Genomic DNA, 71,442 nt, shown 5'->3' with positions numbered 1-71,442 from the left:
CCTCGAAGGCCTCCAAACTCACTGCCAGGATTTTAAAACTCAGGGGCGAGTCTTCCAAGAACCAGCATCGACTTGACTGTGAGAAAAACCCGTGAAACGCTTAGCGATGAGCCCTGGAAATGGCCTTTCGTAAGGATGGGTGGTTGGAATACCTTGCCTCTTTTAGATGCCTTTTTAAAAATTTACCCATTGTAAGCATACAACACAGTGATTTTTTAAAGTTCGTGGAGTTGTGCAACCATCACCACAATCCAGTTTTAAAATAGTTCCATCACCCCTGAAAATCTCCTGGAGCCAATTTGCAGTCATCCGCGGTGTAGCCCCAGGCAAGCAGTAATCTTTGTAGCTTTTTAGATGTGCCCTTTCTGGATGTTTTATGAAAATGGGATACTACAGTATGTGACCTTTTGCCCTGCCCTTTTTCAGTTAACATAATGCTTTTGAGGTTCACCTATGTTGTAGCATGTATCAGGAGTCCTGTCTGCCTCTTTTAAAAGAGGATGATTTTGGTTCAGAACTCTTCTGGGGAGTTCAAATGAATTGTGAAGACTTTCTTGACTGTTCAGGAACCGTGGGAGTGACTTTTCCCCTCATTTTTGTGTTTGGCTCAGTTTTGTCAATTTGTTTTCCCTGGATTCTGCGTGTTTGATTAGGATTTTCAGATTTATTAGCCTAATATGTTAGGGAGTGTATTAAGAGGGTTGTGTGTTGAACGCCTGACTTGGCTTTGGATCAGGCCCCAATTATGTGAGTTTGGACAACCATTCAGCTTCTCTGTCTCAGTTTGCAGGAGATAATACTTCTTCCTAGGTTAAATGAGTTACTGTTTGAAAAGCACATATTCCTTCTTTTATAAAGTTATTATCTTACAGGGATTCTTTTAAGGATCAAAGGACATAGATCAAATTGAGAGGGAAGCTTTTGCAACCTACCAGGCTAGAATTTTAAAACATTTTGAGAAGCCTATTTTTTATATCCCAGATCAATTTGTAGCACTTAAGAATTATTTGCTTCTCAGGAGTTGGAAGGAAGTTTATTTTGACAGTCAGTTTTTGTATATGTTTTTCCAGGAAATTATGCATTTCCTTAATTTTTGAAGGTTTGCGAAGTTTAAATGGTGTGGTTTAAGAGTGTAGTCTCTGGAGGCAGAAACTAGAGTTAGATTCCTGAGCTCCTAGCAGCTGACCTTAGGCAATTCACTTAACCTCCTGAGTGCCAAACAATTTTATCCACAAAATGGGACAACAATGGCAGCCTATCCTCCCTGGTTGTCAGGAGGGTTAAACAGAAATGTCTTACTTTGCACAGCACCTGGCATGCAGGGAAAGTTCCCTGTCAGCTGTTATTTTCATTACTCAGGGTTCATTCCAATTAAGACAGCTTAGGGATTGCAAACCTCTGTGAACTAGTTAATTACGACAAACTGGGAAACCTTCCACTGTTTTCTAGGCCTTGGAACACTTTTATGGAACAGAGAAATTACTTGTTCCTTGAAAGTTTTAAGGAGGTTTCCATTCCTACTCAAGTCACCTTTTAAAGCTTTTCTTTTCTTTTTTTCTTTTTCCTTTTGGGGCACCTTTTATACAACCCCTCCATTTTACTGAGAATTATAATACCATAAAACAGAAGTCAGCAAAGTTTTCCTATAAAGGGGCAGATAGTAAATATTTAGGATTTGCGAGCCCTACAGTCTCTACTGAAATTACTCAACTTTTTTTTTTTTGGTTTTCAGGTTGGTTGATTTTTTTTTAATTTACTTATTTTTATGGGTTTTTTTAAAGATACATAGATCACACAAAATGTTACATTAAAAATATAATGAAAGTACTTAACTTTACCATTGTTATGTGAAAGCAGCCATAGACAATATATAAACAAATGGATGCAGCTGTGTCCGGTAAAACTTTATGGACATTAAAATTTGAATTTCATATAATTTTCATGTCCTCTCCCCCCCTCCCCCACCATTTAATGAATTTTTAATTCAAACATTTTGTATGTTACGTGGGCTGTACAAAAACAGGCAGCAGGCTGAATTTGGTTCGTGGGCTGTAGTTTGCTGAAGCCTACCATAGAAAGCACAGTGATTAATGGTATGATACAGTCAGAAAGACGTGGGTTTAAATCTTGGCTCTGCTCTGTATTACCTGGGTGTATGGGAGCAAGTTACTGCATCTCTCTGAGCCTCAAGTTCTTCATTTCACAAACAGGCAGTAGACATACCTAACTCCTCAGGTTGTCAAGTTGAGTTAATTACATGTGCGGGGTCTCCGCGGTGCTGGGAGTTTAATGAACTCATGTTAGTTATCTCACATTCTTTTGAGAGGTAGTCAAAATAGAGAGAGTGGAACCAGATGGTCTGGGTTTAAATCCTGCCTACTTATTAGCCTTGGGACTTTGAGCAAATCACCCAACCTCTCTATTTCTCCCACTCCTCATTTGGAAAATAAGAAATATAGTACCTCCCTCAGTCAGTTGTCATGAAGATTAAATAAGCTAACAGTTGTGAAGTTCTTTGAAAAAGTACCAGAACGGATAAATTCCCAGTTAATATTAGCTGGTTTTATTTCAGAATAAGGCATATTTGGGGTTTGAAAACTCCTGTGCTATGTAGTTAAAATGACAGGCTTTTAAATATCTTTTCTCTGAAGATGTGCAATTTATAAAGCATAGGAATTTTTTGTTCCTTGGAAGTGTAAAGAAAGTTTCCTATAAATGACAGGGGCCTAGAGCACTTTTTGAGGAAAGCACTCTCTTGTCATTTGCCAAGTTTTTATTATCTGTCTTCCTTTCAAGAATATTCCATTTAATTATGGATTTTCAATATAATAGCTTAGAAAGGTACCAAGTTGTGGTTAAGAGCTCAAGCTCAAAGGTCTGACAGGTTTGGGTTTGATTCCTGGCTCTTCTACTTACTAGTATATAACCTAGAACAAGATTTTAAAGTCTCAAGACTCCCCTCTCCATAAAGCCTGGATAATAATAGCATCTACCTCATAGAGGATTAAATATAATAATGCATGTAAAGTGCTTGGTGTCAGGCCTTGCCATTGTAAAATTTTAATGATGATAGTGGTCATTTTTATTATCCTCCAGGGAACCCTTAAAGCAAGACCCATTTGCAATTGAAAGCCGTTTACTAGGTTCTTAAATGGGTAACTTTCCTTCTTACTCTAGGTTTGGGATGCTCTATAGTTCCAATAGAATTATTCTTTCTTAGCAGGTTGCCCTTCTGAACCTTACTTTTCAGTTCATGTTTTCTCAAAAAAAGGGGGCCATTCCTTGAAGATTTTTCAGTTTATTCATATAGGGTTGTGTTATGAGGTAGGAAGCAGTACTGTCAAAAAGACCAGGGTTTAAATCCTGGCTCTTTTAACCCCATTAGATTAGGACCACGGGTGTGTGCTTTTTTGAAATATAATTCCTATACAACAGAATTATCTATTTAAAGTGAACAGTTCAATGGCTTTTAGAATATTTACAGAGCTGTGCATCTGTCACCACAGTCAATTTTTGAACATTTTCATCACCCTGAAAAGATATTCTGACTCTCCATTTACCTAACCTCCCCTACTCCTTGCCCTAGACAACCACCAATCTACTTTCTCTCGCAATAGATTTGCCTGTTATGGACATTTCAGATAAAATGAATCATGCAATATGTGAGCTTTTGTGACTGTCTTCTGTCACTTTTAATAATGTTTCCAAGGTTCATCTATGCATTGTTGTTCTGTTCCTTTTTAGTGCCAAATGATGTTCTGTTGCATAGCTGCACCACATTTTATTCATCAGTTGGTGGGCATTTATGCTCTTCCATTTTGTCCTATTATAAATGTTACAATGAGCATTTGCTTACAAGTTTTTGTGTGGATGTATGTTTTCATTTCTCTGGGTTATATACCTAGGAGTGGAATTGTTGAGTCATATGGTAATTCTCCTTAATGTTTTGAGGACTTGCCAGACAGTTTTCCAAAGTGGCATCTAGATAATTTGAAAACACTTAATCCAGTGCCTGGCACAGAGTGTGTGCCACAATGCAAGTTAGCTATTCTTGTAACACATTTTCATTGTAAGAAATATGTTCTTGAAAGCCACTTTTCTGATTTAATTCCATGAATTGGCAAGGCTTTTGTCTTTAATACCCTGGAGCAGTTTGTGCATACGAAGAATAATTTGTTTTCAGCCATTTGAAGGACACTTCCCATCAAACTGAGATTTTAAGTAATTTCTGTTTCCCTAGAGAATGGATTTTTTTAAAGAAATGATTTCTCAACTTATTAGCATAGAATTATGTAGTCTAGTGGTTGAAGAGTCAGACCTATGGTGCCACTAGGTGGGCCTCAGTTTCCTTGTATGTAAACTGGAGTGCTGAGGCTGCCCATCTCATGCGCTACAAGTGCTTGGACGCTTGATGTTACATCTAGGACACAGGATATGCCCACTGAATATTAGCTTTTATTTTACCGAGTGTAGCCAGCTGAAAATACCTGTACTAGGTAATTAAAATAAACTTTGTCTCTAGGAAAACTCTTCCTAACTCTTCTTCTTTTTTCCCCCCTCTTCCTTTGGTAGTCAAATTTGGTAATTTTTATTTTTCTTGAAAATGTTCCTTTACAGTAAAATGCTCATAATAATTAGTCTAAAAATCATATTTAATGTGAATGTTTGCTGTAATTCTTCTAGGTTAATACAAGTGGTTCAAAATTCAAAAAGGAGAAAAAGGTATACAGTGAAAATTTCCTTCCCATTTCCCATCACCCAGCCACCATTTCGACTCCCTGTAAAAAACCAGCATCACTAGTTTTCTGAATATCTTTCCAAAGTCATTGTATGCATACGCAAGCAAATATGAATATACACGTTCTCTCTATTTAACAAAGCATGTTGTGTACACCATTCAGTAACTTGTGTTATTTAAGAATGTGTCTTGATCATTTCGTAAGAGTTTTCTCATTTGCTTTTATGGATGTGGAATTCTTAAATTTTATTTTATATATGTACCAAATTTATTTAACATATCCATTCTTTATGAACATGTTGGACATTGTTAGAATTTTTAAAAATCCCTGTCTCTTGTCTGCAGTTGGTTTTCTGCTAATTGTATTTTACCTTCATCTCAATGACTGACTTCTTCCCATTCTCCTTAGATTTCTCTTGTGGGCCTTGGCACAACCAACCGGATAAGAACACATTTTCTTCCCTGGCCTGATAAGCTGCATTCTGCCAAATTTTCCTCTCCATATATTATTCATTCTTCTCATCTCCTGCGACACTGACATGTGAGTTTATGTGGAGCTCATGTCATTCTTCAGGGGTTGGGAACTTGTGTAAGCTCTGAGTGCTGGTCTCACTTGGGAGAATTTCCTACAGGGTGCTACAGGTTGTGGTTGGCAGGGATCTCCAGTCCTTACATGGCCTCCGGGCCCTGCAATGGCTGAGCCCTCTACTTCTCCAGCCTTATCTTGGGCCATTCTGTATTCTGGCTGCAGGAGTCTTTATATTCCTCTCTGCCTCATAACTTCTATTTACCCTATTAACTGCTAAGGAGTGGCCTTCCTCACCATTGGACCAGGTTGCACAACCAATTATACCTGCGCAGTGTATCTTTTGTCATGTGTACTGCTTTTCAGTTCATGGCATTTGCATGGTTATCGGATTGTTTGGCTTTGTCAGTGAACTCTAAAACCTGTGAAGACGGGGACTCGGTCTCCTTTGTTTATCATTGCACCCTAGTGTCTTTAAGTAGTTGATACTCAGTACCTATTTGTTGATTGATTGAATAAAAGTGAACATCTACCATTCTGCCTGTTCAGGATTAGAGTTTTCTAGCTACTTGAGAAAAAAGTAGATGGATAACCTGGCATTTTCTAAATAAGTGACACATTTTCACTAGGTATGCTATACTTGTTCTGAATGTTTTTGCTTCCTCTAAGGGAAGGTGCCCAGTGCCCTCTTGGAGAGGGACAAATGTGCTGAACTTTGGGTAGGTGACAGTTCCTGGCATGGTTCAGGAACTCACAGTGCTGAAACGTAGCGCCACCCACCATATCTTCCATATGGGCACTTTCTTTTTATATCATCTGATTCATAACAGGATTGTCCTTTGCCTATCTTTAATCTTATATGTAATTAATTACCTTTGGGAACCATCCTTTAATATTTAAATTTAGGAGCAGGTTTTGTGAAAGAGTTGGTTGCCTTAAATTTGAATGTTTGGATTTACATTTTCCTTAAATTCCTTGAGAAAATTAAAACGTTAAGTTTTTCTTTAAGGAACGTTGGTTAGACAGCATTACTGAGGGACTATATACAAATTTATATACTCAGATATTTACCTATCCAGCACTGACTGTATACACAAGAGGCCTAAATACTGAAGAACTGGTTTTTCTATTTTGCAAAGTAATGTTTATTTTAATCTGATCATTTATGAAACAAGCCAGCTATGTGCTGATGACTTCCAGAGTTAGAGCTCTAGTGGACTGCCTACCCAACATGTATACTTTTTTGAGTCATAAGTATCTTAAATGAAACCTATTCAGAGAGCTCTTCCCCCACCCAAACTGGTATCACTAAGGAACACTTCTATTCACCCACTTGTCCAAACCAGAAACCCAGGGATCGTTTCTGATCCTTTGTCACACATGTACAGACCATGTACAAGTTTTGTCTGTTTTGTCTTCACAATGCATGTTGCTTCTGTTGACATCTCCCTGTCTCCTGCCACCATGCTAGTTCAGACTCCTGTTAGCCTCTGCCCAGACAGTGGCAGTAGCCTGGCCAGCCAGTCTTCCTGATTCCTCTCTCCCCCACCTCTAGTCCCCGCGTAGTGCTCCACAGAGCAACAGGGATCATCTTAGACTGGATTAGAGCAGACCTCATTTAAAAGTCTTTAGTAGCTCCCCATCACATTTAGGATTAAATTCAAGCTCTTTATCTTGGGGTACCATTTCTGAAATGCTAGCTCTTGCATACCCATGCAACCTTGTAGTGTACCTTTCAAGCCCATTCTTGTTCTCCTCCAGGAATTCTGGTGTCTTTTCCATTTTTTCCTTTATGATCTTTGTATGTTGCTCCTTTCTCTGTTTGGAACATTCTTCCCTTTGATATTTCCAAGGCTGGCTCTTTCTCAAATTTCAGTATTAGCTCTTCTTCCCCAGAGAACCTTCCTGACTACTCTGTTTAAAGTGTATTCACTACATATATACACCCCTCGTTTCAGCACCTTGGTTTTTCTCTTCAGAGCACTCACCACAGTTTTTAAAGGTATGTCCTGTTTGTCAGCTTACTTAACTGTATGTCTGTTCTCATCTAAACTGAAGATCTGAGGACATAATTATTAAATGAATTAGGGCAGAAGTCATTTCAATTTCATTGACCACAAATATGTACTTGATTTAGTATTGGGCTTTATATGTGGCAAGTACTCAAATATTTGTTGAAACAATGACTGAATAAGCATTTATTAAGAAACTACCATGTATTGAGCTCTGTGCTAGACCTTTGGGATCAGAATAGTAAAGAATATAGATGCCTGTCCATACCCGTCCAAAGGGCCCAGTCTATATAGTGTAAACCAGTGGTTTTCATTGTTTCATCTCAATTGACTTTATATACTTGAAAATGACTGAGGACCCCAAAGAACTTTTTGTTTATGTGATTAATATATATTGGTATATATCATATGAAAAATTGAAACCTAAAAATTTAAACATATATTTAAAAATTTGTTTAAAACAACAGTAGTAACCCCATTAAATGTTAATACAGGGAACAGTTTTAATGAAAAATGACTTTTCTAAAGAAATATACTGAGACAAGTGGCATTGTTTCACATCTTTATAAAGCACTTCAATATCTAGTTAAATAAATAGCTGGATTCTCATATCTGCTTGGACATTCAGTCTATTATGATATGATACATTCATCTCGCTTCGGGAGGACTCCATTGTGCCCTTGAGAAAGAACTGAGAACTACTGTTTTCGCGTGCTTAGAAGGTAATGCTTTTGGTTGAGCTGATGCTATGAGTTTGAATTCCAACTTCAAACCAATTTCCTTTACTTGCAATGATAGAAATACTTAATTCATCTCTACTGATCAGAAACTGAACAGAAAAATGCAAAGATAATGTAGGAAATGAAAACCTAAAACTGCTGGACTTCGGACCTCAAAAGAAGCACAGGCAGTTAAGAATTTGACTGCTGTAAAATAACAAAGTCCAGAATCATCCCATGCTTATCGAGGTCCCAGGCTCACAGTCAAACAGTGACTGTGGGATTCTCTAGACATGAAAGAAGGCTGAAAGGAAGAGTAACCCAGGTTTACAACTTATGTAAAGAGTGATGACATGAGGGAAAAACAGAGCCAGGCAGACAGGATCTAGGTTAAGCTTCAGTCGTGATCAGTGGCTAACACACCATGGCACAGAATCCCCAATTGATTCTTGACTACATTTCTCTGAGGCAACCAAAAAAACTGCTGGATGATGAAAGAAGGGAAGTTCAAAGAGGAGGGAAATATATCTTGTAGGGGGGAAGAACTTAGAAACTAACTTGCAAGTGCTGAATTAAACTTAGGTAAGCAAGAGAACAAAATCAACAATAAGGACATGAAAGCAAACATTTCAGTGTGACTTTCAACTAAAATTCTCAGAGATAAAGAATAGTATCCATTAAAATGCGTATCCAAAGGACAAAATGGATGAAGTAAGTAATGCCTTTACAGTAGTAACACTGAATGCTAATGGACTGAACTCCCCAGTCCAAAGACACAGACTAATAGAATGGATAAAAAAATATGAGCCATCAGTATGTTGTCTGCAAGAGACCCACTTGAGACCGAAGGACACAACCAGGCTTAAAGGTTGGAAAAAGGTATTCCATGCAAATAGTAACCAAAAAAGAGCTAGAGGAGACCAGATAAATGTAAAATAACTGCATTAAAGTACATGAACAATAATTACTCAGTGCTACTGGCAAATTGTTCCTGCAATCAGTATTCTGCATTTTTTTCATACAGAATGAACACTTTTAATTGAGGAGGGCTGGAGAAGAGATATATTTTTGGATACTTCATTTTTTTTTAACCCTTTCTTATTCATACTCTTCAAAATATTCTACCTGGATCAATAATGATTTAGGATGACTACTATTGAACAAGATTCTGAGTTTCTCCTGCCTCATAAAATTACGAGTTGGAAAATTGTTATCTGCTGTTATTCATTCCAATAAGGTGAAGAATTCCCAAATAGGAATTTGATTATCTAGAAAGAATTATGGCCTAAATAAAAATTAAATGACTTAAACCAATAATTTATTTCATTCTTAGAGATTATTATGTCCAATAGCTAGAGCTATAATATGAAGATTTAGAATTATGTTATAATGAATTTCTATTATATTTGCATTATTATTTATATTATAAATGCTTATTGTTATGCTATCTATTTTCTATAATTGTACTAAATTTAACCTGGCTTTGTACTCTCTTAAAATTTGTAATTTCTTTCAATCTATTTTCTATTTATTTTACAATTTTACAATAAAGGTCTTTTTAACACCTAAAAAAGTGTTATCCATGTGGAGAAGGTGAATATGAAAAAAAAACAAGCATCTTAGAAATGAAAACATTTAGCCATTGTAATGAAAACATCACAAGAGGAATTACTCAGAGAGCAGCCCAGAAAAGAATAATATAAAAGAGAAACTAAGACAAAGGAAAGATAAAGAATGGCCAGTATACAGTAATAATAAGTTTTAGAAGAACAAAACCGAGATGGAATTACAGAAGAGCTATACTCCAAGACAAGAATTTTCCATTGGTCGCTGAAGTCCTGAGCAGGATAAAAAAATAAATAAACCCACACCTCATACCTACCCTAAAAGCTACAGAGGAAAGCCAGTGTTGTTAGAAAGGAACACAATTTACGACTGACGGGAGACTTTCGTAAGCAATAATAAACATCAGAAGACAATGAACTAATACCTTCAGGGTGCAGAAGAAAGATAATTGTCACTGTAGAATTCCATGTCTAGCTGCACTGTCAATTAAAAATGCCTACAGACCCATGTCCAGAAATAACCACCTTATATACTTACTAAAAGACCTACTTAAGGCTTTACTACAGTGAGAAAAAAAAATGAACTTGGAAGGAGTCAAATTTGAGAAATAATGAGCATATACTCAAAATATCAGTAAATCTAATTATTGACTGAAAAATATAACTTTTTTGGTTTCTTTTTAAAAAGATGTAACTAAAATTCTAAACAAAAGCAAGGAACATAGGACTGTGTAATTCAGTAATTACCAATGGAGAAGATATTAAAAGAATACTATAAGCAGTTATATAAAAACAAATAAACTTTACATGAAGAGGACAGTTTTCTAGAAAAATATAAATTCTCAAAATGGATGGAAGACCTAGAAAACCAAATCTAGAGTATATAATATCCAGGCAAAAAGATCAGATTTGTTCATTTTATGGTGAGTGATACTAAACCTTGAAGAAAAAGATAAATCTATTTTTATAAACAGGTTGTAAAGAATATAAACGGTGGGATAGCAATCTAGATAATTTTATAAGGCTAGTATAACTTTATTACCCAAATCAAACAAGAATAGTCTACAAAGTATAAATTTAGAAGCCAAAAACACATGTAAAAATATGATCCAGTAGTATCCAGCTGCATGTGTATGTAAAAGCGAGCACTCATAATTATGATCAAGTAGGTTTTAAGTATGCGATCATGTTTCAACATTAGAAAACTTGTCTTAATTCACCACATTAACGAATTTTATGAAAAATATTAAAGTATAACCACCCCAGTAGATGCAGGAAAGTCATTATATAAAATTAGACTTACTCATGATACAAGTTTTAGAAAACTAGAATTTAAGAGAATTTCTTTAAGCTCTACGAAAAAGTATACAGTGAAACATAATTATCTCCTTTCAGGTCTGGAACAAGATTTGTTTCATATCACCCCAGAGGTCCTAGCCAATGGAAGTTGGTAATGAAATGAGATAGTTAATGTCAGTTAAATTATTTGCTCTTTAATGAAGATGTTCACATGATTAAAAAAAACAAACAGGAAAATGTACAGGCAAAATTTCAGAACTAATAAGAGTTCAGTAAGTTCACTGGATAAAAAGTCAACATATAAAAAGCAATAGCAGGTATTCTTCCACAAAACTCATAATCTTAGTCAAATCAAGAGAAACTATCAGACAAATCCAAATAAAGGGACATTCTACAAAATAACTGACCAGTATTCCTCAAAACTGTCAGAGAACTGAAAAACAAAGATGTACAAGGATATACCAGTCCCAGCCTAGACACCTAACAGCTACATGTAATGTGGGACCCTGAACCAAAGGAAGGCATTAATGGAAAAACAGGTAAAATCCACAGTTTAATGAGCAGCATTATACCAATGTTATTGTCTTAACTTTCACAACTGTACCAAGGTTATTTAAGATGTTACCATCACCAGAAACTGGCTGGGGGCTATACAGAAATTTTTGTACTGTCTTCACAAGTTTTCTGTAAATCTGAAATTATTCTAGAAAAGAGAGAAACCATACCACTGTTGTAAACTAAATAACCAATTCGAAGAGTAATAGGGAAAAAGACCTCTTAACATCATATTTGATCTTAACATCATATGCCACCTTTGTGGGAAAGATTACAATTGATTACTGATGTCTGAAGAAGACATGAATATAGTGGTATATACCATGGTCGTCTGTGGGAAGGCTTGATATAATGTTTTCCATTTTCTCCAAATTGCTCTATGGATTTAATAAAATGTTAGTTGAAAAAAAAAATGTTGGTTGAAATCTCAATGGAATATTTCACCAAACTTGACAACCTGACACTAAAAGCCGTTTGAAGACAGAGGGCTAAGAATAGCCAAAGATGCTTTTTAAAAACAAGGTAGGGCACTTAACCCTTTCAGATATCAAGATATTGTGAAGCTATAATAATTACTACAGTATGTTATCACTCCAAGATAGACAAAGAGACCAATGGGACAGAAGAGAGAATTTAGGAACAGGCCCACACATGTGGAAACACAATGTACGTCAGGGGGAAAGTCAGATCCCTTCTCAGAACACATACAAAAATAAACATTTTAAAAATCCTACTTACGGCTATTATAATATGTCTATGACCTTAATGTAGGGAAGAGAAAGTTTCCTAAATCATAAAAAATAAGAAATCTGAAGGAAAAGGGTATTACATTTTATCGCAGCAACATTTAAAACTCCTTGTGAGAAAGATAATTCGGATTTTCTTTTACCTTTGTTCACGGCAAGGGTTTTGGCCTCGTTTTGAGCGTGCCTGGGGCGGGGGCTGGTGGGTAGGAGGTACCTCAGGCTGGAGCATGAGGTTTTGTTGGCAGCAGAGCACCGTGGGTGCTGTGTGAAGAATCTATTGTTGGGAGACTCTGAAGTGCAGGCAGGTGGTCAAATGAATAGGCCAGCTTCCAGGAGCCAACAAGGGCTCAGACTCTCGTGCAGAGGGGAAAAGGGGGGCGGATTTGGACTGTGTTTTGAATGTTGGTGGTGAGCAACAGGAATGGAGGACAACCTAGATTTTTGGCTGGAGTAGCTGGGTGCCGTTTACAGAAAGGAAAGAGGAAATCAGTTTTTCTATGTTAAACACATTGAGTTGCCTGTTAACATCTGAGTGGAGCAGTCAGCTGGGTGTCTGGGACTGGGCTGCTGGGGAGAGGCGTGTGGCGGAGGATAGGAATTGAAACCACGGACTAGTGAGGCGGCTCTCTAGGGAGTGCCAGCCGAAGGAGAAGACTCCACCATTTAGAGGGTGAACAGAGGAGGAGCCGTAGGGGATGGAGATGAGGCCGTTGACGGGGCAAGCCAGGACATCACATTTTGGTGTGATGTCACCAAAAAGAAGAAGAGAGGGCTTTTAATGAGGAGGTTGGGGAATATTGCAGAGAGATCAAGTGAGATGGAGAACAGAGTAGCATGGAAGTCACTGCCCTGATTCAAATACACCTTCAAAACAGGTTCCCTAGCAGCCTAAGGAATTGCTGAGCAGTTTCAGGCGTAAAGGGTGGGAGCCGATTGGCCACAGGAGGAGGAGAGAATGCTCAGTGAGGCAGGCAGGGGTGAGACCGGAGGCCCTCTCTCAAGAGGCTTGTCCCTGCGAGGGGCGGTGACTGGAGGAGCTCGGAGAGCATGTGGCATCTGAGGGGAAAGATGCAGTGTACAGGGAGCGACTTCTTGTGGATGGTGGCCTTAGAGGAGGAGAGGACATGGGGTCCTGAGATGAGTGTTTGATAATTCTGAAGTCGTCTTCAGAACCTTAGCCAGCCGTTAGGATCACCCGGGGAGCTCCGAAACAAACATCTCCGTGGGATCCTGGGCAAACGTATTGTTTGAGAGCTCCCAGGTGATCCACCAGGTCTGAAAACCTGAACCTAAGCACAGGACCACTTTCACTTTCAGTGGTGCGCTGGAATTGCTATAAAGGCAGCTTCGAGCTTGTTTGAAAGTGCGTTTGCATAGCAAGCAGTTTTCATTCAGATTTTATGTTTCCGTGGCACAACTGGGTGAACGAGGCTGTTGATGATTGGGAGATCTAAAGCCTCCCCTAACCTAAACCAGCAGCTTCTTAATGTAGCAAGTAGCCATTGGTAACGCCTTCTTTATAAATATGAAATTTAATTTTGCATATCTTATTCTGTGTGTTCTTGGCTAACCTGTTTTGTGTAATTAACTGTATCTTGCCAATTTTTTCCTTTAAAATTAAAATCATACATTTTTATTGGCAGATTTACCAGAATACAATTGAATCCTTTCCTGTGGAGTACTTTCTTTCTTTTTTTGGCACATAAAAACGATGCCTCGTGAATAGCCTTCTATATAATCTTAGGTACATCCTTCAGTTCCTAGAGTGAAATAGTTGGATCAAAGGGTGCATTAATGCGTTTTATAATTCACTGATTTTATTATTAGAAAAGAAATACATACCTCTGGCAAAGAAATGCAAACAGCACGGACGGGAGACGGGAACAGTCCTTCGTCTCCCACGACCCTTCCGAGGCCGCCAGGGACCAGGGCCTCGCTGCCCGCCCACCCCAGCGCTGCCCTCGCCGTGCGTCCTGGCGGCCGGGCGCCCGCGGGCTCCCCGCAGAGCCGCGGTCCCGCTGCCCCGGCCCTCCGCGGCCGACCCCGCGCGCCGCGGTGGCCCGCACGGTACCGGTCTGCAGGGCCGCGGCCGCGGCGCGGGTTTCCCCGCGGGCCGCCACGCGCGGGCCGCCTCGCCTGGGCCGCCTCGCCCGGGCCGCCACGCCGCGCCGCCTCGCCGCGCCGCCTCGCCCGCGCCGCCACGCCGCGCCGCCACGCCGCGCCGCCTCGCCCGGGCCGCCTCGCCCGCGCCGCCGCTGGCGGGCCTTTGTCTCCTGGCTCCTCTCCCGGGGGCGAGCCCGCGTCGGGCGGCCTGTCGCGCCAGCGCGTGGGCTCTGCGGATCGATACCGGGATCGATTGCCCGCAGGTGTCGGCGCGTCGTTGAGGAAGGGTCTTTTTTTTTTTCCGGTGGGTTGCCGCCGGGGCCGGTCGGTGGGCTCTGCCCGGCGCCACCCCCCTTTCTTGGTTGGGGGGCGACACCCGCCCCCTCCCCAGGCGCGCTCGGCCGGGGCCCGCTGCGCTGACGTCAGCCCCGCTGGGCGTCGCCACGGCGACGGGCCTGGGGGGCGGGGCCCGCAGGGGCGGCAGGGCCGCTGATTGGCCGCGCCGGGCCCCGCCCCCGAGGGCGCCTTGACCAGGGCCGCGCGCCCAGCCGCCGCGCATTCGCGGCGAGCCGCAGGACGAGGCGGTCGGCGGAGGGCAGGGCGCCCGGGCGCGGGCCGGGGCACGCAGCGGGCGGCGGCGGGCGGCGAGGTGAGTGCGGCCCGGTCTGCGGAGCTGCGCCCTCCAGCTGGACGAGGCCGGGGCCCGCGCGGGCGCTCCGTCTGACGACCGGGACTGCACAGCAGCTCTGCGGCTGAGGTCTCCACCGCTAAGGTTGCCGATTGCGGGGAGCCCGCGTGCGGGGCGGTGGGGCAGCGTCCCCCAGAGCCGCGGGCAGCGCCGTGGCCGTTGGAGCACCCGTGTGCCTCTAGCTGGGTTGGGGGCTGCAGAGAGCCCCCCCACTCCACTTGGCTGCGGGCCAGCCCGCCCCGACACCTTTCTGGGGGCGGGCCCTGTTTTGCCGCAGTGGCGCCAGATTGGCGGAGAGCAGGCGGGGCCGCAGCCAGCCCCGCCTACCAGGCGCCGACCCAATCCGCGCAGCCGCTGCCCTGTGGAGGGTTGCGGGGTGGGGCGGGGTCGCCCAGAAGCCCCGCCCGCCCAGTGCTGTCCTTGGGAGGGGTGGCTGGGGTCTGCGGCGCAGGCACCGTCCTGACGGGTTCAGGGGCCGCCGAGGTTTCCCTAAACAGTACCACCTGGGACTTTTGGGGTCGGTCACAGCCAGAGACTGCAGCGCTGCTTGATCTTCTTAGGTCAGCATGGTCTGAGTCTCGGCCTCTGGCCTAAGTTGGGCCTTGGAGCCCCTTGTCCAGAGTGGCAGTGCTGGAGCTGGTCACTGCCCGCCCTTTGTCCCTTGCGGGACCTGGGGTTGGCAGAGGAGCGCCCCTTCCCTTTCTCTTCCCTGCCCAGCACCGTTTTCCACCCTGTGGTATGTCTGGCCCCTGATTTGGGGCGGGGGCTGGAGACCAGCAAAGGCTTACTGCGCAGGCGCCATGGAGAGTGGGGACCCTGGGCCCCTCTCAGTTGGGCACTACCTCTGTTGGCCGCGAGGCGGCAGCCAAGGTTTGCTGTGCTGGCGCCATCTCGAGTGAGGGCGGCCCACAGATGATTGACGGGTGGCAGGCCCCGCCCACTACCTCCTCCTCGCCACGTGGTGGCCGCCAAGGTTTCCTGCGCAGGCGCATGAGTAACCACAGGGCTGTATCGTCCGCTGGCTGACGCAGGCAGAGGTGTGCAGCGCTGGTGATGTCTCAGATGACCGCGGGGCTGTGGGGCGGGCCGAGGTGCTGCGGCCTGGAGGCCGCTCGCCGGAGCCAGCATCGCCACGGGCGCTTTTGACCGGGGACAGCGGCGGGGCGGCGCCAGGCCGTGGAGCCGCACAGGGGCCGCTTCGGCTCTGGCGATGGGGCCACGACGCCTCTCCCCCTGGGCCATTTTGCGGAGCTGCAGCACGCAGGCTGCCTTGTGTTTTGGGGGCGGTCGGGTGCTGTTGCGGCGACCTCGAGGGTGAGGTCTGGCCGCCGGAGCCTTGCGCCCTGGGAGTGACAGGACGCCCCTCAGCGCGCCGGGGGCGGGGCCGCGGCTCTGCGGCGGGGCGCCATCTTGGCCGCGGGCGCCATCTTGGCCGCGGGGACGTGGCGGCCGGCGCCATGTTTCCTTGGGGCGCGAGGTGTCCCTTGTTGCAGAGCCAGGTTGGGGAATGTGGGTGCAGGATCAACTACGTCCTGAGGACTCATCAGCGATAATGTGGGGCTCGGAATTAAGGGATTTTCAGTAGATTTCGGGAAGGGCGGGATTTTAGAGGAGAGAACAGAGAAAGCCAACGGGATATAATAGAACTTAGGTTTGGGGTAGTTCAGAAGTTCGGAGGGGAGGCAGGAGTTTTAGGCAAAGACCAAAGGCTGTCTCCAAGCTGTGGGTGGTTATGAGGGCGTTTTGTGGAGCGTTATGGCGAAGAGGAGGCGTCCTAGCAGTAGGGGTGTGGAGGGGGCGTGCCCAGATGGCAGGCAGCCCGGGCTTGAGGGGCCGCTGTGCGGAGGGGGCGGGGAGGCTGGCCCAGCTCGCGCAGAGCTGCTCTGGGCGCTGTCCCTGCGTCGTCCTAGGGGACTGTAATTCCCAATGTTGAGCTGCCTTTCACCGTGTTTATCCTCTTTCACTGTGGACATGACAATGAACTGCTTGAAGCTCCATCCAAGGAGCTTTTAAATTGCTATCTCTTTTGCTTTTTGATATTGGGAAAGTGATATCCAGATTTCCTCCTTCCCTGTTAGGTGATAGCAGAAACCCAATTAAAAATATGTTTACCAGTAATTAGTAGAGCTAGCGTTAAACATTGTTAAATGTGTAATAGATATTAATGAACAAGCTCTTATTCCCACCAAAATATGCTCACCGTGAAGAAAGGATAATATATGGTTAAAAAGTAAAATTATAATTATTTGTATTCTTAATAACAGCAAGTGGAATACGCTTTAGAAATATGTAGGAATTAAAATACAATTTTGATAGCCAACAACTAGGTAGTTGCTTGGTATTTGTTCATTGTGTGACTAATTTTTCTTACTTAATGTGTAAGTTTAATTCTATCCTGATTAATATTTTGTTTTTATGATCTGATCAAAAGAAAAAATAGACATGTTAGAACTACTAATAACTATGACTGACATTTATCATACAATTAATGTGTGCTAGGCATAGTTTTTTCAAGTTCAAAGAACTTAAAAAAAAATTGTTGGATCACACCGTTGTGAAGTAGCCAGTCCAACTAAAACTGGTTTCATCTTAAAAACCGTTGTGCTGTGACTCCCATTCTATCCATTCACTGACTCATAAACCAGAGTAATTATCATGATGTTAACTTTCCCCAGAGGCTTCTAACTGATTGAACATAAGCTCCGAGGTGAATTGGGACTTGAAATATATAGTGTTAATCCATTGGGAGTGTGTTTATAATCCTTAAAATTAAACACAGTTAAGTAATGATATTGTTCCCTAATGGTAATGGTGGTAATAACATTAAGAATCTAATATAGTGCTTGCTTCAGCAGTACATATACTAAAATTGGAATGCTACAGAAAAGATTAGCATGGCCCTTGCACAAAGATGACATGCAAATTCATGAAGCATTCCATAGTTTTGTTTTAATTGGTTTTAAGCATGTGGAAATGGCTAAAATTGATGGTAACATCATAGTGAATAGAATCTAGTTTATAAATGGGATTGTGAATGAAAAAAGGTAGTCTAGGGTTGTAAAAGTCAATTGAAAGAAAGCTAGAAAATAATCTAGGGACTGAATAACACTGAACCCAGAGGTAAATGATATTTTTGGTTAATAGCATAAATACAAGAATGTCTTTCTATGAACTAGAACAAATGTATGTCACTATTGCAGAGTGGTGGGAATGTGGAGAAGTGTGGAAAAATACAACTCCCAAAAACGATGGACTATAGTCAACAACAATAATGTAATTTTCTTACATCAGTGTCAAAGATGTACAGTGTTAAAAATGGGGGGTAGTGGAAAAAATTTGCCAAATGTAAGCTGTGGACCATAGTTATTGGTAATTGATATTATTTAGTAATCTGTAACAAATTTTCCACAGTGGTGTGGTGTGTTGGTGAAAGGTTGCTGTGTGGAAATTCTACACATGAGCATAGTTGTTTTGTAAGTTAACAACTTCCATAATAAAAAATATATTTTAAAAAGTCAATATAGGTTAGTCCCTTTATGTTACTTGAATTCACAGCAAAGTTAAACTTTGGCCTTATGTCATTGTAAGTTTCCCATGAGCTCTGAGGCTGAGTTCTCTGGACTTCTCTTCAGTGAAATGAGGACTGGAAAATTAATAGCATTATGATGAGGATTAATAGACATAATAAAGCATTTCATTAGCGTTAACTCATAGTACCTTTTTTGCATCCACTTTTTACCAGCAACATGTGCTTCCCTTACCTTTTGATGGACGGTCAGTGCCACATAGCTAACGAGGCATATTGATTTCTTGAATTCATTTCTTAATCCAAAGCCCCACTTTGTTACTATTTTGTTCTACTGGTCAGAGAAGTTTTTAAGACATTCATAGATTGACTTGCATGCTCATTAACAGATTAACATAATCTTCTTGGGCAAAGGGTATGAGTACATCCTAGGGATTTCCATCCTGAGAAGGAAGGCTGCTTTTCCTAATCTGACTGGACCTATTCCTTTGCAGGAGGTAAAGATGCAGCCAACCTGGTGAATCCAGTAACTGCGAAGTAAATTTGGTATCTCCTGTTTTCCTTTCCCTCCCCAGTTCCTCCCTTTGGGCTTCTTTCCTTCCTGGAGACAGCTGGCAAGAGAAAGACAAAATCCAAACACGAGGTGACTGCGTCCAGGTGAGTTGAGTTTCGTCTTTGCAGTGCCATACCCATCCTTGGAGTGACTACTGTCCCTTCCTCTTCCTGACACTTCCCCACTTGCACACATGTTTCACATCATCATGCAGACACAGTTTTTTTGCTCTCCGAAAATGTTCAGGCTCTAGTAGTGGATCATGTGTTCCCCAGCAGTTCTGCTTGGTCTCATGCCAGCCTTTGTCATGGCATACCTCTTTTCCTAATACTTGCCTACTCATTCAGTCCTGCTCTTCCCCTGTGTTGAGGTGATTAAAGAAGTATGAGAGATTCATAAATTAATACACCAATATTGATCATTGATTATATACTTTGTGCTGGGCACTGGAAACATGGTCACAAATGGGAAAATGTTTCTATGGGATTCATAGTCTATTGGTGATTAAAGACCTTGAAAAAAATTACTGTATGACACATGCTTTTAAAAGAAAATGTTAGTTACGGGCTGATAACAATCTGGGAGAGGCCACATAAGGCCTCCCTGAGAGTCAGTAATTTGAAAGCAGAACCCTGAAGCATGGTAAATAGTGTTGTGGAAAGCATAGTCTAAGCCTAGGGCCTTGGGACATTCTTGGGGAATGCAGGATGAGGAGCTGAAAACCTAGGATGCCTAGAGCATTCTAGAAAAAGTAGAACCGCATTTGATTGAGGTGGGGAAAAGGTAAGCTGGGGCTAGATTACAGAAGGTAATCAAGCCTGTGGAGGCTTAGGAACCTTACTTTGCCTATGGATTCATCCTAGGTTGGTAAGTCCACATTGATGACAGTCAAGAGCCTTATATAATAACAATGCTGACACATTAGTTTATGTTGAAAATTAGTGTGCCTGGAGTATGATGTTCCAACCCCTTCAGTTCTGTTGTATTGATTTATAATGAGAGATCATTGTTGCAGGCACCCAACCCCCACAGATGTGTATGATCAGCACATTCTCTCCCTGTAGGCAGATCTACATGGGAGATGAACCCATAATGAGAAGGTTGCTGGGTGAGTATGGAATCAGAACAAGAGGACGGGTGAACTGCTGAAGAGCTTGGCCTGTACGATAGCCTGGTGTGGCCATCTTGTTACCCTGACGCTCTTGCTGGGGTTACGAGGAAGCTGGCGGCCCATTAGCTATACCCCGGCCCCCATCCTGCCACCCACACAAACAGTCTCCTCCATTCGTTCAAATTAGGTTGATAGAGTCACTCTCTCCCCTGTAGAGGTTGAGATGAATTATACCTCTAGATGCCTTTGTGGCCTGCCTTTGCTTATCCTTTCTCCTTTAAAAAATATGATTAGCTGATTATATCAAAATATACCCAAGGCACACTGGCTTGAAAGACATTTTGTGTCTTTAAAGTACTTTGTCTTGAACCATTTTTGTGTTTAATCATAAAATTAAACTCTTAGCTATTATTTCCTCTTCTGTGTTTTTGGGGGAAATCTGTCAAGAACGGACAATAGTACAGTGTTGGCTGCAGTGTGATAAGTGTTAGAGGTAAGCCTCAGGGTTTGAGTCTATCTAGAGGAGCATCCATCAGATCAGAGGGTAGAGATCATGGATGGTGTAGCAGAGGTATACCATCATTGACTCCTTGTTCACATTCCTGTCTACAACTCTCAGGTCACCCAGTCCCCCTTGTCCCATTTGTCCATGTTCTTAGTTAATTTACCGACTGGACACCTAAGCCTGGAGCAGTAGTTCTCAAACTACAGTTCATCAAGTGCTTGTTAAAGTGTCATCCTTCCTCAGACCTCCCAAATCATCACACCTGGAAAGGCAGCTGCATTTTTCATAAGCACCCAGATGACTTTTGGGCATGATAGAGTTTGAGAACCATTGCCCTAGAGAAAGAATCAAGCTCTAGTGTGTAATTTAAGACTTTGAGAATTGGAATGAAGTAAGACAGATTGATTTGTCTGTTTGTGCTGGGTACTTAAGCTGGGTGGTGATGTAGCCTGGGGCTGGGACACTATTCCCTCCCATGAGCATGCTGAAGTAGAGAATGTCGGTCTGCAGAAAGAGGCAGGAGAATGGAGCAAATGAGAAGAGAGGAGCGGCCACAGACCATGCTGTCCCTGAGCAACTCCTCGGTTCCTGACTTTAAAGGTCTCAGATCCAGCCCCTGTAATGAGGTAGGTAGAAGGAGTTAGGGGGCTGGATCAAGGAGACCAAAGTAAGTACGTAGAAACGGGGGTAAAGGAGATATCACGGAATGTCTTTCATATCTGATGGGATGTGGGGAGCATGAGTTAAATAATTCCAGCCTGTGATGCATGTGCTTAAATTAAATTCTTCACAGTTGATTATCTGATTGAGACAAAAGATCTCACTTTTGACAAGGATCCCGGGTGAATTCCTTCTTTGTCTGAGTGACATCATGAGACCCATAACTTTGTTTTCTTCTCTTTTTTATGAAATAGAAGCAAAGTGTTATCAAATATTCAAAGAATGGCATAAACATAGCCTCACAAACCAAAATGGCAGTGCCTATCCAGCAGGCAGTGCTACTGTCCTGTGGTTTTAAATATTTGCAGCTCATGACTGAAACTTAGTATTCTCTTTGTAAAAGGGCGTTTCATGTTTTGGTGTCTAGTATGTTTAACAACATATTCTCCAGAAATTGAATAACAGCTAGAAACTGATCAGCACCCCTCTGCCCAACCCTGAAGAGTGAGGCTTTATTACTGGGCCCAGTGGGTGGCTCTTCTCTCCTTCCCTTGGACCAGAGTGAGGCCCAGTCCCTGCGTGCCCCTGCCTGTGCCCCCATCTGCCAGGTGGCATCAGACCTTTTGAAATCCTGACCTTGCACGTTAGGAATCCTGCTACAGGGAGAGAGTGGAGGGAGTGTGGATGCTTTTAGTCACCCATTTGCAGGCCAGGAAATAATGGTGACGGGTTTGCCATGTAACATGAATTCAGTTTTCAACCTTACGACAAGTGGGCAGCTCTCAGTGAAGTCGGGGTTTTGGCGTGCTCAGAAGCAACTCCATTGGTCGATTGACTCAGCTGAGAGAGGTGTACAGATGGTGGAGGATGCAGCATGAGATGTACCAGTAGCTAGAGATGGGATGAAGTGTTCAGAGTACCAAGGAAGTGATGTCATGGCCTCCCCAGTTGGGGAGGGGTTCAGGAGAGAACATGCTGATGAGCAGCAGCAAGCAGTGCAGGAAGAAAAAGGGGGGAGTCCTGAAATTTATTTTCAAATTTTTAGGTTAAGTATTTTTATTATTAACATAAATTATTAAAACTCAAAATGCAAAAAGGAATAGTGATAGTCATTTTTTATAATTTTTAAGGTCTTTTATTGACCTTTTCCAATAGATTCCCATATTTTATTTTTTTACTTTTTAGGTACCAGGACCAGGGATTGAACCCTGGACCTCCTGTGTGGGAAGCCAGTGCTCAAGCACTGAACCCTTGAGTTGTTTTTTTGTTTGTTTGATTGCTTGTTGTTTGTTTTTGTTTTTTTTTTTGTTTTTAGTAGGCACCTGGGAGCAAACCCAGGGCCTCCCATGTGGGAAGCAGGTGCTCAGCTGCTTGAGCGTCATCTACTCCCCCCAACCCCATTTTATGAATAGTCTTTATATACAAGTTTATATAAATAATTCTTGTATAAAATTCAAACAGTAAAGAAATACAACTAGAAGATGCACTCCCAATGAAACATTTTTGTCACCCTCCCTAGAAGTCATCGGGATCTACAGGTTTCCAGTTTAATGTGTACCAACTTTCACACATTTAAGCACCTATGTAGTGTATTTTTCACATTAGTGAGTTCATACTGTTCATTAAACATTTCAGACTCAAGCTGCAAGAGTGAAGTATGCAGGGTGTTAGTGGTGGGGGGAGCTGGGGGACAGGCCCGTTTACAGTCCCCCCTTTGTATGTGCACATGTGTGTCTGTATATACATGCATGCTTTGCAGTGATTTCTTTTAACATTTAGAAGTTTCCATTTAAGTCTCCATTTATATCTTTGCTTTCTAAAAATGGCATTATTTCCTTTGAATGGACATTCTCATCATTTTCTATGCATATATAAACGGGTATATTTCCACTAAGAAGACCATATGAGTGCCGAACAGTTTTATGGGTAATATTTCATATCTGAATAAACTGGTACATTCATAGAATGGAATGCTATGTGGCCCTTAGAATGATGTAGATTATATACTGGTATGAAAAGATAACCTTCCTAAATTATTAGTTGAAAAAAAAAAAGTGTATTATATATTGCAGAACTCCTGGTATGATTTCATTTTGGTAAAAACTAGTGTTAGTGTGTGTATATATTTTAAAAGGCTTAGCAACACATTTGATCAATAGGTATAACTTGCAGTTTCTAAAAGTTGCACATATCTTTCATGTTTATAATAAAAAAAATTAAGCTACAAAATTTCTGGAAAACTTTGTTGCATAGCATTCCATTAAAGATTTTATAATTATCAAACTATTCCCTTTTAGAAATTAAGACTTGTGAATATTCAGATGAGCATTTGAGTATACCAACAGTAATTTTCTTTTTCTGATTGTTGAATAATGTACATCCTTGTTACTTTTATACTATTGTAAAAAGACATTCCAAATGCTATTTTAAGCTAAATTATTTTATAATGTGTATGGTAAATTCAAACAGTGCGAAAGGATATTGTGCTGTTTGCTTTAGCAATTTGGACTTGATTGAGTCTGCCCTGTCAATACCCTTTGACACGGCTCCCTTGCCTCATTTTCCAGACCACATTCTTGAGTTTGCAGCCCACCCAGATCCAACGTCCGTGTTCTCCAGTGGAATGTGAGGAAATAGAAGCAGTGAGAGTCTAAAGGCCACCAAACCCAGGAAGCAGCAAACAGTATCTTGCTTCCTGAATCTTCTCCACCATTCCTCTCCCCCTACAGTTTCCCAATCTGGATTATAGAAAGCCATGTTACATAAATATGTAAAGGCCATGATCCCATTTTATCTAAACAGTAAAGCCTGTGTATGTTTAGTACTTGTATATGCGTGAGGAAATGTGTGGAAGACTGAAGACCAGGCTCTTAGCATCTTGGAGAGTGGGAAAGACAGGCAGTCATGGTGTGATGTTAAATGAAGCAGTGAAATTTGCAACTTGAAGAGCAGTATCACCTCTGTCATTTTAAAACTTCATATCTTAATGGCAAGGACCAGAAAGTGATGTGAACAGAAACATTTATTGGTTTGTAGGCATCTCACTTTGGCCATGCTTTTGGTTGATTATCAGCGTTGCAGTTTGGGAGAGGAGGCCCCATTGTGCATTAAACAGGAAAGGGAGAGCAAGTCTCCATACCTCCAGTCTCACTCTCCTGGTTTAACCATTGACCTTTTCATATCCTTCCAGAAATATCCTTATGCATAGGCAAGACTATGTATATGTACACATAAAAAGCATTTTGATATTCAGAAACATTGTTTTAAGTAATGTCTTGAATTACTAGTAGGTTTGGACTTTTATTTATTGTCCATCTGTTTTTGTGAGTTGATGTCTTTTTTTTGAAAAAGTAACCTTTTATAAGTCTTAATAATTTGTCAGACTATTTTGATATGTGATTTGAAGCAATATTTAATTATTTTTAAACAGCTCTGCAGTTTTGACAATGGAAGTTCCTTAAAGGCTTTCCTTTCCCCACTGATTTGAATAGCACCACCTTTATCAGAAACTCAGTTCTTACATGTAGTATAAGGGGGCTCTGTTTTAAGTGCTTTGTCTTAGATCAATATGTCTCTTTTCAAGTGCCATGCCATTTTAATTATTGCTGATTTTAATGTGGTGGTGCCAGCAATCCTTGTCTTTTTCTTTTAGATTCATTTTCATGTAGACAGGTATTTGAAATAATCCATTCGTTTCTTTTCATAATATGGTGTTGACTGGTACTACTAGCCTGTTTGTTGATAGTCTTGCCTCCCCTTTCAGACACTTCACTTCCTACTCTCTCATTCTGAATGTTGCCAAGAATGGGGTGGGGTAAGAAGAAGAGGCCCCTGTGAGAAACAATAGGAAAAGATTTGGTGGTTTCTTGGGAAAGATGTGTTTGGGTATTTAAGAAAATGTAGTCAAGGAATTGGTTCTCTTAGGAGTCCCAGTTTTGTACAGGTTTTGTCTTCTCCTGAGGCCGTGAGTAGACTTTATTCCTGAGTCAGAGATATAGAAATGGGCCTAAAGGTCCCAAGTACCTGATTGCTATTAGCCACTCCTTGGTCTGGCTTCATGGAATCTGAGAACAACTTGGAAATAGGTTGGTTTTCCTCCATGGCATTTGGTTTTTGCCATTTGAAGGGTAGGCTGCATCTCCTAACCCAAGCCTGCAGTTTGCTTTTCTTTAGTTGCATTAGCTAGGTCTTCCAGAATAATGTTGAGTAGTAGCTGTTGTCAAGGGCATCCCTTCCTTGTCCCAAACTTTAGTCTCAGACACTTTAGTGCATAATACTATGCTTGCTTTCATTTATTTGAGATAATTCTTGATTGTATGTAGATGGTCTCTCAGTTTTACTCTTTGCTAAGAGTTTATAAGGAAATGTTGTTGACACTTTCAAATACTTTTTAACATGTAACAATGCTTATGGCATACACACAAACAGTTTTAGTCCGTTTCTGTGGATTAAACACCTTGTCTGTAAGAGTTTTATAAAAATACAATGATGGAAAATATGATGGGGTCCTTGCCCTCAGAGACTCTGTGGTAGGCGTAAGGACAGGTATTCCAGTTTTCTTTTGGATCATACATCATCAAGCACATCTCCAATTTTTGGATAAATTTTTATTTGTGGACTTTCTGGGGCATCCTTTGAAAACGTCCTCCTCTTTTTTGCTGCTGTCTTCCTCTGAGCCACCTCCAAGCACATGTCTTCTGTTTTCTTCAGTGCTAGGCTTGGCTGAGGCCATGGAAGCAGAAGCTAGACGGGGGAAGTGGGGGCCAAGTGGATAGAGCAGTTATGCTTTTGATTAGCTAGAGGTGCAGAAACGGGAAGAGTTCACCTGGGATCTGGGCCTTCCCTGCAGGTGAGGTGAGTATGGGCCCCCAGCAGGTATTACTCAGGACCTGGCCCCATTATTTGTTGCCTTTTGGGCCAAAATGGAGGGGAGAGTGAGCCCAGGGGTACGAGTTGTGCCACTGCTTGGAGGAAAGCTAGCCAGATCTCACATGGCCCACCTGATGTCTGGGAGCCCTGCAGGAGAGAGCTGACCAGTACTGGCTTTGTCTAAGTTTGGCTGTTGGTTGCTCTGACATGATTTGTGCCCCATGTTAGGACTACAGTTTTGTCATGACATACTAACCTGAGCAGGTGCTTCTGGGATGTTAGTGCTCATTCATTCCCATTACTTCACCTGTAAATAGTGCCATCGGCATCAGTGGCAGCAACTGTTTAGTGCTGCTCGTTTAAACTAGATTTAAATACAAGGAAATTATGTAGATATGAGTTTTAATCATTACTGTGTAGCTGATTTATTTTAGTTTTTTTTCCCCTTACTATTTTGTTTCCTTGTCCATCTTTGTCCTTAAATGGAGACTTTCTGGTTCAAAAGAAATAGACTTTTTACATGTTTTTTAGAATATACTGCCAAAATAGCATCCAGAAATTCAGCTTACACCTGCACCAACTAGCTTCTCCATACCTCTATCAATATTGTTTTTTAACTTTTAATTATTTGCCCATTTGAAAGGCAAAAAAAAATCTCCATTCTTTTACATTTTTTAAATTTCTGATATTAAATACTGGCTCTCATCACTTATTTTTTGAACTGCTTATTAATGTTCTTCACTTCATGATGGGCTTTTTTTTTCTAAGAGCTTTTAACGTTTCATCCATTGAAAAGATCTTTTTTCTTCCATGTCTGGTTTGTTTTGCTGCAATTGGCTGATATAGTGTAGAAGTCTGGGATCCACCTTGATTGTCGTGCCTTCACATGGTGGTCTTTCTGTGGTCTCTGTCGTTGAAATTATGCCTAGCTGTTCCCCCATGCCTGTTCTTTGCTTGTCAGCGAGCTCCGGGGAACACACTTGAACCGTATCTTTGTGTGCCTGGGCAGGCAGGTCTACAAGTAGGCTTTTGAAGTAGAAACACTCAGATAGGGATGGCATTGTGTTTACATATGCATAGCTGTTGAAGATTGGAGGGGTATAGTCAACTTTCAGCAGCACTTTCCACAAATTTTTAGTGGGTCTAAAAGTTTTAAAGTTGATTCTTTTGGGTTTCCTAAGTTCCCTCTTAATCTTGGCATGGTCAGAAAATTTGGAGCACTTTTAAGTAAAAGTAATACTTGTTTACTCTAATTCTGAATTTCTTGAGGCAGGGAATAAATGATTCTTTGTCACAGAATTTGGCACCTGCCTTGTGAAGGGGATACTTACAGGCATACAGATGTGGTATTAGTGAAGAGAATTCCTATCAGTCTTATTAATCATAAAGTTACTGTATTTAATTTTTACTTAGTGGTGCTTAATGTTTCAAATACTTGCCTTTTGGCATTCACATGATGTAGAGGTTTATGAAGTCAGAGTTGTCCTTCATAGCACCTGGTTTATCATCAGTTTGGAAGAGCCCTTCTCCCTGCTTCAGGATTGTGAAGGTTAATGCGGGTTTTTTTTTTGTTTGTCTTTTTGGTTTTTTTTTGGTTTTAACTTTTTATATATGGTATGAACTTTTTCCCAAAAATGACTGCCAGTTTTTCTGTTATTTTTCATTAAATCTTTGTTACTATATATTGAATAGTCTTAAACTTTACTGAACTATTTCTCATTGCCACTAGAATCCATATTATGATTCTTAAATGAATTACTTTTTTGGTCAGAAGTTGCAAGTGTAGGAGGCGGAGGTGGCTTAGGTGATGGGCTCCCATCTACCATATGGGAGGCCCTAGGTTCAATTCCCAGGGCCTCCTGGTGAAGGCTGCCATGGAGATCTGAGAGCAGACAGCAAACACAAACAAGGGGGGAGGCACAAATGAAGTAAAAATAAATATTAAAAAAAAAAGATGTTGCAAGTTTACTATCATTGATATTGCATTAGATACATAGATTATTTTGGAGGACAATTTAGTAGTTAATAAAATGCCAAATCCATGCATCTTATTATCTTGTGTCTATCCAATTATATATATATTTTTTGTATTTTAGTGTAATTTATAATTTTACTCATATAGGTGTTATTTACTTTCAGTAAATCTTTTTTTCTTTTTGTAAGGGAGACTTCTCCCAAGTTATTACTTGTCATTATTGATACGTATTTAGGGAATCTGTTATAGATGTTTTCCTTACTGAATTATTAAAAGTTCTTTTTTGATTTGTGGTGTCTGGGTGAACACTCATATAAAAGAATGATAGTTTTATCCTCTGTTCTTTGTGCCATTAATTTATTTGTTTTGCTTTGGTCTGGTCTGGTTGTGATGGGTTAGAACTCCATAGAACAGTTTCAATAATAGCCGTATTAAGATTTTTATATCTGCTTTCCTAAGTGTGTTTGGTCTGCAGTTTGTGAGTATTGCCTTTATTTTGCACTTTTTCCTAAAGACAGTTGGGAAGCATTCTGTTTCTCGTCTCTGCCTTGGTTTGTGTGGCTTGAGGTTGTCCTTTCCTTGAAGATTTATAAAACCCCACCCCTGAAACTATCCAAGTCCTCTGCCATCTTGGGAATTAATTCTCTGACCCTCTTTTTCTGTTCCTTCCATGTTTATTGGTCCATGTATCTCTTTAAAATTCTGCAGGCCCTGTGCTTTGACTGTCCCTGAAGCCTTGTAGAGTGGAAAGCTGCTTGGTTTGAAGTTCCAGAAAGGATCCCCTTCCCAAACAGGTGATTTGTGTGCCCTTGGGCTTCCTGGTGCCTGTGAAAGGAGGGGCTGGTAGTGTGTCTGCTGCCACCAAGCAGGGCTGGGCCAGGCTGTCCTTGTAGCACTGTGCTCTGCAGAGTGGGAGTTCCTCCCCAGCCAGACTCTGGTCATACCACATCTCAGGAGGCTAGACACGTTTCCTGCTCGGCTTTGAAAGTTTCTTCCCAGCAGAGGTTCACCTGGTATTCTCCCACCTACCTACCGTCCTTCTTAAGGAGGGTAGATTGGGAGAGAGTAGTCACGCCACCAGGCTTCGTGGCCAGGGGTTCTTGGGTGCTGGCACCCAGAGGGTGACCGGACGAGGCTATAGCGGGGCGGTTTGCTTTTGGGGGAAAGCATCGGCCTGTTCACGAAGCAGAAAAAGCAGCAAACTGAGTTTACTGCATTTATTTCTACGTGATAAAGCTAGTGAATAATTGAAAAATCTTCTGTGTTCTCTCTAGACATTTAAAAAATAAATAAAATTTAAAACTTACTGGTTTTCCTTTTAAAACAAAGGCAGAGAATTTTTGCTGCATATGGTTTTGTTCTTTGGAAGTAAAGCCAGAAGTACAGAACTGTCAGGTAAGTTAATTCATTGACCCAAACCTAAACTTCTTTCTCCTACTGCCTCTTCTTTCCTGTACCAGTATTGTGTTGAAACAAAGGGCTGAAAAAAAGACAGTTTGTGGGAGCTTGGACTGGATAACTTCCCCACTGAGAGATGGTTCAGAAGAGTGAGTCAGCCTTTTAAGTACAGATTTTCTAGCTCTACCTGCTTATTCTCCTGATTGGAGGAGGCAGGAGAAGGACATGGGACAGCGTTGTCTACCTTACCACCAGCACACTACAACAAAAGGCAGAGAAGAGGTTGTCTTTTAAAAGTAGAGGTTTGCTAGATAGAGAAGACCATTCAAGGTTTTGGGTTTTGTTTTGAATGTCCACATAGTAGCCATATCAATGAATTTTTAACCTACAGTTATGTTCTCTGGCCCTAGTACAGTTAAGTTAGAAATCAATAATAAGAAAGTAACTTTTAAAAAGAAACCAAAAAGCTTTGAAAATTTTCTAAACACTCCATAATAGTTTAAACGTAAAGGAAATCATAGTGGAAAGCAGAAAGCACTTAGAACTGACTGATAATGACTAGTGTTCATAATAAAACTTACCCAGCTAAAACCATTTAGATAGAGGGAAGTGTATAGCCTTAATTGGTTACATGAAAAAAGAACAAAGATTGAAAATAAACTTTTATCCAGTCTAAAAAATTTAAATAAATAAAATGAAGACAGTTAAGGAAATAAATGAAATAGGTAAAGAAATTAGAGAGAGTGATTGGAGCATAAAGCTGCTTCTTTCAAAACAAACTAGATTTTTGGCAAGTTTGGGGCAAAAAGCACCAAGAACCTTGATAGTTATTTTATGTTTTTGCTCTTTATGCGAATCATTTATCCTTCATTTAGATACTTTGAAACCACAGAGAAATAGAGTAAAACTTCCCTCATTGGTATAGTGGACCTTCCACCCTTTTTCTCATATTCATATATTTCTCAACAAGGATAATATTACCTTTTTTTTTTTTTATGATCATTCCCCCCATACTTTGAAATATGCCTTGAAATTTTAGCCACCCAACTTAAGGATCTCAACACGATTTCGTCAGCTGCATGATGTTCATATAAGCATACCAGTGCTTTATTTAACATAGCTTCCCCATAGGGCTGGTGGCTCCTTTACACAGTAGTGCAGCTACAGAGAAATAAACCAGGAAAGAGGAAGTAATCTCTAAGATCACTTGCAAACACATCACTGAGTTGAACACTTTAAAATGCTGTCTTTTATATATTGTATACTGTTCTAATAATATACTGTATTATTATACTATTACATACTGTATCAGGAAAAAATGCTCAGACACAGCATCTCTACATTCCTCCTTTCCATTTCTGCTAAGAAAAGAATTTATATCCAATTTTAGTAATGGCTAGCATCATCTTCCATGTGCCACGCATTGGGTTACTAGGCCTTTTGGGTCTGTTAGCTTATTGAGGTTGCAGAAGTCTATAAGGGAGGGAGGTGCTGTTATTCCAGTCTACAAATGGGGAGATAGCCTTCAGAACTTTGATTTCTTAAATTTTATTGCCCATGGTCACCCATTTAGTATAACAGCTAACTCCTCAAACAGGTTTCTTACCAAAGGCTGTGCTTGTAACTGCTGTGCTGAGGTAAACTGTGTAGCCATGTGTATTTCTGTGTCTTGGGGGATTTATGGATTCTTCCAGCCTGGGCCTTTTCCCAAACCGTTGTTGGCGTCCCTGTAGAGTAGCCCCACACTGCTGCCTCGTCCTCAACTTCCAGGACATACGTGTATCTCCTTACGATCTGCAGGTCCCTGAGTACTGACTGTCACAGGCTGCTGCGTCTTTCCTGTTGACCCATGTTTGGGTCCTCCAGTGAAAATTTTACTTAGAAAAATGATGCCTCCAAAGCATTTGTCTGCCACCAAATCTAAGAAGTCCTGGGCCCCAGATCTGTATGAGCTAGACAGTGACTTGACTAAGGAGCCGGAAGCCATCATAGGAGAAGGTGCAACTGACCCTGAATTCTCTCATCAGAGGTTTCGGAATCTCGTCTACGTGGAATTTGTTGGGCCTCGAAAGACCCTGATCCAACTCCGAAACCTCTGCCTCGATTGGTTGCAGCCGGAGAGTCGCACCAAGGAGGAGATTATCGAGCTCTTGGTCCTTGAGCAGTACCTGACCATCCTGCCAGAAAGGATCAAACCTTGGGTGCAAGCAAAAAAGCCAGAGAACTGCGAGAAGCTGGTTACTCTGCTGGAAAATTACAAAGAGATGTATGAGCCAGAAGGTAAAGTTTTGTTTCACAATGGGGGTGGGGAGGGGGGGGTGTGGGTGTCAGAGTAGGGGAAGTTCTCCCCGCGCTTCTCAGCCCTGGCACCACTGAACCTTGGGGCCACCTAGTTCTTTTCCGTGGTGGGCTGTTCTATTGTCAGAGCAGGTGTAGCAGCACCCACCCCTCCCCTTTGCCCCCTAGATGTCAGAAGCACCCCCTCCACCTGTGACAGCCAGGCATGTCTCTAGGTACTGCCAGATGTCCCCTGGGGAGCAGTTACCTCCTCCCCCATTTGAGTTAAGAACCACCACCCTAAGGCATGAGGGGCACAAGAAGGAAAGTAGACATATCAGTGCAAAGGGTTTCTCTTAGGAAGAGCATCTGCACGCAGCTCAAGTCGCTTGACCCAGGAGCTGTGCTCTCTGGCCCCTTTTGTGAAGTAGTGGTACCGTGCCACAGGAGAGTGGTGCGCGGGCACTTTCACCTGGAGGTCAGGCAGGAGAGGTTATAGTCCTGCATCACAAAAAGCAAGGACTCTGAAGGTTCTGAGGGGTGAACGACAGGCTCGGGTGCTGCAGCTTCTTACAGAGGTTGGATTGTGAGGAAGGGATCAGCAATAGAAATGACAATTTAGGAAAGAAACTACTGTGAGAATATGTGCAAGAGATGCTAAAAGCATTATTAAACCAGTGATTGGCGTCCTCTTAGATGACATCCGTGGCGAAGACCGCAGGAGCCGGAACCGAGGAGAGACCCCACCCCCGCGCCCAGTGTATTCTTTCTGCGGTGGTGAGTAGCCCAGTTGGGTTTTACCACACCTGAGGGCACATTTTTACACTTGAGTCCAGTTCCCCTGAAAAGTGTGTAGATTAGATAAAGACTTGTGTGGGTGTCCGGACCTCAGATGAGACAGCATGCCTCCCATGCCTTCCCCAGCACAGTTGGTGCTACTCAGATTTGGGGTAGGGTATGGGTGTAAATGAATTGATGGTATATTTTGATATCAAAATAGACACTGGTGTATTATTGGGGTGAAATACAGTTGTATTAAATTATGAAAGTGCGTGTTTAAAAATTATTTGGAATTTGAAGCCAGCTACTAGAAGCTGGGGTCCCAGCCTCCCCAGGTCAGGTACAGGTCATTCTACTTTTGTCTGTCAAGCAGTTTTGTTAAGGATTCTTTGGTGAGCCTCTCTTCAGAAGCACTGCTTTGGGGGAGGTTGTGCATTTTGTTTCTTGCTGTAATGTAGCATACACATGGGGATTAGTTGGGGTAAGCCAGACTGGAATTGAAGTCTGTTCTCCTGAATTTGGACTTGGCCGTTTAGGACCTGGGAAACCAGCAGGGGTGCTTCGCAGGCAGTCAGCATGTGACCCGAGCGCAGGCTCCACGTAAATGAAGCCCCCAAAAGCATTCCAGGTGTCGGGGAATGGAGCGTGGGAGTCAGATCTCGTTTTGGAGCCGTCTCCAGGGAGGAATGAGGCTGGCGCTCCCTTCCACGTGGGGTGTCTCTGTGTGTAGAGGACTATGCTGTTAACTGCTCCCCAAATGTCTGGTCGCTAGGTGACCGGGACCGGAGGGGCAGAAGCAGAGATGTGGAATCTCGAGACCGCTGGCCATACGCGCGCAGTTCCCGGAGCAGTAAGTAGCCTGCACTCGTGTGCTCACGCGCGTGTTGGCAAGTTGGAGGCCTTGGAAGCCAGTGTGAGTTGTGAACTGATTCTCCTCAAGGACCACCTGTATATCTGTTCACTCATAATTTTTCTTAATCTGACACCTACTTTTTTTAACTACAGTTTTAGTTATAAAAGAAACTCTGCTGCTCCAGAAGTTGAAAACTAGTATACAATACCATAGAAGGTATGACAAAAGAGAATCACACTGAAACAATTCTACTGATTAAAGTAACTGCAATGAGTGCCTGCCATAGCTTTGAGCAAATGTTGAGGAAGTGTTAAAGATAGTCTGGTGCCAAGCCTGAGACTTCCTTGGTGATTAAAAGAGAGTTGAAGGGGAAATGGACTTGGCCCAGTAATTAGGGCGTCCACCTGCCACATGGGAGGTCCGCGGTTCAAACCCCGGGCCTCCTTGACCCGTGTGGAGCTGGCCCATGCGCAGTGCTGATGTGCACAATGAGTGCCGCGCCACGCAGGGGTGCCACCCACGTAGGGGAGCCCCACACGCAAGGAGTGCACCCATAAGGAGAGCCGCCCAGCGTGAAAGAAAGTGCAGCCTGCCCAGGAATGGTGCCGCACACACAGAGAGCTGACTCAACGAGATGATGCAAGAAAAAGAAACAGATTCCCGTGCCGCTGACAACAGCAGAAGCAGGCAAAGAAGACGCAGCAAATAGACACAGAGAACAGACAACCGGGGCGGGGGGCTAGGGGGGTAGGGGAGAGAAATAAATAAATCTTTAAAAAAAATAAGAATTGAAAAGGAAATCATCATTAGGTCAATATATTGTTGGTATTGTACCACCTGAAATCATCTCTTGCTCCTGAATTAGAGGAACTCTGCTGTAGGCTTGGAGCACCGTTAAAATTTTGTATCAGAACGTGGATATCATCATCATCAAGACTAAGCACTGTTGATAGTTCACAATGCATTTTAGGTACTGGTCAGAGTGAAATGCGTTTACACCTTACAGCAACCCTGCGAGTCAGGTACTGCTCATCCCACCTCCATTTCACAGCTGGGGAGACTGAGGCCCAGAGGTTCAGTAACTGGAGCACAAGGCTGGCTGAGGCTCTGAGCCCTGTGCCACACAGCTGCAGGTGTGGTCCAGTCCATCCTTGGGGAACTCCAGGAGCAGGAGGGCATGGCGCCCGTCCCTGCTCTAATTCTGAAGTGTAGCCAGATCTCTCTCTATTGGGTGCCTTAGCACCAGGACAGAACACAGAGAAGAAAAATAAATCTCAACACTTGATTCAACACCAGACACACACCCTGACTGGATTCAGAGGACTTAGCTGGGACCCATCTGGGACTTGCAGGGCTGAACTGGGCCTTGTTCCTTCATTCTGTCTTTCTCTTCCCAGGAATGCCTCCACGTGACCTTTCTCTTCCTCTGATGGAGAAAACAACTTTTGAGATGGAAAGAGAGGATGACGACAGAGACTCTGTGATGGACTATGGGTCTCGTTCCCAGGTATGCTTAGGTTTCGTAGCTTTCCTGAAAGGCCATCTTCATTTTCCTTGCAAAGACACCTCTCCCAAGATGCAGTGTTCATCTGCCCACTAGAGTTCTACTTGGGAGAAAGCCCCATTTGCTCTTGCAGGGAGCCCTGGCCTGTCGCCGTCGGTGACAGGCGGCCAGGGGAGCTCTGTCCTGTGCAGCATTGGTGCCATTTGGTCAGCTGGTCAGGTTGCCTGTGTACTGGGCCTGCAGGTAAGTAGGGAGCAAGGAAAGTTGCAAATCAGCAGAGCAGACTGGTAAGCAAGCGCAGAGGCTATGGAACTGAGGAGAGTTGGGTTTGAAAAGCCCAGCTGGGCCCCTGCTAGCTGTGTGGCCTTGGTCTCTTTAAGTAAGCTGAGCCTCAGTTTCCTTAGCTGCAAAGTAGGCCTGGTGGCTCCCTCGCCGGCTGCTGTGAGGCGTGAGTGGGGTTCACACGCTGCAAGAAGTGTCTTAACAGGACGCTGGCACACAGTAGGCACACCATAGCTGTGAGCAGTCATCCTCTTAAGAGGCAGCACGGGCTAGGGAGACAGGTGAAGGAAGGGACATGGGATCTGAGCCCCCTCTAAGGAAGGGCAGGTGTATCACATATTGTCCACAGAGTAGAGGAGGGCTACAGCATGAACGGGGGGGTTAGAAATGAAGGCAAAGCCCAAAGATTGAACTGAGCCTTGTATTTCCTTTTGCAACAAAGCACCACCCTTTGTGAGGCAGTAGAGCAGTAACCAGGACAGTGTGGGTCTCTGCCCTGGGGACTGCTGAGTCTAGCAGCAGAGGTGGGCATCAAGCAGTCACACAGATAAATCCATACAGATGTGGTCCATAACTGCAGATTTTCCCAAGTGCTCTCAAGGAAAAATACAGGGTGTGTAGGAAGTTCTGACAGGGGTCTTGATAAAGATTTGAAGGGAAGAGTTCTTCGAGGCACTAGTATGACGTCTGGAGGATGAAGAGTTGGCCAGGTCTGCACATGGAGAGTGAGTAGTGTGTGGAGGCGGAAGCCTTGGCGGTTCCCATCTGTGGGTGTAAATAGTGGTCCCCACAGTGGCATCGAGAAGGCACACTGGAATCGGGGAGGACCGCGAGGTCGACCCTGGCAGCCCTGCTGGGAGGCGAGCAAGGACTCTCCGGCGTATGTGCGGAGGACGAATGTGCTCCTGCTGCTGTCATTGAAAACAGGGTTTGAGCAGCAGTAACTGAAAGGGAGAGAATGAGCAGAGGTAGATGGAGTCAAAGATGGCCCAGATCCTACAGTTCCAATGAAGAATATGCCTAAATTGTGACACACTTCTTTTCTCACTAATGGTGGTTTCTTATTTGGAGAAACCATGTTGACCAAAATTCCAGAGAAAAGTATTAAAATAGGAAAAACTTGACTTTTAAAAAGGTGACTCTCTGCTATGCATTTGCCATGTAATTAGTGCATTCGGTGATGGATGTTCATGGTTTCCAAACACTGAATTGTGAGCTGGTGACTTAGTTTTTTGCTGATCCTGAAGAAATGAGAACTGTAAGAGCAGTGTCACTGTGTTTGTTTGTGCACATTACTTGCTGGACTGCAGCTGGTATATAGACACCATTTTGTTAGGAATACAAAATGGACCATTGCTTTAGGGTGGCCCACTTGCATAGGTTAATTTAATTTTAATTTAACTTTAAACCTAAGCATAATTTTTCTTTGGTACAAGCAATATAGTTCAAAATATAATATGCATTCCTTTTACTCAAATTAGGCAGCTAAAAAGAAAAATATAAAAAATAACCTGTCCCTTTCGCCATTGCCTTTGGGGCCAGTCAGCATCAGGAACGGTGCATGATACTTGACTTTCTGGAGCTCTCACACCACTCCCCCTCTGCACACGGACATCTCAGCACATAGGGCCTCACACAAGCCCCTCCGCAGAAACTTGGTTCGCTGTTCCAGCCCACCTCTGCTAAATCTTTTTTTTTAATGCTTATTATCTTTATCCTACTTTATTGTTTATTGTTTTCTAATTGTTTCATGAGTCTTTTCTCTCCAACCAAATTATAAGTTGCATGAGAGCAAAGAATATGTATCCTGTGTCTTTTGGATCTTCCTCAGAGTATAGCAGCAAGGTAGGCACAAAGTAGGTCCCTAGTGAAACTTGATTTGGATCACTCAGAACCCCAGATACTGTGAGCACCTTCTGTGTAACGTTGCATATGAAGTGCCCTTGCTGCCAGCCTTACCCTTTATCTCTCTGGACATTCATGGGAACGCAGTCCATTGAGAGGTGTGTTTGCTGTTTTAGGATGCAGAATCCTACCAGGACGTTGTGGACCTCACTGAAGACAGGAAGCCTCAGAACCCAATTCAGGACAACATGGAAAATTACAGGAAGCTGCTTTCACTGGGTAAGCTGTTGCTTCTTTTCCGTCACACTGAACCCATTCATTGACATATGTGTTACTTTATTGTTTTAAAGATGCACATGTTAGAGTCTACATTAACATAATTGGGCTTTAAGGATAATAATGAACCTTTGAAAGATTTCAAGCAGAGGGATCAATGGGATTTCGCTCTGGCTTTGAGTGAAGAATATATTGTACAAGGTGAGGAAGAACAAGAAAAGGCTCTTGTCACAGAATTGTTAGTATTTCTAGGGAGGTTATCGTGGAATCCTGAGCTTTGGACAGTGTCACATCTACCTGGAAGTAGGTGGTCGGCTATACGGGTCTGGTGCTGGGACCTGAGATCCATACAAGAGAGCAAATGTGAAACAGGTCTCAGAGCTGCAGTGTCTGAGGAGAAATGGGCAAAGTGCAGTCAGGGCGTCGGCCGTTTGGGTTCCAAGCAAATCCCATGAAGCGGTTCAGCTGAAACAAGAGGAATTTATTCACTCTTGGTTTTGAAGGTGGGAAAATGTCCCAATCAAGGCAGTCCTTTCTCCCCGAAAACAGTGATGTGGAGCTGACTGAGTCCTCTCTCGTGTGGTGTGGTGCACGGTGGCGTCTCCTGGTCTCTTCCCCTTCTGGGTTCCATTTCCGCCTCTCCCTGGGGCTCCCTCGCTGTCTGGTTTTCATCTTCTTAAGGACTCCAGTAGCAGTATGAAGACCCACCTGTTTGAGGTGGACCACACCTTTCCTGAAATAGCCCACACCCACCGGAATGGATAAATTTAAGAATGTTAAATTTGCTGTACATACAGCTTCAAACCTCCACAGAGGCCAATGGTAAAAGAGGCATTCACCATTTAAGGAGGTGACTATTAAAAGGAAGCCCTGGATTTAAGGATATAGGGAGCTCTTTGTGCAAATTTCTAGAGAGAATCAGGATACCTAGTGAGAAAGTGAGACAGAAAATAAGAGATGTCTCAAAACTGGCTGTGGGCCACTTCATATTTAGTGCTTCCGGGGCAGAGATGAATTTATCTGATGACTTTTGGTCTCCCCACTCCAGTGTGAGCTATTGTATTATTTTTATGAACAGGGGTTCAGCTTGCTGAAGATGATGGACACTCACACATGACCCAAGGCCATTCATCAAGGTCAAAGAGAAGTGCCTACCCCAGCACCAGTCGAGGTGAGAACCATCTGATCGGTGAGGTGGGAGCTTCTACACATACACTGATAAGCCCTTCGTAATCTTTATTCTCACCAGCGTTCCAAAGAGGGACTCTATCCTTAAAGTCCCACTGTTTTTTATACAAGTACATGGACTAGGGAGTATTTACGTTTTGCGTTTCTTTTTAGGTCTGAAAAGTATGCCCGAAACCAAAAAGTCAACCCATCGGCGGGGAATTTGTGAAGATGAATCTTCCCACGGGGTGATAATGGAAAAATTCATCAAGGATGTTTCACGCAGCTCCAAATCAGGACGAGCTCGGGAACCTAATGGCCGGTCGCGGAGGCTCCCCAGAATGTCGGGTGGTGACTGGAAAGAAGGTTCTTTCAACAAAAGGGAATCAGTTATTCAGGAGCGGGGCTATGAAGGGAATGCATTTGGGAGGGGCTTCAATTTTAGCTCAAACCTCGTTTCCAAAAAGAGAGTTCTTGAAAGAAAAAGGCGCTATCAGTTTGACACAGATGGAAAGGGCTCAGTTCTCGATCAGAAAGGCTATGCAAGAAAGAAGCCTTTTGAATGTAACGAAATGAGGAAAGCCATGAGCACGAGCAGCCTGGGCGCCCCGCCCTCTGCTGAGGCACAGCCGGCTGACTTTGCAGCAGTGCCCTATGTGTGTGATGAGTGTGGGAGGTCTTTCAGTGTGATCTCAGAATTTGTCGAACATCAGATCATGCATACGAGGGAGAATCTCTATGAGTATGGTGAGTCCTTTATTCACAGCGTGGCCGTTAGTGAGGTTCAGAAAAGTCAGGCTGGGGGGAAACGCTTTGAGTGTAAGGAGTGTGGGGAAACCTTCCATAAGAGTGCTGCTCTTAGTGAACATCGGAAGATTCACGCGAGAGAGTATCTTTCAGAATGTAAGGATAAGGAATGTGAGGAAGCTTTCATGCCCAGCCCAACCCTAAGTGAGCTTCAGAAAATGTACGGTAAAGAGAAGTTCTATGAATGCCGAGTGTGTAAGGAAACTTTCCTTCATAGCTCTGCTCTGATTGACCACCACAAAATTCACGGTAGAGGGAACTTCTGTGATGATAAAGATAACGAACGTGGGGAAGCCTTCAAGCCCAGCCCAACCCTTAGTGAGTTTCAGAAAATGTACGAATGTAAGGTGTGTGGGGAAACCTTCCTTCATAGCTCATCCCTGAAGGAACATCAGAAAATCCATACTAGAGGAAACCTCTTTGAAAATAAGGGTAAAGTGTGTGAGGAAACCTTTGTTCCTGGTCAGTCCCTTAAAAGGCGTCAGAAAACTTACACTAAAGAGAAGCGCTATGAATTTAAAGACGGTGGGGATTCCTTTATTCAGAGCTCAGACCTTGGTGAGCATCAGAAAATTCATTCTCGAAAGAATCTGTATGAAGGCAGGGGATATGAGAAATCTGTCATTCATAGTGTGCCCTTTACTGAATCTCAGAAAAGCCATACTATAACAAGACCACCTGAAAATGAGGAGAGTGAGAAAGCATTTACTATTAGCTCTAATCCTGAGGAACACCAGAAACTTCCCTCTGTAGAAAACATCTTCGAAGGGAAATCGTCTGAGCAGTCTGCTATTCACAGCTCAGCCTTTATTGAACCTCAGAAAAGTCAAAGTGTAGTGGAAGCTGATAAACCGAAAGTGGTAGCAGAATCTACCATTCAGAGCTCAGCCATGATTGGACATAAGAAAGTCCATCCCAGACAGAACATCTGTGACGAAAAGGAATATGGGATATCTGTTATCCACAGCTTAGCTGCTCCTCAGTCTCCAAAACGTCATATTGCAAATGAAGTTGCTGAATGTAACGAGAAGGGAGAATCCTCCATTTATATTTCAGACCTTCACTATCAACAGAAAACTCCTGCCAGAGATAACTCTTACGATGGGGGTAAGAAAAGCAAATTCAAGGACTCTGTTAAATACAGTGTATCTCACACTGAACCTCAAGAAAGTGATCCTGGTGAGGGATCCAGTGAATTTAAGAAGGATGCTGAATTCTCTGTACTTAATTCAAATGCCCGTGAACATCAGAAGGCTCGCGCTAAAAAGAAATACATTGAGTCCAGGGACTCTGCAACCTCTGTAATTCACTCCCCACAGAATAGTCACCCTAGAGAGAGATTCTGTGAATGCCAGGAGTGTGGGGCATCCTTTGTTCATCGCTCTGACCTCAGTGAACATCAGAAGGTTCATGATAGAGAGAAGCCCTCTGGAAGTAAACAGTATGAAAGATCTGTTATCCGCAGCTTAGCCCTTACTGACCCTCAGACGAGTTATGCCAAAGAGCAAATGCAAAGCAAATGTAAAGAGTGTGGGGAATGCTTTGCTACCACTGCAGACCTTGGCAAGCATCAGAAAATCTATGGCCAAGAGAAGTTCCATGGTGGGAAACCATTTGGAAATTCTGTTATTCAGGCCTTAGAGTTCAGTGACCCTCCCAAGGAAGACTCTGAAGACATGATCTATGAATGTAAGGACTGTGGGCTGGGCTTTGTTGACCTCACAGACCTTAGAGATCACCAGAAAGTTCACACCAGAGAGTACCATTCTGAAAATCAGGAATATGGGAATCCTGTCCTTCGTAACTATTCCTTTGGAGAATATAAGAAAAGTTACATTGGAGAGCAGCTCTATGAATGCCCAGAATGTGGAGCGTCTTTTGTTCACAGCTCCTTCCTTTTCGAGCATCAGAAAATTCATGACCGAGAACACGTCTATGGTTTTCAGGGGTATGTTGAGCCTTTTATGCAGTTCTCCACCACTAACGTGGGCCCCGCTAACGTGGGGAAGAACCGTGCCGCCCAGAAGAGTCCTGCAGAGAGAACCCTGAAGTGCCATGTGTGTGGGCAAGACTTCATTCACAGCTCTGTCCTCACCGAACACTTCAAGATCCACACTGGAGAGGATTTACTGGAGCGTGGCAAGATATGTGAGGATACTGTCGTTCCAGGTTTAGCCCTCACGGAGTTTCAGAGAAGTCAGACTGAAGAGAAACTCTACGAATGCAAAACATGTGGAGACTCCTTCCTTAATCACTCAGACCTTAGGGATCACATGAGAATTCATGAGAAAGATGAGCCCTATGATTATGGGGCCTCCTTTGTTCATACCTCATTTCTTGATGAGCCTCCCAAAAGAGATCCACCATTCTATGAATGTAAGGACTGTGGGAAATCCTTTATTCATAGCACAATCCTAATTAAACATCAGAAGCTTCATCTTGAAGAAGAAGCCCAGGAAACTGAAGCCAACTTTCTAGTTCCACAAGAAGTTCTGAGAATTCAGGGGTCAAACGTAGAGACAGCGGAGCCAGAAGTAGAGGCCACGGAGCCGGAAGTGGAGGCTGCAGAACCAAACGTGGAGGCTGCGGAGCCAAATGGAGAGGCTGAAGGGCCAGACGGAGAGGCTGCAGAGCCCAGTGGAGAGGCCGAGCAGCCAGATGGAGAAGCTGAGCAGCCGAACGGAGATGCTGATGAGCCAGATGGTGCAGGGATTGAAGATCCAGAGGAAAGAGCTGAAGACCCAGAGGGGAAAGCAGAGGAGCCCGAGGGAGATGCCGACGAGCCAGACGGTGCAGGGATTGAAGACCCAGAAGAGGAGGCCGAGAACCGGGAGCGTCAGGCTGAGGAGCCATACTACGATTGCCGGGAGAGTACAGAAACCTGCACGACCAACTCCGCTTACGGTGAACACGTGAAAACCCATGCCAGAGTGATCATCTTTGAGCCAGGAAGTGTCTTTGGTGAAAGTTCACACTATACGGAACGTGCCAGTACCAGCGCCGGTGATAGGGATAGGGCTGATGAGAAGTATTTCAAATGTGACGTCTGCGGGCAGCTCTTCAGTGACCACTTGTCCCTTGCGAGACACCAGAATTCCCATACTGGCTGAGAAAACAAATATAATATAAAAGTTGGGAAATCTTCAGTTGGAACTTGACCTTTATTAAACATCAGAGAATTCAAACAATCCCATAATAATGTCAGTAGGAAACTTAGCTTGGGGCGTATACACCTTAACAAACATCAGAAAACTCAGACTGGGAGGAAAGTCAGGGTGGAGGCCGCTTCAGTCTTAGCTCTGCTCCAAACCTCAGTGTGTGCGAGTGGGAAAGCCTGAGCTCATACCTTCCCTTTCATCTGAGTATTCCTATTGAGAGAAAACCCTACTAAAAGTATTCGCAACTAGAAAAATTGCCCCAACCAACTGTAAATGACACACCTGTAACCTACTAAGTATTTCCTGAGGTTTATATAAAATAGCCAATCATAGCAGAACAGTAGTCACGTATATTTGGGTTTAACGTGATATGCCTTCACAGTGTAGAGATACCTTACCTGGTAATCCTTGATTGGGGACAAGGGGCGGGGGAGGGATGGAGGAAGGGGAGGCAGGAAGGAGAGCAACAAATTAGAACACATTTGTAAGGATCTTGGATCCTAAGAACATTGTGGATAATTTGAATCCCGTCGGTATCTTTTTGAGCATTGGCTATGTTTTGCTCTCTTACTTTTAAATGTTCTTGTAGGTGTGAAAGATGAAATAGGTTTTACTCTGTGCTGTCTGAAAAGGAAGATACTTTTAGCTTCCTTTTGCAGCCATTTTGTCAACACCAGTACTGTGGAGCCTAATGCTCTTATAAACCTTTATAATATGTGGATTGGCTTTCATGACCTAAATTGATAAGTTGCCACATTGTACCTTATGGTGGCTCTCATGCCAAACTAGTAAAAGGTTTTGTTTTTGTTTTTAACCAACTCAATGTGTGTTCAGTATTGAATTCACAAAATCTGAAGCTTTTCCCTGTAAATCTTAAGTCTTTGCCTTTAAATAGTGTGTTGCAGCCGTCATTAGAACACAGTAGAGCCTAGTGAGAGTGGAAAACCCCAGGGCAGGGCTCCCCTGTTGTCAGGACACAGGCTGGAGACCTTCATCACTGCCTTTGTGTGTTTCCTGCCTTAAGTGGAAAGTAACGCAGCTTCGGTCGCCTGCGCAGCATTAGTATGTCCTGCCACAGCTTAGTTTGCGCCTGGGCACCCAGGAGCTAGTGCCCTTAGATCTTTCTCTAAACTTAATTCTCTTTTCCTTTTACCTCTTTGACCTTTTAACCCTCTGTCTTCACAACAATAACAAAAGGCTTTCTTTACATTCAACCCAAGTTTGACATGGACTCAGGGTCCCTGCAGCCTTAATTTGTTTTGTTACCATCTGTTCGTCCTCTTCCAGCCTTCCTAAGCATTCCTGAGCTGTCCATTAGTGTCATGATGGTCTCATCTCCTTAGTTTTTAACTTACCTCACAACTTGAGGTTTCTTGCGTCCTTTTCTGTATTCCTTTGCTTCCCCTCACAAAATGACTATATTAAGAAATTTTTAGGCCTTGAGTTGGCTGGGAAAAAATTGTTAAATAAAAAATTAAATGCATCTTGATTAAGCGAGCAGAAGAAAAGTGGCTAATTTGAGCAAGCAGAATTAAAGTCCGCACTAGGGAAATGTGTCTAAATCTCACTCTCCCGCATCTGCACAATCAGGGCTTGCTTGTGGAGAGTGTGTCAGAGTTGCAGGGAATGCCAAAGTCTAGGGTGGTGGTCGAACTGAGATCAAGAAGCAGAAATGAGTAAGCCAAAGAAGGGGTCCTACAAGGTCACTCACTAAGAGGGAGGGGAAGCAAGGCTGGCGAGGCCAGGCCTGCGAGAATGAATTGAGAAGGGGTCCTGACCTGTTGGGTGAATGTGCTGGGCAGCTGCATGTAAAGATCCCAGGTTGGGACGGACAAACCATGAAAACGAAAGGACCGAGAGGTCCCACGTGAGAGGACTAGGTAGCAGTGTGATGAGCTTGGTAGGTCCACCACTATCGGCAGCGTTAATTGGTACAGACCTTTTCAGAAAGCAGATTGCCAAATTTCACGGTGTCCATTGCAACCTGATGCTAATGAAAGCTTAGGAACTTAGATGCCAAACAATAGCGAATGACTAACATAAATCTATCTGAAGCATCCTCTAGGTGGGCTCTTATGCAGCTGTTTAAAAAAGATAATCATGAAGAGTTATGTAGCAGAGGAAATATATTTACGGAATATTAAGTGGAAAAGGCAGGACACAAAATTATATTTATACTACAATTATAACTGCTGAAAAATGTATGCTTATAGTCAAAAGCTGTTGTGTTGCTGTCGGCTTATAGTTGAGCATTATTTTCTTAAATTCCTTGAATGTTCTTTATTGTAGTGTTAGGAAAATTTTATAATCACGTTTCCATTGTGAACATAGTTAGTTGGAACTCATTATCAAACATTTGGAAAATTCAGAAAAGTGGAAGAAAAAATCCTTATTCCCACCATCCAAAGACAGATACACTCTCCAATATCTTGATTATTCTTGTTTCTGTGCACAGGTTTATGATTATAACTGTCAAAATATGTATTCAAATTAGCTGTTATGTTATCTTTGTGGAATTATGGTTAAATATTTTTACCTTAATTTTTCAAATATCCTTTATTATAGTGTTCTGATAACAAAGTTTATTGCATATGTTTCCATTAAGAGCATAATACATAACCCAGAGAAAAAAATTAGACAGTACAATAAACTTTCCTTTCCTAGGAAAGAAATTCACCCTTATTCCCACACCCTACAACTACAGCTAACATCTTGATATAGTTCCTCCATCTTGTTTCAGTGCACAAGCTTGTAGTGTAATGGTGTTAAATATGTATGCTTAAAGTCCACATTAATGAAAAGAAACAAGGAAAATAATAAAATACTGTTGTTGTGGGATTATGGTTAAATATTTTGTCTCAAATTCCTTCAATGGTCTTTGGTGTTTTGGTAATAAAAGTTTATGTGTGTATGTATTTTCCATTAAAAATATTATACATACTCATAGAAAACCTTGGAAGATTTAGCAAATGGAAGAAAAAAAATTCATCCATATTCCCAACACCAACTGCTGTGTTAACATCTTGATCTGTTTCCTTCGGCTTGTTGCTGTGCACCAGTCTATTATGGTGTTAACTAGAAGTTCACGTCGAGTCAAAGATGGGGAGAAATATGGAAAACAATTGAGAAATAGTTGTATGGTCATTGTGGGATTTTGGTTAAATATTTTGTCTCGGTTTTTTTTAATGGTCTTATTGTAGTGTTTTGGTAATCCATGTTTGTTCCTTGTATTTCCATTATAAACACAGCACATTATAGAAACTTTGAAGTTGCAGAAATGTAGAAGAGAAACTCACGCATATTTTCACCATCCAAAGATTGTAGTTAGCATCTTGATATATTTTCTTCATCTTGTTTCTGTGCACAGGTTTTTGGTTTGTTAATCTGGTTGTGGTCATTCTATATATCTGTAATAGTGTCAACAATAAAAATAAAGTTAAAAGTAAGGTGTTTCTTAGTCTCTTTTCCTCTAGCTTAAGTGGGGTTTTTAAATGCAATTTCTTATTGAAGTTACAAATCCAAAAGCTTAGTGTCCCTTCAGGCTTCAAGGGTTTGGTCATAGCCTTAATTGTATTTTAAGTGGCGACACAGGCTTATAGTTGAGCAGCAGTTGCTTCTAAGGGAGTCTAATACCACTTCACTCCACATATTTAATTGCATTTACAAGATTAGAACAATATGTTCAACACTTTTTAAACTTGATAACCACAAGTGTGTTTCAGTTACTTTAGTCTGCATTTTTAATTGCAAATATGATATTCTCTCAAACAGAAAAAATAAAGATCTTAACATAAAAATGTTAATGTAATTGTTTAGAATCTCAAAATAAATTCCCCTTCTTAAGTGTTCCCTGAAGTTTAAAAGTGTGTATCCCCTGGGAGTCCTGTCAATTCGTTGGTGGCCATTTTTCCTGGCCTTGCCTCCTGCAGCATCTCATGCAATTTGGCAGGTTATCCTCCCAGAGGATTAGGGTGCTACTTTTTAAATGAGCTTGTGACTTCATAAGGACTGGAGGTTTTTGGCCAAAATGCTAACTGGGTCACTATTGGCCACCACAGCAGGTTGTACCACATATCCAATACGTTTTTTTATTTAAAACTTGTTTATAGGTTTACAAATACTCTAGATCCACCAGGCACTGCACCGTAACTCCGTGCCTCAAAGCTCAGGCGCATACCTCACCTGCTTCTGATTCCCACACATCACTCCATTGGGTTTCATTCTTAATATATGGAAGTGTGCTTTCCATTGAACTCTGGGATTTAAGAGCCCTGCATTCTTTGCTAGTTGTAAAACTTAACTGCTGCTGGCATTAAAGTGAAAACCCATGGGTTTTGGTTCTCTGGTGGCAGCTATGGTCTTAGGTCACTGTCAACCCAATCCTGAAGGGCACGGCCTGGTGTGGCTGTGAGACCAAGAATGCACCAGGCACTGGTCAGACATAAGCGTATTGTAACTTACAGGAGAGTCGCTGGTGGCAGCAGTCCAGAGAATGGAATTAGCGCTCTACAAAGAGGCAGGAAAATGAGGGGTGATACAAAGGTTTTCAGACATTGAAACAGTGTGAGAACAGTGTTGCTGCTAGGGTCCCGTGATGGCCCGTGGGGGATCTGGTAACAGCTTGTATACAGGAATGAAGCCTTGCCGCTCTGAGATTTGGTTTATAATAACATCTATACATCCTTTCCCCTCCAGGGAGGGTTGCTAGACTTTAGCTTGTGTCCAGGCCATGCAGGCGGCTAGGTGCAGAGGACTCGGGGAGCCTGAGCCCTGGGTCCCCACCATCCACCCCACACGGCAGCCTGCGTTGACCTCAGAACAAGCATTGCACCCACATTCCACCCAATGGTCAAAAACACCGGAAGAGGAGTCCTCCACCAAGAGCCAGCAAACTTATAAAGACATGTCGCCCGGTCAGGGAAGGGAATTAGACGGGGGGGCGGGGGGGTCAGTAGCTAGCCTACCCGTGTGCTGTGCGTGCTGTTGCATGTGAGTTAGAGCTTGTGAAATACCATGGGAGTGATGAGGAAGAGCTCCACGACCTCGAATGTGAGGCCCAGGTCCCGCCCTGTGCTTCAGGAAGAACGTCCAAAGCCAGCCTATTTACATCATTAAGGGCTGTGGTAGGCTCAGCCAGGAACGGATTTTTCAGTAACTGCAGCACCACATACGAAAACGACCACGGGGCAGAACCACCAGGGGGTATGCCTTACTCTGCAGTTAGCCTTGACCATTTCCCAGCCACTCGGAGTATGGGGTGACGAGGCATACGGGGTTCATAAGGCTGTGCCCACACGCACCGTCCAGTCCAGTTACAGGGCAAAAACAGCCTCCCATTTGGCCAGCAAGTCCATAGCCATCCTTTAGGGGACGGGTGAGCCTCAGAAAATGAATGGTAAGAGGTCCACCATTGGAGAAGACTATTGTTTTCTAGTTTGATAGTAAAATTACACAATTCGGGTAACCACCCCACGCCACAGATCCCCTTCTGTCGTTCCACGCAGACAGGGGCAAGGCGCTGTAGGGTGACAGCCTCAGCTGTTAACCATCCTAAACCACCATGGACAGCATATCCTAATAAAGGCTTCGGTTTTATTCACCTGTGTCCTTACAAGGGAAAAAATATAATTCTGCGTCTCGTTGAAAGATGGCAGCTGGATGTCAGTCTTAAATGAGGTCTTCCAAACCTGCCGATGGATCAGGTTCTGCCCTGCCAGCAAGGGTTCCACGCTGTCCAGCTGGCGGGAGCTAGTTCTAAGGAAGGCCAGTAGCTCCCAAGGATGGTAAGTCTGTGCAAACCTGCCATGGGTTTGACTGTGGGCAGGGGGCACTGCCAAAGCCCAATGCAGAGAGGTGTCAGACAGAGCACTACAGGCCAAAAGAAAGATGTTTATGGGGAACAGTCAGGGGCAGAGCATGCTGGTCCAGCAGTACACAAGCAACATTTCCATCAGTAGATCCCAAAGCACCAGGTAGAGGATCCTGCAAGGCTTCCAATACCAGACATTCTCTGAGTTTTCTATGGAGACATCAAAAACTAGTTTAGGCATAAAAGTCCACATAGACACACACAGGGCCCTGGCGGGAATAGGAGACCCCGGATTATTAATAGAGATTTCCACTGGCATTTTTTTATAAACTGTGGTCTTATACCAATGTTTTGGTAACTCCTCCATGGGCTTAAGAACCCCAACCAGCGAGGCTGCACAGGCCAGCACCACAGCCAAAGGACCTCATTTTCCCCAGCTTGTATAGTTTGAGGAGTAGGCAACAACAGATTATTATTACTTCCCCTTTTGGGCTGTAGGACGGCTGGCCCTTTAACCTGTATTCTCAATGCCTGCTGTTAGCATCACAACTGGAGCTGGGGCCACAGCCCTTGGAGCTGAATTAAAAGTGTTTAATGCTGGATACAACCTCTTGGTCCATTATTGTAAAGATCCCTGTAGCAGTATGATATGGTTATGCATTCCAAAAATAGAAATGGATTATGTTTGTCATCTGGTCTGTACCTGGGTGTGATTAAGTTATGATTAGGGCTTTGATTGGGCCACATCATTAGGTTGATAAAGGCATGGCAAAGGACAGAGTTGAGGGTTTTTAATGTTGAAGTTTTGACGGTGGAGTTTGCTGCTGAAGCCTTAAGATAGAGCCCCAGGAAGTAAGCTCAAAGAGGAAAGAGAAGCCAGCCCCAGGAAGAGAGGAACCCTGAACCCAGAGAGAAGCAAGACCCTGGAAGGGAGGAACCCAGGAAGCCTGAACCCTCGCAGATGTTGGCAGCCATCTTGCTCCAACACGTGAAAATAGACTTTGGTGAGGGAAGTAACTTATGCTTACGGCCTGGTATCTGTAAGCTCCTACCCCAAATAAATACCCTTTATAAAAACCAACAAACTTCTGGTATTTTGCATCAGTACTCCTCTGGCTGACTAATACAATCCCTTATCACCTTTAATTTGTTCCTTTAAAAGGCCATTCATCCTTTCTGAAAGACCTGCACCAGTGGGGTTATAAGGTAGATGGAAAGTTAAGACAATATCCTGGACCATAGCCCATGACTGCATGAGGTGACCAGGAAATGGAGTTTCTTAGTTGCTGTGAATTTGGGCTGGCACCCTGTGTAGGTCACTTACATTTTCTAGGCAGGGAACAGTGGCTGGCTGGCTACAAGAGTCCCGTGGCAGTGTCTGTGGCAGTGAAAGCATACCTAGCCCCTTCCACGAGTGGGAGAGGACCGATGTAACCCACTTGCGATCATGCTACTGACAGGCATGTTGGAGGAGAAGCAGGGATGTGCGTGACAGTTCCCTGCTGCCACTGGCAGGCGTCCCAGGTGTCCTTCCACAGGTCCCTCCCCCAGGGGCGGCCCACGACAGTCCTGAGTTCCTGTTTCCAAGTTGCCGTGCAGGCGGTGAGGCCTCCATCTGCTGCCAAACTGTCAGTGCGTGTTGTGACTGCATCTCCGGGCTCACGCCCTGCAGCCATCCGGATGGCTCCTAACTCGGCCCACCGGCTGCCCCGCACGGTGCCCGTTTCCCACCAAACAGTGTTCGCCGCACAGCCCCAGCGGTCCCTGGGGGAGACCGGCCTCTAGCCAAGCCGTGTGTGTTCCATGCCTTTTCTGGAATTGTTCCCACGCCTCCTGTAGTGGGCACTTCCACGGCCACCTTGGGGTTGTAATTTGGGCCAAGGACTCTTCCACGTAAGACGGTGGGCCTGGGATCTCGTGCACGTCAGTACTTCAAGGGCTGGTGCTGAAGACACGGGACGAGCAGGCCGGCGTGCCCTCTGTTAAGGTGCTTCCTCGTGCACTCCGGAACGAGCTTGTTCCCAGGATCTGCAGTCCACCCCTGGGTAGGGAGGGCAGACTTCAGAGTGACCAGACACTTTGGGGTAATCCCTGCGCTTTCAGCAGGGCCTGGCACGCTCCCCAGAGCTGTTTTCCTAAGGGGCTAAATCGTAACCCAGCCCCTTTCCACAACTGTGACCAAAATCCAATGGGTACTGGTTTACAATGTTGCCTTTGCCACAAACCCCACCCAAAGCCCGTATCAGTGCTGGCCACATCCAGGTCACAGGGAAAGCCCACCTCCTCAGGGCCTGGGCCTGCACTTTTGCCCTCTTTACGTCCTCAAAAATGGCCTGCTGGGGGCCTCCCGTTTCCACGCAGACCTCTCCTGATGAACACATACCGTGGCTTTCCGTATCTGAGCTGAGTGAGGATGAAGGGTCTCCCCAGCAACACAGAAAGGCCATTGTTTTGGAGTTTGTGGTGTGGGAAAGCATTGCACTTTATCAATTACAGCAGGGGTATAACTTTTGTCTTGCCCAACCAAACAACACCCAAGAGTTTGACAGAGCAGCCAGGGCCTGGCAGCTTGCCTGACTGAGTGCCCATCCCCAGCCTTCAAGATGAGATACCATTGTTTCTGTTGCTTATTTTAATTCTGAAAGAGAACTACTGGTTAACATAATGTCCTCGATGTAATGGAATAAGGTCGCAGCACAGGTGTCTTCCGTGCAGACAGATCCGTTGCCACGAGGCCGTGGCGTAGGCCGGGCCGTGCACGTAGCCTTAGGGGAGCCCCACAGAAGCCCTATGTGAAAGCAGTGCAGGCTGGCTTGACTGCGACAAGGAGACGCTGAAGAGAGCACAGTGATGGTGACGGACTGGGAGCTTCCAAGTGGTGTTGGAGATTTGGGCCCGAAGGGTATCGGGAATGAAAGAAAGAGAGAGAGAGAGAAAAAGAAAGGAAGGATGAGAGAGCTGGGATCAGGCAGTCTGTGAGCAGAGGTTCATCAGATAACTTTATTGTTTACAACGGGCTCTCTATATGTCCCAGTCTACGTGACAGTAAGCAGTCTACGTGACAGTAAGCAGGAACATGCAGCCTACGTGACACTAAGCAGGAAAATGCAGCGAACTATTAGCATTACTAAGGAACTCTCAGGAACTAAAAAAATCTTATCTCAAGGCCCAAAGTCTAAGTGTTCTATTTATGACAAAAGGTATGTGCTCATCTTTTCTTTCAGCCTTTAACAGCTTCATCCTGTTTGCCGGGAACTCTTAATTACCGCACTCCTTAGGGTGCAAGCGTAGCCATGGAAACAGCACGTCTCTCCTTGGGAGACCACTGTGCCTCAGTTTCCAACAACTGAGTATCAATTTCTTGTAGTAAGTTAGCAATGTTTGGGACCACCGCGTGCAGTGCAGTGTTAATTTATTTAATTCATGATAATCAACTGTCATGTGCCATGTGCCATCAAGTTTTCATACAGGCTGTACATAGTCCCTACAAAAAGGACTATGAGTAGTTACTTCTATTCCCACTCCTTCTAATTTCTCAATTACAGCAGGAATTTCCTGGTGACCCCAGGGAATCGGTACTGTGTGGTTGCTACAATTCTTTGGGGTGAGGGTACCCTCACCAGGGACTATTTAGCTTGTCCCCCTAGTGTGTGGCTTTATGGATATGTCCGGTGATTTAAGGCGCTGTTCATGGCTGGACTTGAGAACAGGCCTCGCAATTTTCTATGACCTAAACCAGGTCATAGTACTTTATAGGAATACTCAATGTGTTAAGTAAACAGCTGTCTTAGTCAGCTGATGCAAAATACCAGGAGTCTGATAGTTTTTATAAAGGGTATTTATTTGGGGCAGGAGCTTACAGACACCAGGCCATAAAGCATAGGTTACTTCCCTCACCAAAGTCTATTTTCATGTGTTGGAGCAAGATGCCTGCTGATATCAGCCAGGGTTCAGGCTTCCTGGGTTCTTCTCTTCCAGGGCTTGCTTATTCCTGAGTTCAGTTTTCCTCTCTTTCCAGGGTTTACTTCTCTTTCCTCTGTGAGCTTACTTCCCAGGGCTCCAGCTTAAGGCTTCAGCATCAAACTCCAACATCAGGGAAGCAGCTGTGGCTCCATCAGTTGGGCTCCTGTCTACCATATGGGAGGGCCTGGGTTCACGTCCCGGGGTCTCCTGGTGAAGGCAGGCTGCCCTGCAAGCGCCACGGAGAGCTGACTCAGCAAGGTGATGCAACAAAAAAAGGGAGACAAGCAAAAACACAGAAGAGTGTGCCGTGAATGGACACAGAGAACAGACAGCAAGCAAAAAGTCACAAAGGGGGGGGGGGGGAACTCCAATACCAAAAACCCTCGCATCAAAAGCTCCAACCCTGTCCTTTGCCATGCCTTTTACCTGTGAGTCCCACCCACCAAGGGGTGGAGACTCAACGCCCTACTGACGTGGCCCAATTAACGCCTTCATCATAACTCAATCATGCCCAGGTACAGACCAGTTTACAAACATAATCCAATACCTATTTTTGGAATTCATAACTGTAGCAAACTGCTACAATCGCAATCCAGATAGAATGAAAATTTAGCAAAAATTGTAGAAGTAGAAAAGAAATAACTGAGAATGATGAGGACCTGAGCAAACCTGTGACTCTGGGACAAAAAGGGTATTTCATGACACAGTGATGAGGTAGGAACCATTGTCGAGGCACAACGAAACAGAGTTCTCTTGGAATGGAAGAGAAAAGAAAATAAGGAGGGCATAGAAAGTAAGGAGATGCTTGGAAAAGACAGGAGCTTGATGAAAAGGCACAGGGGCCAAGATGAAAGAGCTCCCTATGGCCAGAGCTGGGAGCAATTCAAACAACAAAATCAATGATGAAGTACGAGATTATAGCCCATAAATAAAATTAATGTCCGTGAGTCCATAAATATATTACTGAATAAATGAATGGGGAGGACAACTCTTCCTTACAGAAGAATGTCAATTAATAAATGCAGAAGGACTGAGGGAAATAGAAGTCACCATTCAGTCACCACACGGGAGTTAAGGCTGCAGGCAAATCTATGGGTAGGTGGTAAGATTTAGTGGGTAAAAGTTTGAGGAGAAACCAGATGTTTGCACAGACTCAAAGTTTCTCCCGCAAGACATCAGTTACTCACAAAGGGACATCCACATTAACTTTACAGTGGAGAAATGTGGCAGACACCACTTTAAATCAAGGCATCAAGGTTAGTGTCACCAATACGACACATCAATACATGTCCCCCAGCACAATGCAGTGAGCAAAGGCCCATCACTTCTGCCGTGTTCTGGCCAAAAATGTGTAACTTCATTGTAATCGTGACAAGCCCTAAATCGCAGGACATTCTACTCTTCAAAAGTATCCACGTAATAACAGTCAAAGGAAGAGGAGGAGCCGTTGCAGACTGGAAGAGACTAGAGAGATGCGGCAGCTGAATGCAACGTGGGATCCTGGACTAACCCTGGAGGAGAAAAAGGAGAGCAGCGGAAAAACTGGGGGACTCCAAGTAGAATCTGGAGTTCGGCGAACAGCACTGCATCTTTATGTACTTTTAGTTTTCATCATCATGCCATAGTCATGTAAGATGTTCGTTAACATTAGGGGAAGATGGGTTAAGAGTATGTGGGGGGAAGTGGACTTGGCCCAGTGGTTAGGGCGTCCATCTACCACATGGGAGGTCCACGGTTCAAGCCCTGGGCCTCCTTGACCCGTGTGCAGCTGCCCCATGTGCAGTGCTGATGCGTGCAAGGAGCGCCCTGCCACACAGGGGTGTCCCCCCGATTGGGGAGACCCATGCAAGGAGTGCGCCCCATAAGGAGAGCCGCCCAGTACTAAAGGAAGTGCAGCCTGCCCAGGAATGGCGCCACACACATGGAGAGCTGACACAACAAGATGACGCAACAAAAAGAAACAGATTCCTGGTGCCGCTGATAAGGATAGAAGTGGTCACAGAAGAACAAACAGCGAATGGACACAGACAGCAGATAACGGGGGGGCGGGGGGTGGAAGTATATGGGAACTACTTGTACTATTTTTACATCTTTTCTGTAAGTCTAAACTTCTAAAAATAAAATAAAAGGTTTTTTGTTTTTTTTGTTTTGTTTCGCTTTGTTTTAAAGGAACGTCAAATAACACAAGAGCCACTGGCTACAACTCCTGAAAAGTGGACACCGGAATGAAACGCGAGGTTGCTGGTTGCCTTGGTAGCAGTGGTGAAGGTGGTGGCAGGGTCAGAAAACAGGTTGCAGTGGGCTCAAGAACGGCGAGTGGTACAAAGTCAGAGCCAGCCAGCGCAGTCTGTTCCACTGAGGGCTTCAGGAATGAGGAGAAGAGGGACTGTGTTAGCTAGCACCCATTGGCTGGTCAGGTTCATGTTTTAAAGTTCATCACTTTAGAGTCACACAATAACCTCAAAAATGGCTGGAAGAGGAAAAGCAGGGCAATGAATAACAGCAGCAGCCCACCCTTGAGGCAGGGAGTCGGCTGAGGGAACCCAGGGTCCAGCGGATTCCACTATGTCTTTGTGTTTGACCAATATTCAAATAAGTGATGGAAAGCTTTTTAACATCTTAGCAATATGATACAGAAGATAATTCAGAGCTCATACCTTTCAAGAGTGAAGTGTGCCCAACATGCAATTAGGATTTCAGGGGAAGCTGGACATGCTGGTGATGTTACAGCCCAAGAAAGCAGAAAGCCTGCTTTCAAACAGGATTTTATAAAAGAAGAAGGAAAGAAGTAAAAAAGGAAGAAGAAAAGAAGAAACTCCAAAACCTCAAACAGCAACAAGGTATACATGATCAGCTTGAACAGCTTTACAATCTGTGACAGTTTGATATTGTTTTTGAATTCCAAAAATAGATACTGGATTATGATTACTAGATTGCATTGGATTCAGAGGTTCCACTGTTACCTGATTAAATAATGATTAAGGCTTTGATTGGGCAAAGCCCCCGCCCCCTTTGGTGGGCAGAGAAGGGAAGTTTTGAGCTGGAGCCCAGGAAGTAAACACATAGCAGCTGAGCCTGGAGAAGAGAGCCTCTGGAAGAGAGGAACCAGGAAGCCTGAACCCTGGCAGATGCCGGCAGCCATCTTGCCCCAACACTTGGCAAGGGAAGTAACTTATGCTTAATGGCCTGGTATCTGCAAGCTTCTACCCCAAATAAATACCCTTTATAAAAGCCGACAGATTTCTGATATTTTGCCTCAGTACCCCTTTGGCTGACTAATACAGAATTTGGTACTAGAGAGTGAGGTAGTGCTTTTGCCATTACCAAAATGCTGGAACAGTTTTATAAATGGGTAAGGGGTATTTTTGGGAGCACTTGTGAGGTGCTTGATAGAAAAGGACATTATTGCTTTGCAGAGACTGTTGGTAGGGATATGGATGCTAAATAGAATTTTTGTGATGCCTTAGGAGGAAATGATGAAACTATTATTAGAAACTGTTTTAAAAGTTGTTTTAAAGTTGAAGAGAACTTAGGAAGATTACTCCTGGTGTTTTATGGAAGGCAGAATTTGAAAATGGTGAGCCTGGGCATTTAGCTGAAGAACTTTCCAAAGTAAACTCAGAGAATATGGCTTGGCTTTTCCTTGCAGCTTATAGCAAAATACTAGAAAAGAGAGATAAGCTGAGGACTGAACTGTTGGTCACAGAGAAACTAGAAACTGTTTCCAGAAATTTCAAGCCTCTTGGAATCAAACTCCCAGACCATAGTGCCCCATTTGAAGACTTAACTAAGCTTAGAACTTGTAAATCAAGTTTGAAGATGCAGTTATCTAGGAAAGACTTGTGGAAAGTCTTACTGTCTGATGGCTTGGGCCCCTGCTTCTTGCATGCTAAACCAACAAGCTTTTTAAGAGAGCTGTATGAACAAAACCACTCTCAGCTTGGACTAAAGGGGACATGGAAAGGTGAGATTGAAGGAGAAACAACTTCAAGAGGAAAACAATGGATGTTGAGATCTGGAATTAAGATACCACCTTGGGCCAAGAGAGGAACCCCACCCATGTGTTCAGAGAAGGTGAGTTTGCCCCAGCAGTTGAAAAGGGTGGATGTTCCCATTCAATGTTCAGGGAGAGTTTTCCCACCCCAGGGTACAGAGAGGGTAGAGGACATTCCTCAAGGATTAGGGCAGTTAAGGTCAGCACCCCATAGGTCTGAGAGGGGTGGGCCTGTCCCCCATGGATTAGGGAAGGTCAGGTGGTCAACTCATTGCTCTGAGAGGGTTCAGCCTGCATGCCAAAGGTTAGGGAAGGCCAGGAAGTCAACTCATTGCTCTGAGTGGGTTGAGCCTGTTTGCCTAAGGTTAGGGGGAATGTTGTCTTCACCTCACGGTATTAGTTGGGTTAAGTCTCTAACTCAAAGATTGAGCAAGGTGTGGCAATCACCCCAATGCTCTTTGAAGGTGAGTCTGGAGCTTGGTTGCCACCCAGATGCTTGTTGAGGGTAGAACCAAGATAATGGCCATTGGGCAAGCCTGTGGAAAGGTAGTCCTCATGAGGCCTCAGGGAGAAGAAACCATCATCTTACGAATGACTCTGACTTTGACATCTAATAAAGTATGTCCTGCAGGTTTACTGAAATGTAAGGGACCCATGACTCATGTTTCCCTCCCAGTTTCTCTTTATTGTAATGAAAATGTTTGTCCTTTGTCTGTTCATTTGTGGATTGGAAACAGATAAATTGTTTTCTAAGTTTCAGAGGTCTACAGCAGATGGGACTTTGCCCCAATTCAAACTGCTTCATTTTTTTTTAAGATTTTATTTATTTCTCTCCCCTTCCCCTCTGCTGTCTGTGCTCTTGTATCCATTCACTGTGTGTTATTCTGTGTCAGCTTGATTCTTGTTAGGTGGCACTGAGAATCTGTGTCTCTTTTTTGTTGTGTCATCTTGCTGTGTCAGCTATCCACATGTGCGGCGCCACTCCTGGGTGGGCTGCGCTTTTTTTTTTTTCATGTGGGGTGGCTCTCCTTGCAGGGCACACTCCTTGTGCATGGAGCACCCCTATGCAGGGACGCCGCTGTGTGGCACGGCACTCCTCGTGCACGGAAGCACTGCACATGGGCCAGCTTACCACATGGGTCAGGAGGCCCTGGGTATCAAACCCTGGACCCTCCATATGGGAAGTGGACGCTCTGTCAGTTGAGCTATGTCTGCTTCCCCAAACTGTTTCTTTTAAACTGATTATAATATGATTTTGTACTTAGTGTTGTTACTGAAATGTTTTTTTTTTTAATATTGTAATGTTTTTTTGGAATTCAGAGGGTGGCGTATGGCAGTTTGATATTGTTTACGAATTTCAAAAATAGATATTGGATTATGTTTGTAAACTGGACTATTCCTCTGGGCATTTTAGATTTTATTGGATTCAGAGATTTCTTTCACTTGATTAAATAATGATCAAGGCTTTGATTGGGCCATGTCAGTAGACCATTACATCCCTGCCCCCTTGGTGGATGAGGACTCACAGAGAAACTGCATCACAGAGAAGGGAGGTGGGAGTTTTGAGCTCAAGCCCAGGAAGTAAGCACACAGAGGAACAAAATACCAGAGCCCAGGGAGAATTAAGCCCCGGGAAGAGAGGAATCCATTAAGCCTGAACCCTGGCCGACATCGGCAGCCATCTTGCCCCAACATGTGGCAACAGACTTTGGTGAGGGAAGTAACTTATGCTTTATGGCCTGGTAACTGTAAGCTTCTACCCCCAATAAGTGCCCTTTATAAAAGCCAACACATTTCTTTTCTTTTTTTTTTTTTTAATTCATTTTTAAAAAAATATTACATTCAAAAAATATGAAGTCCCATTCAACCCCACCGCCCCCACCCCCCACACCCCCCACAGCAACACTCTCTCCCATCATCATGACACATCCATTGCATTTGGTAAGTACATTTCTGGGCATCGCTGCACCTCATAGTTAATGGTCCACATCATAGCCCACACTCTCCCACATTCCATCCAGTGGGCTCTGGGGGGATCTACAATGTCCCATAATTGTCCATGAAGCACCACCCAGGACAACTCCAAGTCCTAAAAACGCCTCCACATCTCATCTCTTCCTCCCATTCCCCACACCCAGCAGCCACCATGGCCACCCTTCCCACACCAATGCCACATTTTCTCTGTGGACATTGGATTGGTTGTGTCCATTGCACATCTATGTCAAGAGGGGTCTTAGATTCCACATGGATACTGGATGCAATCCTCCTGCTTTCAGTTGTAGGCACTCTAGGCTCCATGGTGTGGTGGTTGACATTCTTCAACTCCATGTTAGCTGAGTGGGGTAAGTTCAATAAATCAGAGTGTCTGGCCAACACATTTCTGGTATCTTTCATCAGCACTCCTTTGGCTGGCTAATATACAATCTACTAATATAAGAACAATTACAAGAAATTCTTCAAAAATAGACTTGCCCAAATTTATGTCTCAAAAGCCCTCATCTAATCTCACGTCACCAGAGAAAAGGCTATCAGAACTTTTCCCTAAGAAATCTTTCTTTACTCCCTGATACTGCAAGTGTCCCCATCTGGCTTAATGTGAAACAATGCCAGAATTACTAAATAGTAAGATGGCTGCAGTCAGTATCACACAGTAGCTTTTCCTTCAGAGAAGCGTAGGGCCCAGGCCTTACGGTCCCACCTGGATGTTTAAGATCCTCCTGACCTGGACTTGAGGCAGCCTGCAGCTCTGAGCTCAAGCGTATCTACAAGCCAGGGTTCCTAATGGATCATCTTGGCGCAGGTGATGGGTTAAGGAATCTTTCATCTCTGACTGTGCTAAGTGCATATCCCTTTCTAGCTTTAACTCTTTCTCTAAGGGGCACGCAGAGTCCTTTGCCCTTGTTCTGCCTTGATAACCACCCACTAGTTTCCTAACAGGTGCCAGGCTATAGCTGCCGCTATCTGGTGGTCTCCCTTTTCCTTATTTAAGTGCAGCTGCTCTGCCACCTGCTGTAGCACAACCAGCACACCTGCTGGAGTTTTTAGGGTGTCCCCATATTCTTTTGGCGGTCCCCATTCATCCAGGAGGACAACCATCCCTCCCCACATGGACATTATAGGCCAACCCAGGATTTCCCGTACAGATTCTCCTTTCCCTGAGCTCATGCCCGCCACTGCTGGTGGTCCTTCAGTCTCTTGCCTGGCTCACCAACTGACCCAGCCCAGTCCTGAAGAGCATGGACTGGTGTGGCTGTGAGACCGAAGGGTGCACCTGGCACTGTGTCAGACATAGGCTTTGCTGGAACTTACAAACAGGAGAACATCCCTGGTGGCAGCCGTCTGGAGAATGGAATTAGTGCTTTGCAAAGAGGCAGGACAATGAGGGGTGACAGAAGGGTTTTCAGACATTGCATAGGGCATGAGAACAGGGTTCCAGCTAGGGTCCCGTGATGGCGCATATAGGGTCTGGTGACATTATCACCACGTAGGCAGGAGTGAAGCCTTGCTCCTCTGAGGAGATCTGGGTTATAATACCATCTATACATATGTTCCCCTCTGGGGAGGGCTATTAGCCTTTAGCTTATGTCCAGGCCATGGGTGCCTATGTGCTGAGGACTTGGGGAGCCTGGGCCCTGGGTCCCCACAGCCATTCTGAGTAAAGCCCAAAAGCCACCTGAGGCTGGGGTGAGAGGGTCACTTCTTTCTAAGGCTGATTTCCCACAGACTCTGTTCCTCAAGGTAGCAGAGTCTGGGAAGAAGGAGGGTGGACATGGGCCTGCCTACCCCTTAGGACCAGTGGGCAGGGGAGTAATTATAATTTGTTCTAATTCAGAAGAAAATAGGAATACAATAATGAATATATAATGGAATGAATCTAGCCTAGATTCATCTTTATGCCAAAGCAGTCAAAAATGGTAATTTTTAACTTTTTTTTTTAATGAAAGGAAGGACTCAGGAAGGTGAAAGCACCCAGGGCCCACCAAAGTCACCCTGCAGCCTCGGCCCCACACTCAGCACTCCTGCCACAACCTGGCCACCGGGACCCTCACTTCTGGGCTCCCCCTTACCCTCCCCCCGCACTTCCCAGCCATGGAAGGGGGAGAAGCATGGTCTTCGCTGTCCACAGCGATTTGGGATGTGTGTGGCCACCCCAGGCCCAGGTCCCCGCTATGGTCCCCTACAGTTCAGCCACCAGGACCCCCAAACACTGCCTTTGCCCTTCAGTGTCAAAGTTCTCTTGGCTCATCCCCTCCTCCAACTCAGAGGCAAGTCTGTGGCTTGAGTCCAGCCCAGAAGCAGGAGTATAATACTGTTAGTTATAATAGCATAGCAGTAGTAATTTTCATTACCATAACTAACATTTACTGAGCAATGTCATGCTACACTCCCCCAACTCTATTGGTTTGGTGTTACTATCCCCATTTTTCATATGAGGAAACTGAGGTAGAGGGAATTGAATGACTCAACTAGGGAGTGGTGCCCACAGCATTTGAGCTCAGGCTGTAAAAGACAAGTCAGACTGGGGACCCCTCAGTTTTCATAGCCAAACCCCATCAGAGTGCTGTGAACCAAGAAGTGCAGGTGGCCTTTAGACGCTAGACAAGGCAAGGAAACAGTCTCCCCTAGAATCTAGAGATGGGAGCCAAGCTCTTACAACACCTTGATTTTAGTCCAACGAGACCTATCTTGGACTTCTGACCTCTAGATTTGTAAAATAATGTGTTGTACGCTGTGTTAAACCAATTTGTTGCTATACAATTGCTCAAAGTTTTCTCTTTTTTTTGTTTCTGTAGAGTTGATAGTAATTTCTTATTTTAATAATTTAATTCATCTATCTTTTTCCTTAGTCAATCTAACAAAAATTTGTCAAATTTTTTTATATTTTCAAAGAACCTATTTCTTTTGTTTCTTTTTCTCTATTGTTTTTCTATTTTTCATTTTATCTCCACTCTAATCTTCATTATTTCCTTCATTCTGCTAGCTTTGGGTTTAGTTTGTTTTGTTTTGTTTGTAGTTCCTTAAGGCACGCAGATTATCAATTTGATATCTTCTTTTTTAATATAGGCATTTCCAGCTATAAGTTTCCCTCTTAGTAATATAGGCATTTACAGTTGTGTTTCCCATTTAGCAATGCTTTTGCAGTATCCCATAAGTTTTCATGTTGCGTTTTCATTTTCATTGACCTGTAAAAATGTTCTCATTTCCCATGTAACCTGACCTTTCCCTTTCTTCTTTGATACATTGGTTATTTGAGTGTGTTGTTTAATTTGCACATATTTAGGGATTTTCCAGTTTTTCTTCATTATTGAGTTCCAGTTTCACTCCAGCTCTCTCTAACCACTCCAGGTCTATTTTGGTTGCTGTTTTAATGGGATGCCTTTTTCAATCCATTCTTTTACTTTCAATATTTTTGTGTCTTTGTATTTAAAGTCTTTTGTAGGCAGCACATAGATGGATCATGCCTTTTTTTCCTAATCCATTCCTCCTGTCTTGGCCTTTTGAGAGTTTAATCCATTTACATTTAAAGCAATTACTGATAAGGAAGGACCTCTGTCATTTTGCTCTTTCTTGTGTGTCTTCTGTGTTTTTTATTACTCATTTCCTTCATTACTGCCTTTGTGTGTTTAGTTGATTTTTTAGGGTACTATTTTGAATCACTTCTTTTCTTTTATGCATATGTTTCAGTTATTTTTAGTGGTTAATTTGGGGATTACAATTAACATCTTAAACAAACAACCTAGTTTGAATAATACCAATATAATTTCAATAATATATGTGCATTCTGTACTATATATCTCTGACCCTCCCCCTTTGTATTGTCACAGATTACATCTTTATACCTTGTGCCCTTTAAAATAGATTTATAATTATTTTTAATAAATTTGCCTTTAAAATAATATAGAAAAAAGATAAGTTATAAACAAAAAATACAATACTAGCTTTATATTTACCTATATAGTTACCTTTACCTGTGTTCTTTATTTCTTCTTATGGCTTCAAGTTAGTCTCATGTCCTTTCATTTCATCCTCAAGGACTACCTTTAGCATTTCTTGTATGGAAGATCTACTAGTAAGGAAATTCATCAGCTTTTGTTTGTCTAGGATAGACTTAATTTATCCTTCATTCATGAAGAATAGTTTTGCTGGATATTGAATTCTTAGATGATAGGTTGTTGTTTTGGTTTGGTTTTCATTACTTTATGTCATCCCATTGCCTTCTAGCCTCTGTTAATCTTACTGATTACTGAGTATCTCTTACTGAGGATCTCTTTTATTTAACCAGTTACTTCTCTTCTTGCTGCTTTCAAGATTCTTGCTTTGTCTTTGGGTTTTGAAATTTTAACTCTTATGTGCCTCTGTGTGGGTCCCTTTGAGTTTATCCTTCTTGGTATTCATTGGACAGCTTGGTTGTGTGTATTCATGTCATCCATCAAATATTTTCCGTCCCTTTCCCTCTCCTACTTCTGGGATTTCTATGATGCATATGTTGGTGCACTCAATGGTGTCCCACAGATACCTCAGGTTCAGTCAATTTTCTTCATTCTTCTTTCTTTTTTCTCCTCAGACTGGATAATTTCAACTGATTTATCTTCAAATCCACTAATTCTTTATTCTATCTGTTCAAATTGACTGTTGAGCTCTTCTAGTGAATTTTTCATTTCCGCTATTGCACTTTTTAGCTTCAGAAATTCCATTTGGTTCCTTTTAATAATTTCCGTCTCTTCATTGACATTCCCTATTTGTTTATACATCTTTCTCCTGACTTCCTTTTGTTCTTTGTCCGTATTTCCTTTACTGTATTGAACATGTTTAAGACAGTGGATTTAACATCTTTGATTAGTAATTCCAATGCGTGGGCTTCCTCAAGGATGGTTTCTCTCAAATTTTTTTCCCTGTGAATAAGTCGCACTTTTCTGTTGTCTTTGTATGCTCTGTAACTTTTTTTTTGAGAACTGAACATTTGAGTATGATAATGCAGTAAGTCTGAAAATCAAATTCTCCTCAGAGATTGCTGATTTTTGCTTGCTGAGGGTCACAGTCATCTTTGTCTAGTGTCTTTTACAAACCAGCATTACAAAGTCTATGTTCCTTGTCATGTGTGGTCATGACATGACATTCTGCTCTATTATTTCTGCAGTCAGCCAGTGACCTCACAGAGATTTCCTTAACGGTCTGGCAACAAACAAACAAACAAATGAAAACATGTCCTGTCTCTTTAAGTCATCCAACAGACACTGCTCCAGAGGCCACTGCTGCCCAAGAGGGCCAAAACGAAGGCAAGCATCTGTGCTGGTCCCTCTGGGGGTTGCCGGGTCAACCAAAATGCACAACCCTGAGATCTGTGCAGGGCTGTTGGGGAATGATGGCTGCCCCAGGAGAGTTCTTGCTTTTACCTCAGAAGAACGTTGAACAAATACTTAAAGAATTTCCTTTGGGAATGTTAGTTTATTATTCAAGTTATACTGCTTGACAGTGATGACCCTGGTGGCTGAACTTACACTATAGCTTTAAGATAAACAAGGACATCGGGCGAAGAATTCTACTTTTCAACCACCGCGGTGGGTATCACAGAAGAGCTACTGCCAAGTGTGGGAATTCTGGCTAAGGGTGTAGGAAGAGGAGGCACAAGGGGACACATTCCTCTCCTTGTTCTCCAATTTTCAGAGTGACAAACTCAGGAATTAAATAGAACTACCAAGCCTGAAATCAATTATTTTAAGCTTGCCTTCATAACCGAGCCAGGATCTTGTGCCTCCTCGTTGTCCTCATCAGATCAGGAGCTGGAAGAATGAGACCTGTGGTTGACCAAATGTAGGTCAGGAGCCTTGGCTTCAGCCGGTTGACAGGACAATTGGGGGAGGAGGCGGCCGTGGAACCTCTGCAGCCAACACGGAGCTTCAGAATTTCTTCTGAGAGACTGGTAGTCTGAGTAGATTCAAGGCGTCTTTAAGAGAAAACGTCTTGGGGAGCCCCGAGGAACTGTTGAAGTTGAGTGTGCCATCGTTGTATATGCTGCTCACAACAAGGTGGTTTCCTAGCGCTCAGCAATCTGCAGCAGCGTCCCAGGTGACTGGCCAGTAAAAGACTCCCTGTACTGCGCTACGTACTGGTTTGGTTTTTTTTAAGATTTATTTTTTATTTATTTCTCTCCCTTCCCCGCCGCGCCCCCCTCAGTTGTCTGCTCTCTGTGTCCATTTGCTGTGTGTTCTTCTGTGACCACTTCTACCCTTATCAGCAGCACGGGAATCTGTGTTTCTTTTTGTTGCGTTATCTTGTTGTGTCAGCTCTCCGTGTGTGTGGCACCATTCCTGGGAAGGCTGCACTTTCTTTTGCACTGGGCGGCTTTCCTTATGGGGCGCACTCCTTGCGCGTGGGGCTCCCCTACGCGGTGACACCCCTGTGTGACACAGCACTCCTTGCGTGCATCAGCACTGCGCGTGGGCCAGCTCCACACTGGTCAAGGAGGCCCGGGGTTTGAACTGTGGACCTCCCATGTGGTAGACGGACGCCCTAACCACTGGGCCAAGCCCACTTCCCCCTACGTACTGTTTTAATGTCAGCTGGATAGTCAGCAGGTTACAATGGATCTCAATTTTATGTATGTATGATGGAGTCACACTTGTACAGTGGAAACCAGCCTAAGCTTTTAAAGTTGGCATGGAACAGAATCCATTTTTAGGGTTTGGCACTCTAGCTATTGCTTGTATGGGATTAGCAGGAGTGTGTTTTGAAACAGTTTTAAAGAGTCCAGGCACTTCCTTTTGGGTGAGAACTATTCAAGTGTATCTATGGGGGATTGTTGTGACATTAGTTGGTGTTTACTTGTCAGAAGGAGCAGAAATTCAAGAAAAAGGATTTTTCTATGGTTACACGTATTATGTCTGGTTTGCCATCTTTCTTGCAAGTTTTGGGGCCTCCTCCCTTCTGTTCTGGTCAAGGATAGAGACAACATCATGAAAGCCTTTTCCAAAGCAGCCGCTTCTGCCCTCTCCACCACTTGGTGATACTGTCAGGGTAGAGGCAGCCCTCACGAGTCCTCTGCCTGCCCTTCTTGCATGTGTGTCCCCATCTCCGTAGGTTAACCAGACACGACTCTACATCCATCCAAGGCGGAGAAACAGCTTCGAGAGAGAGTCAGTGTGTGATTTCAGCCTCAAGAGAAACTCATAGTGAGAATGTACCATTTGCATTAATCTAGAGCCTTAAGTAAATCTCAAAAGGTGGCTTAAACAAACACAAATTTAACTGTAGAGCAAAAGGATTAAGAAGAAAGCTATCTGAGTGAAGTGCTAAAACAGAGACTTAATGTGACCTGTTTGGGGTCAACCCACTTTATTTTAGAATGAAGAAATTTTATTATTGTATATATAATGAATATAAGTGTGGAGATGAAATGGTAATTAAAAATCATGTGAGCCTTCAGTATTCAAATAACAAGGTTTGGAACTATGTGTAACAGTTAAAGTGCCAAAGCCCATTCCACACTAACTGTGCTTTTGTTCTTGGTTCAGAGGAGAGAGATGACAACTCTTAACCTCCAGTTCACATACAGCAGCAGTAAAGACCTCGCTTCTTTCCTTCAAAAGAGAGGCAGAGCAAGGCAGGCTAGTGCAGAAACAAAGCGAATGTGTAACTTTTTCTCAAACAGAATCCTGTCTTATAACTTAGACACTGAGTTCTGAGGGGTGCCTGAGTACCCCTTAGTGCCGTATTTGTGCCATTCATTGTCTAGATATGTAATTCTTTGCTGTTAGACAATATACTTTTCTTCCAAAAAAATTTCTAATGTCATTTTTGTCTTTTTTTAAAAGTGTGTTCAACTGTTGATGTCTCATTAATTTGTGAAATTTTAGTGTTTTAATAAATTTCTATAATGTTAATGGGAAAATTCAGCAATAAATTTAATTTATTTATATGAAAAAAAAAATGCACAATCCTAAGTGTTTGGAGGGTGAGGTCCCTGGTACCAGCCCTGGCCCCAGCCAGCCACTTGGGGAACCAGCCCCTAGCCCCCCAGCTGTGGCAGAGCTGAGGGGCTCATGCCCACCACCTCCTGCAAAGGTCAGCATTCCCTGGTCGCTGAGTGGCCAGTCGGGTTTCAGAGCCCCTAAAGACGTTGCTCCGACCACTTTCTTCCAGTTTAATGATTGTGTGGGTGAGGTGGGGACCAACTCCTATATCTTCCTACTCTGCTGTTTTGTGTGCCATCGTTCTTATTATTTTTTTTTAATCTCTTTCTCCCCAGTTAGTAAGTAAATGCCACAAGGTCAGGGATTTGTACCTATTTGGTTCCTGTCTGGTTTCAACCTTTTGTGAACCCCAGAAAATTATGTTCTGAAGTGAAAACCTGCCTGAGCGTCTGGACCTTTGGTGGTTGGGGACCTTCTCGTTGGACCCCTTTCGATGGGACCGCTGCAGGCGAGGGCCTTTGGTTAGACAGTGGCCCTGCTTGGGCTGCGTTCAGCTGGGCCTTTGCCTGGAGAGCCTCAGTGCGGGGGGGCCCGGTGGCCCTGACCCTCTGGCTGGAGCCTTTTATAAATGGGAGAAGCACGCGGAGAGGCAGAGAGGAAGAGCTGCCGTTCTGCCTGCCGTGTGGGAGGGCTCCAGGTCGCCTGCAGATGCAGAGAGGCTGCGAGAGGGGCCGGGGGCTGGAGTCCACGGAGCGCCCAGAGCGGAAGGGACGCACCCAGGGAGAGACGGCCCCGCGCCTGACGGCCCACAGCCGAGCTCGGGGAGAAGGCGGGCCTGGAGAAGGCCCCGACCCGCCGCCGCGGTCCTCGCCCATGGCCGGCGTCCAGGATGCCCGCAGCCCGCCTTCCGCGAGGCAGCACCTCTGACGGCGGCTCGGTCTGGGCATTCTCACAGCCTCAGGACTACGATTTTACCCTAATAAATTTCTATCATAAAATCCAACCCATTTCTGGTGTTTTTGCGTGGGCAGCCTTTAGTCAACTAAAACAGTTCCCTCCTGGCTCCCCAGTGCCTAGTGCTGGGCCTGGCGTACAGCCAATGCTCAATTAATATTTGTTAACGAACAGTCAAGTGTGTGGGTTCTGAACCAGAGTTCCTGGGTGTGAATCCCAGCTCTGCACTGGCCGGCTATGTTGCCTGGGGCACATGTTTTAAACCCTCTGAGCCTCAGTTTCCTCGTTTGTAAGATGGGGCTATTTTCAAAAATGAAATGCATGTAGCCTGGCAACCCCGTAAATGCCAGTTGTTTTTGCTAGTGCTTCCTCTGCTACACCTCCAGACACCCACTGTGGCTGCCTAACCAACTACCACGAGCTTAGATGCTTACACGCTTTTCTTTCCTCCCAGTGTCGGGGGTCGGGAGTGCAGGCCTGGCTAGGCAGGTCTCTTGCCAGGCTGCGATCAAGGCACGAGCCCTGCCCCAGGATCACCCAGGGGCTTAAGCACAGACTCCTGGGGCCCCCAAGCCAGGTTGCTGCTGGCCACGGGGCAGAATCCCGGTCCCTCCCCTTCCTGCATGTGTGACCCTAAACTAAGACCCAGCTCCCGTGAGGCTCGGCGCTCTCCTCTGTGCCATTAGGTGGGGAAAGGGTATCATAGGGCCCGTACGTGCTTTCTAAAAATAAGGCAGAATTAGTGCTCCCCACGGCGTCTCGCACACGGCAGTCACTCCCCATTATAAGTTTTACAAATGGTAAGAGCCCACGTGCAAACGACCCTCGGCTCCTCCAGCCCCAGTGTCCCCGTCTGCTCTGGGCACTTGGGGCCTCCCCGGGAAGACTGGACAGCACCGCGCTGCACATGCCTCTCGGAGCCTAGACACAATCCACACAGTGTTTGGGGCCTGGTTCTCCCAGTGCTCGAAATTTCCAGGTGGGGAAGCGTCCAGTCTATCCCAAACCCCACGTCTGAAGGGCCTCTGGGGCAAAAATCACTTGTAGACCTGCATCTAGAACTGCAGAAAAGCCTCATGAAGGGGCTGTCTCTATGGCCAATTAGAAGCCACCCTCTCTTTCATCCTTTGGCACAAGCACAGGAAGCGGCCCTAGGAGCATCTCCAACCAGAAACCACCCCTTCCCGGCTGCCGGGGCCCCAGGACTGAAGGAGCCACACTCAGACTCGGCCACCAAGCCAGGTTCTCAGTACTGAAGAAAGCCCAAATAAGCTGCTTCAAAACACCCGGCTAGCCAAGAAAAAATGAGAAAAGACCCCAATCGCCAATTTATTAATATGACCTATCTCACAGATATTAACAGGAGAATAGGGCATGCTACTAACATCTCTATGTCCATAAATCCAGTAAGTTAGACAAAATGGGCCAATTCCTTTGAAAGACACAAGCTACCAAAACTCACTAAGGAAGAAATAGATAACCAGAATAGCTCTAAATATATTAAAGAAATTGAACTTGTAGTTAAAAAATACTTTCCAAAAAAGGAATATTCCAGACCCAGGTGATTTCACTGACTAATTCTACCAGACATTTCAGGAAGTAATAACACCAATTCCATACACTCCTTTCCAGAAAACAGACGAGGAGGGAACACTTTGCAACTCCTTTAATGAGGCCAAAATTACCCTATTACTAAAACAAGACAGCAATATTACAAGAAAAGAAAATTAGACAGATCAACATCACTCATGAACATAAAAGAAAATTTCCTTAACAAAATATTAGAAAATCCAGCAGTGTATAAAAAAATAATATATCATGACAAAATAGGATTCATTCTAGGAAAGCAAGATGGTTCAGTATTTGAATATTAATCAATGTACTTCATGTATCACACATTAAATAAGAAAATCATATAATCATGTCAATAGATACAGAAAAAGCATATGACAAAACTCATGATAAAAAATCTCAGTAAACTAGAAATAGAAGAGAACCTCCTTAACTGAATAGAAGGTGTATATGAAAAGCCTACAGCTACTGAAAAACTGGACGCTTTCCCCCAAAGATCTGGGAAAAGGCAAGGAGGTCATCTCTCTCGACTCCTTTTCAACATTGTACTGGAAAACTTAGCTGGTGCAATAAGTCAGTAAAAATAAGTGAAAGTCATTCAGTTTGGAAAGAAAGAAATAAAACTGACTTTATTCATAGATGGCATGACTGTCCATGTAGAAAATCCCAAAGAGTCTACAAAAACCTTTAATAAATAACAAGTTCACCATCTAAAAATCAATTGTATTCTTATATGCCAGCCATGAGCCTTGGAATAAGAAATTTTTAAAATACTGGTTATGATACCCACCCCCCACTGAAGTCCTTGAATATAAATACAACAAAATATGTGCAAGATATCTACACAGAGAAGTACAAAACACTGATGGAAGAAATCAAAGATCTGAATCAATGGAAAGAAATACTGTGTACATGGATTAGAAGACACAACACTGTTAAGATGACAATTCTCCCAAATTTGATTATAGTATCAATGCAATCCCAATCAAAATCCCAGCCCGCTTTGGATGAGCTGATTCTACAACTTACATGGAAAGTCAAAGGAACTAGGATAGCCAAAAGAATCTTGAAAGAAGAAAGAATTATCTTGACAGAAGAGCAAAGTTGGAAGTCTCATCACCTATTTCAGAAGTTACTATGAAGACCAAGACCTGTGATATTGGCAAAAGGGCAGACACATTGATCAACTGAACACAATGAAGAGTTCAGAAAAAGACCCACACAAATACAGCCAACTGGTGGTTTACAAAGACACAAAGATAATTCAGTGGCATTAGAATAGTCTTTTCAACAAATGGTTCTGGAATAAATGGACACACATATATGCCCCCTCCAAAAAGAAATCTAGAAATATACTTCATGTATTTTACAAAAATTAATTCATTATGGTTCATAAACAATATAAAATACAAAACTATAATATTTCTAGAAGAATATATAGAGGAAAAAATCTGTGTGACCTTGAGTTTGCTAATGACTTTTTAGATAGAATCCCTAAAATATGATACATGAAAGAAAAATGACAAATTGGGCTTTCTTAAAATTAAAAGCTTTGACTCTGCAAAATACACTATTAAGAAAATGGAAAGACAAGCCACAGATGGGATAAAATATTGAAAGATCATATATCTGACAAAAGACTTAGGTCCAGAACATAAAAGGAATTCAACAATAAGAAGAAAAAAATTGTTTTAGTGGGCAAAAGATCTGAAGAAATACGTCACCAAAGAAGGCATGTAGGTGGCAGATAAATGTGTGAAAATATGTTCATCATCTGTTGTTAGGGAAAGGGAAATTAAAAGCACAATGAGACTTCCAGGAAGACAGTGGATTAGAAAGACATGGTGGCTGCTGGGGGTAGGGAGTGAGAGGAAGAGATGAGATGTGGGGGCGTTTTCAGGACTTGGAGTTGTCCTGGGTGGTGCTGCAGGGACAGTTACTGAACATTGTATGTCCTCCCATGGCCCACTGGGTGGACTGTGGGAGAGTGTGAGCTATGGTGTGGACCATGGACCATGAGGTGCAGCGGTGCTCAGAGATGTATTCACCAAATGCAATGACTGTCTCATGATGATGGAGGAGGTTGTTGCTATGGGGGGAGGAGTGGGGCGAGGGGGTGGGGGTATATGGGGACCTCATATATTTTTTAATGTAACATTAAAAAAATAAAGACAAAAAAAATATTTGTGGGGAAAAAAAAAGAAAGACATGGGACGTTCTTCTCTCTCAGGAAAACTGCTAGAGGACAGGCAGGAATGTACTGGGGAAAAATGCTCTAGTATTGAGGACACCAGGGGAAGGCTGGACACCACCCGGGAGAGAGAGGGGCACAGGAGACAAATCCCGGTGGAAAGACCATGGGTAGAGGCTGCACCTGCAGCAGCTGGCACCCTTCCTCCCCCATGCCGTCCAAGCAGACAAGTCTGAAATCTCAGGCGTCGGGCCAGTGGCTGTGGACAGAGGGGCCACAGGGACCACTCCCAGGAAGTGACCCACAGATTGGCCCACAGATTGGCCTGCTGTGTCCGCGGCCCTTCCGGGCTGGGTGGAGCCTGGCCAGTGTCTGCCCGGGAGCTGCCTGCAACTCAAGAGACCTGACCCCCCCGGGCCCCCTCCCTACTGCCCAGGACTGGTTGTTGAGGACACAGAGGGGAGGGGAATTATTTCCAACCCAGGAAAGGGAGGGGGCTGACAGCAAGGGGTGGAGAACGGCCCCTGAGAAAGTTTGAACTGCGAGGCTCT

The 71,442-nt window shown here is 43.8% G+C and overlaps 1 protein-coding gene, 1 non-coding gene and 1 pseudogene across 29 annotated transcripts; all 3 read left to right on the top strand.

Moving 5' to 3' along the window:
* The first annotated feature begins 14,818 nt into the window (after positions 1 to 14,818).
* On the top strand, positions 14,819 to 45,943 carry PEG3 (paternally expressed 3). Of its 28 annotated transcripts, none has more exons than XM_071209487.1 (13): positions 14,819 to 14,912; positions 19,053 to 19,134; positions 20,095 to 20,138; positions 21,157 to 21,272; positions 28,859 to 28,944; positions 29,480 to 29,545; positions 31,349 to 31,828; positions 32,522 to 32,602; positions 33,378 to 33,455; positions 34,856 to 34,965; positions 37,266 to 37,368; positions 38,444 to 38,536; positions 38,707 to 45,943. In XM_071209487.1, the coding sequence occupies exons 7-13, from the start codon at positions 31,435 to 31,437 to the stop codon at positions 42,447 to 42,449; spliced, it is 4,602 nt and encodes a 1,533-aa protein (XP_071065588.1). In that variant the 5' UTR covers positions 14,819 to 14,912; positions 19,053 to 19,134; positions 20,095 to 20,138; positions 21,157 to 21,272; positions 28,859 to 28,944; positions 29,480 to 29,545; positions 31,349 to 31,434; the 3' UTR covers positions 42,450 to 45,943. The 28 variants fall into 28 exon arrangements, with proteins under 28 accessions (XP_071065588.1, XP_071065586.1, XP_071065601.1 ...); XM_058280934.2 differs by lacking the exon at positions 14,819 to 14,912 and adding an exon at positions 15,939 to 15,988; XM_071209498.1 differs by lacking the exon at positions 14,819 to 14,912 and adding an exon at positions 15,941 to 15,988 and having other exon boundaries at positions 31,663 to 31,828.
* Positions 17,791 to 17,897, top strand: LOC111767251 (U6 spliceosomal RNA). Its single transcript, XR_002799120.1, has one exon. It is a non-coding gene; the product is annotated as a U6 spliceosomal RNA (small nuclear RNA).
* Positions 45,944 to 56,225: 10,282 nt separating the features above from the next.
* On the top strand, positions 56,226 to 67,101 carry LOC101431726 (CMP-sialic acid transporter-like; annotated as a pseudogene).
* Positions 67,102 to 71,442: the final 4,341 nt, after the last annotated feature.

Source organism: Dasypus novemcinctus, chromosome 18 (genome assembly GCF_030445035.2).
Source record: "Dasypus novemcinctus isolate mDasNov1 chromosome 18, mDasNov1.1.hap2, whole genome shotgun sequence".
NCBI lineage: Eukaryota > Metazoa > Chordata > Mammalia > Cingulata > Dasypodidae > Dasypus > Dasypus novemcinctus.
The sequence above is the reverse complement of the archived record's forward strand: the minus strand, read 5'-3'. Positions and strand labels throughout refer to the sequence as shown.

Coding starts and splice junctions, on each gene's coding strand:
- PEG3 (XM_071209490.1), top strand. CDS start 31,435: ATGATGCCTCCAAAGCATTTGTCTGCCACCAAATCTAAGAAGTCCTGG. Junction 33,456..34,855: donor CGCGCGCAGTTCCCGGAGCA/GTAAGTAGCCTG, acceptor TTCTCTTCCCAG/GAATGCCTCCACGTGACCTT. Junction 37,369..38,443: donor CAGGAAGCTGCTTTCACTGG/GTAAGCTGTTGC, acceptor TTTTATGAACAG/GGGTTCAGCTTGCTGAAGAT.